Source organism: Anguilla rostrata, chromosome 16 (genome assembly GCF_018555375.3).
Source record: "Anguilla rostrata isolate EN2019 chromosome 16, ASM1855537v3, whole genome shotgun sequence".
NCBI classification, from domain to species: Eukaryota; Metazoa; Chordata; class Actinopteri; order Anguilliformes; family Anguillidae; genus Anguilla; species Anguilla rostrata.
The window spans coordinates 30,946,405-31,018,493 of NC_057948.1; the positions used below are offsets into that span (position 1 = coordinate 30,946,405).

The 72,089-nt window shown below is 41.6% G+C and overlaps 2 protein-coding genes across 6 annotated transcripts; both read right to left on the reverse strand.

The window, feature by feature from the left end:
• Positions 1-332: 332 nt before the first annotated feature.
• On the reverse strand, positions 333-29,355 carry LOC135241535 (sodium-dependent noradrenaline transporter-like). 5 transcript variants are annotated; one of them, XM_064312019.1, is made up of 16 exons: positions 23,159-23,315; positions 22,611-22,713; positions 21,479-21,942; positions 19,832-19,963; positions 19,241-19,478; positions 11,569-11,707; positions 10,680-10,814; positions 10,103-10,206; positions 8,894-9,018; positions 8,254-8,366; positions 7,370-7,498; positions 6,337-6,436; positions 5,531-5,631; positions 4,250-4,417; positions 3,581-3,652; positions 333-3,467 (listed from the first exon to the last, which is right to left on the reverse strand). In XM_064312019.1, exons 3-16 carry the CDS (start codon positions 21,777-21,779, stop codon positions 3,444-3,446), a joined length of 1,881 nt encoding a protein of 626 aa, XP_064168089.1. In that variant the 5' UTR covers positions 21,780-21,942; positions 22,611-22,713; positions 23,159-23,315; the 3' UTR covers positions 333-3,443. The 5 variants fall into 5 exon arrangements, with proteins under 5 accessions (XP_064168089.1, XP_064168090.1, XP_064168092.1 ...); XM_064312020.1 differs by lacking the exons at positions 22,611-22,713; positions 23,159-23,315 and adding an exon at positions 29,231-29,355; XM_064312022.1 differs by lacking the exon at positions 22,611-22,713 and having other exon boundaries at positions 23,159-23,312.
• Positions 29,356-32,132: 2,777 nt separating this feature from the next.
• On the reverse strand, positions 32,133-47,820 carry LOC135241534 (72 kDa type IV collagenase-like). The gene is made up of 13 exons (XM_064312017.1): positions 47,164-47,820; positions 46,367-46,593; positions 45,376-45,524; positions 44,603-44,731; positions 43,476-43,649; positions 41,831-42,004; positions 40,281-40,454; positions 39,780-39,935; positions 37,330-37,456; positions 34,882-35,018; positions 34,296-34,455; positions 33,858-33,967; positions 32,133-33,146 (listed from the first exon to the last, which is right to left on the reverse strand). The coding sequence occupies exons 1-13, from the start codon at positions 47,311-47,313 to the stop codon at positions 33,043-33,045; spliced, it is 1,971 nt and encodes a 656-aa protein (XP_064168087.1). The 5' UTR covers positions 47,314-47,820; the 3' UTR covers positions 32,133-33,042.
• Positions 47,821-72,089: the final 24,269 nt, after the last annotated feature.

A 72,089-nucleotide genomic window follows, 5' to 3' on the forward strand; every position in this document is an offset into this window, starting at 1 on the left:
CATATTCTGTTTTAAATTTAGAGTGAAATGATCTGGTCTGTGATTCTTGTCCAGCCATCTGTTGCAAGTGCAAAACAAAAACTCTTCCCTTTCTGAAGGTCTCCTCATGCTTCTCTGACCTTGTCATTTATGAAAGAGATTAGAGATCACTAGTTCAGTTATTGTTTAATACAAACACCCAATTGGAACTTGTAATTAGTCACAAATCTTTTGCTGAAAAATTATTTTTTACATTTTTGGTTGGCCTACATCCAAAAAATAAAAAATATCTTTGAAGCATTGGGAATGCAATATATTCTCTGAGAAACAAGAATTCTACACAAAATCCCTGGTCGTATCCACTGGTGTTTTATTTTACTTATGTGAACATTTTGACGTATTTATCTTTACAGTCTGTGACGTTCAGGAGGACATTGCCTTGTACATAGTATTCTGTAAACTCAGTTTGTTGATTCCAAGGTTATTTGTCAACATTCATTTGGCAACGTTGCCCCAGGTTACAGTGAAGTATACATTTTTAAAATATTTTTCCTCTTGTACATCAAACGCCATTATATAACAGTCAACAGCTATGCAGAAAATATTTACATTCACTTTCTGTTATAAACAATTTGATAAATACAAGATTATACATAACAAAAGAATATATTTATACATCATAATATATTTTCATTTCATACTGTATGTGTATGAGTTGCTTATTCACTGCCTATTTGGATCTTAAAAAGAAGTTGAATTAATTAAAAAAATAAGAACTAGAGATTATGGCCTGGGTTCAATCAACATTTGTTCTTAATTTGGAATAACAAATAAATACTAGTGTAGGTTTTTTTCTTTGCAAATATAATTTGACTAGTAAAGTATTGTGATTGTTGAACATTCCAAATTCTTTCTGAAAAAAAAACAACAAAAAACAAAAGCAGATTTAACTGAGTTAAACTGAATCCAAACAAATGTGGATTAAATCTAGGTTTATGAATGGGAATTCTGGCACTTTTCTTGTTGCAAAATTTTGCTTCTGTAAAAATCTAAAATGCAAACTATCATACAAAACATATAAGACTGTTGACTGATCAGTGTATAGTTCATAAACATTTCGGATTTCGGATAATACAGGCATAATTTGTGACTGAGCTATTTTCTCACGTATAATAGTAAAAAAAAAAAAAAAAAGAATACTTCTAGGCCACGTCAACATACATACGCCCCTCCACACTCATGCATGCACACACACGCGCACACACACACACACACACACACACACACGCATGCAAAACATACCGTCTTTGGAAGAAAACTGAGAACAAATCAATGCAGTGCAGACTATCATGTGACAATAAATGCTGAACCTGGAATTAACATAATGCCAATAAACTGAAAAATCTTTATCATTATGTTACTGCATCCATATGGACCTTATCAGACACTTCTGAATATAACAATTCCTTAAAAGTTATGAAGTTTTGCACATAAGTAGTCACAATATATAAAAACAGCAGCACACAAAAATAGAGACTGATCTTTGTCAGAGTGGTGAAGTAGACAGAACTGATGCACTGTAAGAAAAGCACTTGATTTCAACAACGCAAACTCATCATAAATATACTCTGCTAGCTGTGTGCAATGTTTAGCATTTACAGTACACTGGGTAAATAGTCTGTATCAATGTGTGACCAGAAATCTTTCATATATACTGAAAGTGACCTCAATAGGAACAGTCTTCATTCACAATTAGGCTGGCAGCTTATACTGTATGGCAGCTATTGGTAAAATGGACCCAAGGTACGCACTGATGTACAGTTACAGATGTGCAGCTAACATCACTATTTAATGATAATTCAGAGGAACATTTTTTGTCAGCAGTTTTGTACGATCTACCGCGGCGCAGTTTGAATTCTCACGTGAACTATAAACTTGCTGGAATTCCTTTTTGTTGAATTTACAGGTGTCTTTAAAGAACATTGATTGCACAGCTCTTGGTAAAAATGATTGCCAGTGCTCCTGAATATAGCCGCTGATTTGCACTCGCTGAAGTCATTTGAAATTAGAGCAGCATTTGGTTTTGCTGATCAGAGGCGATGGCTTCAGACCTTTCACAAGAAGTTCGGCCCAAAAGAAACGAACATCCAGCTGCCTCAGGAGAAACCTCCAAACAGTCTACAAGTCTGCGACGAATAACGCCTAAACCACCACAACCCGCCCAATAAAAAGACACAACGAAGCCGCAAACAGTTGGGATGGGTTTTAGTGCTCTGCTTGATAAGGCACTGACACACTTGACTTGTTCTCCTTAAAAAAACAAAAAACAAAATAAAGCTATTTCAAAGGTGGGTAAGAGGCAGTAATTTAAATACGCACATCCGTGTGTGACAGGAATGCATACTGACAATTTGCCAGGGAATTGCAGGGTAAGGAATATATATGACTCCATATGCTGGCGGTATTTAGAAGCCTTATGTAGTGATTGGCTGCAGTGTGTCACTCACTCCCTACTGATTGCCAGTGCTCCCAGAATGCTCGCTGGGATATGCAAGTATACAGGGAATGCTGGGTATCCCTGTGACGGAGACAGAAGGGAGAGATAATGCAAGGAATTCGGTGTAAGGTGTCCTTTCGGTCCGTCACTGCACGGATACACCAAAATTCTGACCCCTCTGACATCTTACAGATTACCAACATCCACCCTGAGGTGTCACCCACTGGAACACTGGATTGAACCTAGTGCATCTGGATCTTTTTGCATTTATACATCTGAAAAACCTGCCTGTGTGCACATACACATATGGTAAATCCCTATAGATTATAGATACGATTGATAGCACAATGCAAAATGAAGTTGGCATTAGATAAGGGTTTGTGACTATGCCATGCAGGCAGTGGAACAGTACTTGGTTCATACTTACGGCATACTATTCCAAGTTCTATCTCTTCAGCTACATAAACTTCCTGAAACTTGCTGTTGTCAGTGTCACATTTTGTTTTAGAAGGCAACGCTAACTTTTATTTCAGTAAAGTGGACTGGACTGGAAAAAAAACAGTCCAGGGTCCAGTGCTTACACAGCACTGGCTTGACCTGAAGCTCTAAAGCTAAAGCTTCTTTGCTAGCTAGCTGCAAATATATAGCTGCATTAGATAAATATTATATTTTTAGCTAGCCGTATCTCTGTTTCAAACAATAGGAGGTTTGAGAAATCTATAAAAAGAAAAACGACAAAACTAAATATTATAAAATGTTTACAAAAAAAAAAAGAAAACAAGTAAGATAAAAAATGTCCAAGACAAATAGACAGCACAGATAGCACATCATTCTAAAACACAAACTAGAAGATTCTTCTCCAAGGAATGCCGCTGATCTTTGGCAGAGCGAGCAGGCTGCTCTGCACTGGAGCTGAATTTCTCCAGCATTCTCTGACCTTTTGCACAGTGACCGGGAGGTCTCTACTTCAGATGGCCAGCCAGTGCTTCAGCTGCAATGGAAAAAACACAATTATCGTCCATAACTATAGTTCTGCGCATTTGGTTTGACCATTGACTTTAAATGTTTGCCGTATATTGCTGTAAATGCAATTCGTAGACTCACCTTGAACTGCCTGATATTGCCCTCAGCCACAAGGTGATGTTCATGCTCAGGTGTGATGCAGTAAGCTATCTTCTGAAATGTAAAGCATCAAAGCAGCCATTATATTTTTTTTCCAAAGCACAAATTATATCCTCGGGGATATTATACATAAGGTGTGAAGCAAACTGAAAATGGCTCTTACAGCATATTGCTCTCAGTAAATTTTCTTTCATGGCTAGCATTCAGTCCTAGGAGCACTCTGCACTGATAATTTTGCCTGTGCAGAGTGAAAGAACTAAAATGTTTTGACAAAACTTTCTTTCATTTTTTTGGCCTTAGGTTCATAAAAAGTTGGCAATCCGGCAGTCCGTCAACTTGTGTTTATATTACAGACCTATTTATAATACCCATCACCGGAGACAAGGGAAGGTTTTTCAAATAGTTTGAATATGCAGCACTAAAAAGTCTTCTGTGCAGCATGATGCAAACCCATCTCTACAAAGGCATTGAACTCAAAAGCTGAACTCAAGCGAAGTTGAGGTTGATGCAACATCTGAGTCAAAATGTTTCACTATGGATATTCCCACTAATATTGAACCAATTATTATTATTTTTTTGTTATTTTAGTTTTGCCTCAAATTCTACAACAAACCTGTAATGCTCTTACATTACAAAAGCATTTCTACTGACCTCTTTAAATGTTCCTGGGGCACTGGTGAACTTGTAGATGGCATAGAATGGTACAAAAAGCATAGATGAAAGTGCTATTCCCCAGCCAACCACATTGGACCATCGAGGAAAGATGTAGTCATCATACCTGGCACCAGTGGACGTCACAATGCTGGCAATTACCACAAACTGAAAGGACAAAAATGGATTCTTTCATCGAAACACTTACGTGAATATGTATGTTTCATCGCGGTGCAAAAATACAGCACAATTGTCTTACGCTGAACACAAACAATGGCTTTCAGAATATTTATACATTGATTCACGCACTGCTTATTTTAGCAGGGCTTTCATTCTGACTCAACGTGACCTTGCGGAACAGAATGCATGTGGACTTGGCCATTGTTAACTTCAAAGTAAGTGTCAAAGAGGCTCCCTAACATCCCACTGCCATAACTGTGTCCTTGCAAATATCAAGAAAGTTGAACCAAAAAAGACATGGGTTTCCTTCATCATACATTTCTGACATTAGTGATAAAAAAGCCAGTGGAATAAGTCTATGGAAATGGCGGCACATCAAATTTAAAGAGACAAAAGGAGACGTCACCACATAGACACCTTTTTATTTTTGCCCCCAACTTTTTTATATTTAAAGGTTATACTTTCAGTGTACCCAATAATCAAGCAGTGACCACCTTTTTTTATAATAACAAGCCTACATTTAAATCTGCAAGTCCGTATTTGCAAATGCCAAACCTATAGGAGAAGTTTGGCTAAATAAAAAGCGTTAATAACAGTAATGAATGTGTTGCATCGAAAGCTATGTGCATGTGTCGACTTGTTCTTATATCGATTCATTTATCCTTTGTTTATCCAGGTCAGAGCCCAGTGAGGTTGTTTCTTCTTCTAGGGTGGCCTATTTATAGGTGTCCTTTACAGTAATTACACTACACTACAGTCACGACAAGCCGGTGATTGAAATACATCGGCAGTATAGTCTTAACCCCTGCTGCTTCTTTAACATGAGTTAAACCCAGACTGCCGACAGCTCCTTACTTTCACTAAAATGGCCATTTTTAAATCAAACCCAATCACCTTAAATCATTTGTAAGGTCAAAGGCATGATGTTTGGAAATGAGCTGCAGAACAGCATGTGATAATGCTCAATGTTCAGTCAAGCAGTGGCTGGGCGGAAGCTAGGGCTACATGAACTTTGTGATGTAGATGAATTGCCACTGGTTCACGCAGAGGAAGCCGGGGGGGTAGCTCTATAAATAAGACCCCCCCACTCAAAAATCTTACCAGGAGGAAGGCGGGACTGACAAACTTCCAGCACAGCCTCCAGTAGAGGCCAGGCTTAAAGCCCATCATACGCTCGATATCCTCACTGAATCTGTCCACACCTGGGAGACAAGCAAACACAGCTGACTGAGTACCAGGCCAAACATGCTGATGTAACAGGGTAAAAGACATCCCATGTAAAATACACATTAAGTATTATATATTTAACTCCAACATGATAAACCCAATCCAGGTGTTAATAAACTTTCTGTTTCCATTAGATGTAATTTCACCGCGTTGCTAAAATCACAGCTTTTCTGTAAGAGTTGCATTACTTCAAACCGCCCATTCTTTCTTGCGATCAAAGCAGAAATCGTGTGTGCTTCTCCTCAGTGAGAGAACCTCTTTCTGTCAGAGAGTATAAACGTAGAGGAGAGGAGGTAAAAGAGGCACAGACGGAGGGGAAAGGAGAGCTCCAGCAGAAATGTCAGCAGGTGCCGCAGGGCTCGGTGGCGGAGACACCGGGGGCGTGTGGCTCGTGGTGTCCCAGCGGAGGACAGAGGGGATGCTGGGCCGTACTAGCTCATAGCCTGCAGTCTGTCGTGTTAGCCACCAGGTCCGTCCCCCCATTGTGTTCACATAGGACCCACAAAATGGACTACGCTGGGAAAGAGGCCCAAGGCTATGCTAGCACTGGGGGAAATTACGGTATAACTACAGTGCAGTGACGAGAAAGTAACCAGGTTAAACGTGACAAGGGTCAAAGGTCAAATGATTTGTGACATCTTTAATTAGCGAGTGTGCCAATTCAGGGGAAAATAACTTACCATAAAACCAGGACACTCCTATGGCCTCGACCAACACCCCAAACAGAATGGAAGTTCCTGCAGCGTAGGTGTCCAGCAGGGTCAGGACGTAGATCCCCCCCTACAGGAGCAAAAAGAATAACAGTGCAGCTTGAAACACGAAAGAGTCGCAGTGCTTGTGTATGTCATGGCATAAGTGCAGAGAATCCTCAGGCTTAATCATCACCCTCCAAACCTGATGTTTTACATTTCAAAGGATGGACTGCAGAGTATCTCTTAACATAGAGCCAGTAAAACTGCTTTAATGGTTATAATAATTAATCAGGAAAACTTCAAGTTTGTCATTCAAGTTTGTAATTTTAACTAAATCTTCTCTTTTTTTTTTTGTAAAGATAGGTATTTTAGACATTCAAACCCTGAATTCCTCTTGTCAACATTTGTGTGAAAGCTGAATACAAGTCAAAAATCAAAAAGCATTGGCCATCCATTCTGAAAAGCACCTGTCTTCTATTTGGACCCACTGATAGTCCTTTCATTGTCTCTTACAACCATGAACTCGTAGTTCAAGCAAAAACTAAGCCTCTTCGGTGAAGTTCTATCTAGAGACACGTTGGTCTTCACTGTGCGAAACTGCTTCATCCTTCAGTTCTCACGTCTAACGTGATCAGCGTTACTTGTATACCAGTCCCTGTTAGCAACACGTTGCCCTACAACCTCCAGCCATTGCGTTCCTGAACTGTTTATTCTGTCCAAGCCCTCCATTTTCTCTGATCATATGATTTACACCGTGTGTGTGTCCTGCAGGCTGTTTCTTTCCCAACGGGTAATTGCAGCAGTCCGATAAAAAGGCCATTACGGCATCCATCTGCACACCAGAAAATATTCAGTGTTAAATCTGCTCAAATGTGTGCTCTGTTCACGTTCAGTTAACGCTGGATATGTCGCTGTGCACTTTTGTTGAGGAGCCAAAGGGGTCCCACCTTTATCTCTAACCTGCAAAGGGGCGCAGAGACCTCCCGGGCGTGTTAAAAATGGGGGGAGGGGGGCGACTCACGTTCGTGATGCAAAGCAAGGCCATCAGGAACGTTCCGAACGCCGTGGCGAACGTGAACAGCTTCCTGTTCCTCTTCAGGACCTTGAAGTCGTCCGTGAGGCCCGTGATGACCGCCTCCATGCCGCCCATCTGGAACGAGAGGCGGGGGAAAATAAGGAGAAGAGCGCAGGAGGAGGCGGGAATGGAGGACAGGACACTGACTACAGGAGCTGATGAGGGAGCAAGAGAGCAAGCTTGGGGGTGTCCATTGAGGGATGTCTTGTACAGACACTGCAATTGAATGCTTTAAAACCATCTTCTAAGTGTAATTCTATTATTTTAGAAATACTGAGATATTGCAGTGTGACCTTAAGAATGACTCGTATTAAAAAATACAAATATAATATTACTTTTTTATTGGTAAAAATTCAATACTAGAATTAAAGCAGTGCATCACTGGAAAATGTAGCATTAAAACGGTGTCTGGACGTATGGAACTTTTTCTCATTTGAGAAAATTTCATCTACAGTACATCAGCTGCTTGCCTAAATGTGATTCTAAAGGTCCTGGGGGAAATTTAAAAAAAGTAAAAAAGATATTGAAGCCAGCGCTTTGTGAATTATCATGGGTATCTATATACAGTTCTTAGAGCTATTTTTATTCAAAAACTGCTGTAAGTTGCCTATTTTTATTACCTTGAATATAAATGAGCAGCACCATGTTCATGATCATTATCATGAATCTTTGTTTGAAATTTCTGACTTATCACGTATGGCAACTGTTATAAAACCACATACGTTGATTAAATATTATGAGAAGTTTAAATAGAGATGACATTGCCTGGCAAGAGCCATAACCTGTAAATTGAGATGATCAAATAAACTGAAAAACAGCGTTATGCTCACCGAGCTGTCAATGCCAAGGGTCAGGAGCATGATGAAGAAGACTATGGCCCAGAAGGTCGATCCTGGGAGAGTTGAGATGGCCTCAGGGTAGATGATGAACACTAGACCTGCCCCTACATCCATGCAGATTAAAAAAAAAAACATGAGATCAAAGAAGGAAATAAGTTTTTTTTTTTATCATCAGGCTTAAAGACTTGAAAAGGTTGCTGTATTCAGAATTAAACAGCTGAGAGGGCCTGGATTTCTCTGCATCTCTTCAATCAGAAGACTGGAGAAAGACAATTAGAGGAGAGAGAGAATGAGGGAATAGAGGAGTAGACAAGGAAAGACAGGAGAGGTGAAAAGAGGGTATAAAGGGTGTAGAAAAAAGAGAAATTCTTTAAATCTCTGTAAATCTTTTCTGAGAACGGAAATGGCCTGGTCTTTTTCCCAGTTTTTTGTGCAAAGTGACATTTTCCTTAGAACCTGTTTTAGCAAAGTCTTTGCTCCTCCTTGTAGTGTAATAGAATATATTTGAAATCACACCAGACCTAACTCCAAAATGACGGGACTGCAAATCTCTATCCAAGCGCTGTACATGCATATCTCTAATACGGCACGTAGCACATCACTGTATGATGAAAGACTGGCTGGAACAGACCTTCGGTTGCTACATCCTCAATGTTCACTCCGTGTTTGAAGGCCATGTATCCCAGCACGGAGAAGATGGCAAACCCAGAGAAGAAACTGGTGACGCAGTTGACGGTGCTGGTCAGGAGAGCGTCCCTACAAGAAGACAGGCCACAGACTCACTCTTTCCCACTGTACTCTTTCCCATTGTTATTAAACATGAAAGGCAAGACATTCAAAACAGTGATTTATTTTGTTCCTCGCATGTACCAAAGGTACCAATAATATGATGTATCATGTTTTATGTTTACACTCGGGTTCTTGTGTAGAATCAATTCCCTTCAGGGAAACGAACAGATTTGCTCGTTCGTTCGTTCGTCTGTTTGTTTGATCGTTCATTCATAGTTTCTGTTAGGGCAACAGTAACCGCAACACGCTCCACTTTTAACAGGTCTTTAACCTGTCTGTGCCCATCTATATATTTGATTTAATGGAGTATTTAGGTCTGTAGGACCTCTCTGCCAGTCTGCAGCATTGTTGTGATGATGAAAGAAAAACAGGAACTTTCCTCTCCAGGCAATCTTGGGTGTTTCTAGCTAACGCAGACTAATGGCCAAGCAACATTATCTTCGTCTATTTTTTACGTCCGTCAGCTGACGAGAAAAAAATATGTGCAAGTGTTTTATCGTGGAGTCGTTGGCGGAACTGTTGGAACTGTAGAACACTCATTCGTAAACACTGGCCCTGTTGTTTGTTGATATGTAGTAAGGTTTAAAACCCAATGGTATCAGTGAGACCTCATGAGGATTTAACTGGTCAATGAGATGCTTACAAGCCATTGTCTTACATCATCCAGAATAAATGTTTTGGTTTCTCCTGCAAAGAGTGTTTGAGGTTTTCTACGTTAAAGGAAAAGTCATAAAAATGTGCACGCATGAAAAACATGTTTTCATTTCACAATTTTATAGAATAAAACTTGTGTTTCTTGGATCACCTTCAGCTGACATGACTAACATTGCCAAAAGCTCAAAGTGGAGGCATTTACCACTGTCTTAAGAAGTGAGGTCTTTTAGAATTTTAAAACTTTTTAATATTAAAATGATTAAAAATCTAAAAATAAAAAAAACTAATATAATTGATAAAGATCATATTATAATTGCTGGGATCCTGTCCATTGGCATATTGGCAGTCATGCACAAAATAACGGTGTTCAAAATGCATTAATTCAGTTCAGTTTTACCTGTAGCAGTTATTGTCAAATTTATTATAGCTGGCAAATGCGATTAAAACTCCAAATCCTGCACCCAAGGAGTAGAATATTTGAGTTGCTGCATCAATCCAGACCTGAATAAAAAATAAAAACAGCTTGTTAGTTAGTAGCTTGTTAGCAACACTCAGTTTAACTGCTACATTAGCAACACAAGCAGTATAATTATCTTTTAATTACAACTGTCACCTGTCGGGTTGGCCATTTTTACAAGTTGTTCTTTTTTCATTTAAATTACCTTCTTGCTTGGAATTCTTTTTTTTTTACCTTCCCTAAATATTGTATCTAATAGTAATTCATAATTAATTATAGATAAGAAATAAAATAACCTCTGGTTTGCGTAAGAATGTGTTAATTGATATGAACTGTAGGGACAATATGATTCATGTTAAACGAAAAGGATCTACATGATCAAAATTGCCTGCACGAGCCTATTTTCTGTTTACATGAGACTCTTTAACCTCACAAAAAAGGGCAGTATTTGCATTGCAGCAGATTAGTTCAAACATTTTTACATGAACAGCCGACAGACAAGCAGCCGGTGTCGCACCGTGGGATTCTTGAGCTGTTTGAAGTCGATGTGGAGGTAGGCTTTGATGCCATCCATGGCACCAGGGAGGGTGATGCCCCGAATCAGGAGCACGAACAGCACCACGTAGGGCATGGTGGCTGTGATGTACACCACCTGCACACAGACGGGGAGCAAACCAGCAGGGAGGGGCATTACTGCACGGGGCGACAGTGTAGTATAATGGGTAAGGAACCGGTCTTGTAACCTGAAGGTCGCAGATTCGATTCCCAGGTAGGACACTGCCGTTGTACCCTTCAGCCTTAAGGTACTTAGCCTGCATTGCTTCAGTACATATCCAGCTATATAAATGGATACGTTGTAAATGCTATGGATAAGCTGGGTAAGAGCGCTTGTAATGCAATGTAATGTACCGCTGGCACAAGACCTTTCTTTCCACCTCTCGGAGAGCACTGAACATTTCCACCCATTCACCCTACATCATGCTAGCGCCTGTCACTGCACGCGTGTGCTGGTGTGTGTGTGTGTACATGTGCGTGCGTGCGTGTGTGCGTGCGTGCGTGCGTGCGTCTGTGTGTGCTGGTGTGCGTGTGTGTGTCCGTGTGTGTGTGCGTATGTGTGTGCTGGTGTGTGTGTGTACGTGTGTGTGCGTGCCCGTGTGCGTGTGTGTGTGTGTGTGTGTGCGTGTGTGCGTGTGCTGGTGTGTGTGTGTGTGCGTATGTGTGCGTGTGTGTGTGTGCTGGTGTGTGTGTGTGTGTGTGTGTGTGTGTGCGTGGGCGGGCGAGCTGAAGAGCGTGCCCGTGAGCGATGCTGGTGTGGTGCCCGTGCGCCGCGGCCGTGTGCATGCATGCGTGTGCGCCGGCGAATGCGCTGGCTCCAGGGCACAGCTGCTGTGGCGTGGCGCGGGTACCTTGCCGGAGGATTTGACCCCTTTCCACAGGCTGAAGTAGAGTATGAAGACCACCACCATCAGGCAGAGAGTCAGCTGCCAGCGGGGCAGACCCAGGTCCTGTATGCCTTTACTTTCATGGAGGTGCAGAACGCCTCGCCTGGGACGGGGGGAGGGACACACACACACACACAAACAGGACAGAGGTTAGCGTGAGGTCAGTCTTTTAAAAAAAAATAATCTTTGAAACTGTTTTTTTTTTATTTTAATTTTTTTAAATTAACCACCAAGCTCACATGCCTCCAGAAATGGTCATTGCAAATTGACCAAAGCAGTTTTTACAGCTTAAATGCCTGATGTCACCAAATGCCCCCATATATTTTTGCACTGTAAGCAAACAGCACATGTTCTAAATAAAGTTCAGTGAGTGCTTTTATAAATGTAAAGCATGACATGAAACTCACTCAAACGGGACAGGTAAATGATGCTTAAAGAGATCTGTTTATAATTTGGAAGGGTTGCCTATTGTATTCTATTCAAAATACCCTTGTACGGGTGCACAAGAAACAAAATACATGGTCTCATTTAAAGGCGCAGTATGTAAGTTTGTTGTGAGTACACTTTTGTTTCATATTTGGTTAAACATCCCAACAGACATCAATAAGTTAAAAGGTCTTAAGAAAGAAAACCAGTCTCTCTGACTGCCCCAGGCTCTGAAATCAGCCACTCTTCATTTCACCGTGCCTAAATTTTAACAACCAATCAGGACGGCTGTCTGCCCTGCCTCCCGTTGCACGTTCACAGTGCAGAGCAGAGCAGACCTCCAAAATGATGCAGAACTACCTTGTCATCTTGCGTTTAAAAGTTTCTGAACTATATTTTTACTCTGAATTTGGTATTAAGACATACAGATAATGAAAGTGAAGACATTTTTGAGTGGAGTTAGACGAAACCCAGTATATAAGCCTTGAAAGCAGCTGATGTGATATGATGTAATGTGACTGGTGACAAGCTGGCTAGCAGTGCTAGCTGTTATAAATACTGCACTTCCCATGCAAGCTTATTCTTGTCAATTGGCTATTTCTGAAGATTTTTTTCTGAGAACTTATAGAAATCATCTTCTCTGCTGTAAATGCTTTGGTCTGAACTTGTCTTTTCAGAGAACAACCTAGGACATTACATTTGACGCTCATATATTGCATATATTCTGATATACATTATGATATGTGGCTTGGCACTCCAGGACTTCTAGTTCTATAATACAAATGGTGTGTGTAACTTTAGCAGGAAATTATGATAACAAGATCCATTTCCCTTCAGCAGATAATACTTTTCAGTGAGTTATTCTCCATTGCATTTTTAGAGGATTGGCATAAAAATAACAAACAGTGACCGACAATTATGCTCTTTGACTCCGGCCTGCTGTAACTGATAAGCAGGAACTACTGTGTGTATGCGAGTAAAATCCAAGATAAAACAAAGATATGCAAGGCATGGAATGCTAAGTAAACAGCAGGAATGTGACAAGTGCAGTTAATTACACACAGAGATTCATTAACCCCTCGTTTAGACACACATACATTCCTGAGCTATACCTGTTATTAGTTTGATTCAATGGGATCTGTAATAGCTCTGACATGTGCCATTTCCTATAAGCATCAGCAGAGGCGTATAAACTGTTTCAGAAAGATGCACTCCAGGCTGGCCCTACAGGGCTTAAAATCAAATAACACTCAGCAGATCACTGAAGCCCTGCATCAACATACAAACGTTCAGCAGAATATTTATTTAAAAAATAATCTGTCCTCTTGGCCAGATACAAAATGGAATGCATGCAATAATGTTAAGAATGCCTTAGGGGTAAATCTGTAACTGTAAGGTTTATATGTTTACATTGTGAACTTGTATCTTGTGGTGTGCAATTCAGGAAAATGGCCAATGATGAGGGAAGAAAGTCTTTGTCACAATGTGTAGCCCCTCAGTCTGTCCTTAATTCTGCAGCCTTGGCTGGTAACTGATTAAAATTGACCCCACTAGCTAAGTCTCCAGGGTCCAGACTGGGGCGCTATTTGTGTTCAAAGGTTCATTGACAAGTGTCTGTCTTGTATTGAGGTTTAAAATATCTTATTGTTTCTTTAAGTAGAAAATATTGGCTTGTTTTAAGTTACGAGTGAAATTGTCTTATCCCATTGCCAAATTTAAAATTGAGTAAGACTTTCACCTCATTGGCAATCTTTTTGTTTTATTTACCAGAAAAAAAGTAATTGAAATAAAATTTCAAGTATAAATATATGACTAAAATACATAGGATTAACTCTTTTTTAAAAAAATAGCTTTTGCGGGGAATAAATATAGAAGAGAAAGTGCTTTTTTTATGTTCCAGCAACCACATCTGTACTTTCATTGTATTCTCGCTGCCGGTGATGTTACTTGAGGCTGGTGGCTTCATATCAACACAGAAAGTATTCAAAGGGTTCTGCTTAATGCGTAATCTACAAAAAATGGTAACAGAGGCTAACAGAGATGACTGCCAGGTCATGCTGGCTGTTCATGAAGGCAGCTCATGATTCTGATTAACGACTTGTATCCTTTGTAACCAAAACTTTGTTTATTGAATTTATTACCTTAAATATTCCTGTCCAAACGAGGTTACTGATGTTGAGTTTAGTACCGCTGACTGAAATAATGAGCGTGTCAATAGAAATGAAGACCGCGCCCGTGACTTTCCCCCCCAAAGTGCCATCAAAGCAAATAGTCGGTAGGTTGTGAAGACTATGCATCTCTAAAGCCATGGTAGTCTCAGGAAACATGGTTATTGTAAGTTTTAACTAGTGTATGAGAACATTTGCTACCGAGGGAGTGTAGTGACCATGCTGGTGAGCCAAACTCCAGTGAATGAATGAAATTTGGGCCTGTGAAGTGGTAATAATTCAAAGTGATTGATTTTCGTCCTGGACCGTTGGTGGTGCATTTGTGTGACTGGGATAATGCGATTAGTGACCTCTTGGTGTGATGACTGCATCACATCTGGATTTGCTAAACGGGTTACACAATGCTCCTGGCTCCATAAACTTGAATAAATTACAACATTGAAAAAAATTAATCTGAACATTGAAAATCCCAGAGTAAATCTGAAGATGTACAGAGAGCCATTTAAAATGTCTAGCATGCATTCCCTCTGCTGCTGCTCATAAATTCAGAGTTAGGTTGAGAGAGGTAATGTTGTTGTCAGATGGTTCAGCTTTGATAGACATAAGTTATGTAAATAAGCAAAAGCCTATGGTAAGGTATTGTGCTTTGCAGTCTATCTGACGTCTTGTGTATCACTACAGAACGCAAAGTAAGTTTGTCCACAGCTTCTTCTAATACAGTTAACCTTGCTGTCTCTTTCATCTGAAGGTCCTGGGCTTCTTTAGGTTTTTTTCAGTTCCTTTTTTTCTTTTTTTCTTGAGACATCTAAGCCAGTCATTTCCAGAAAATGTAATCTCAAGGCAACCGAAAATAGCCGGCCAATCCAATGGCTGATATCGCTCAGATATTTAGCCTTTGCCTCTTTTATTCAGCTGGCTACAGATTGTATCTCAGTGGCTATCTGGCACGCATGAAGGTGCGTCTACAACAGGATGTGATTTACTATGGATCCAGGCCAGACGTGTAGTACAATATAGATGGCTAAATATTTACAGTGAAAATTATTGATAAGTATATCAGACGAATCCGGTAAACCAGGTTTATATTTTAAGAAATCAGAAATGCAAGCAAAATATTTTACAATATGTTTCAATTAAAAAGGTATTTATGCAGCTTACTTCTGTTCACTAATAAGAATTGGACAAATTAATAATACCGTATGATGCTAAACTTATTTAATATGATTACTAAATTTCAAAAAAACAATTAAATGACTAAACACACACACACACACACACACAATGTTTGGTCTGGCTTTCAATAGCTACTTTCTGTTTTTTTGGGGTATAGTGATTGTGTGATTATGTTATGCAATGATTATGTTTTATGCAGCTGTACTAACACAGAGTCTAATGCTAAATGCTCTTATGAAATAAAATACATAAAATGCATGACACCGAGTAGATAGATAGGATACATGGGTCCTGTTAGAATCATCAGGGATCTCACTTAATCAGAGCTCAATCTTAGATCATTCATAGACTGACACCGAGAATTATAGGCTTATTATTTGGACCACTATTATTGGACCACGTACGCTTCATATGTTAACTCATAAGCATCGTATGTCTCTTAACACATCCACCACTACTAACATACTGATAATTACACTTCGGTTTTCATTAGAGTGAAGTTTTTCTGTGTTCGACCAACAACACTGTACATTCTGTAAAACAGACACTATCAGTGAGGACAATAGCACACAGTTCTGTGAAAATCCAGAGAGGCAACGAAGGGTTAGCACATCCCCTAGCACCGTAGTGACAGCCAAGAAGGGGCCATGTCTTATTGTTTGTGAACAAGACCCTGCCAGTGAGAAACAAAGTCTATTGCAAAACCAAGGCCAAAGGTGTTGGGAGAATGCCCAAGTCAGTGACTTATTCGCACCTCCTGTGTCTAAACAAACAGGGGTTGTTACAGTTTAACGACGTGCAATGCCGCAGCACTGATGTGAGGGATTCCAAGTTGTCTTGCATCTGTCAGCCTCTCTAGTTCTTTCCTGATATTTGGTATATTTGGTATATTTGGATATTTGGCTGCTTGTCACTACTTTCACCCGTGTCTCAGGTTTGACCATAAACGTAATCTCGTCACATCTCGATAGACATTCTAGAGAGTTCTGGAGCGGGGCAACCTGAACTTTCATCCCAAAAACATTTCCATTATCTCTGTGGAGGTCTGGATTTTCCCCCTGAACACTTCGTAAAAGTGACAAGAGCAAGGCTTGCTATAAACCCAATTTGTAATAATGGCGTTCTCATACGGGGCTAAAAGGTTCTACTTGTGCAGAAGTCGTAGAAGCTCAATGTACTGACTTTTGACTTAATACGCATAGCCAAGGCAAGCAGGGAAGATTCCTGTTATTGTACGAGAGCATTGTGGTCAAAGTGCTTGCGTACAATGAGACAGAATTACCAGATCTTTAAAAACCTGTAACTCATTTTTAAGAGCAACTCAGAGAAGCGCATCTGCTCTCTGCAACCACCCACGTGTGACTGCGTCTTATCATCCCAGGAGTGAACGACAGTATTTATGGACGCAGACTGAGCCCGTTGCTTGATGCATGATACTAGCATGTTCTGAAGGCAGGCGACTGGCAGGCACTCCCATACTCTAATGCCCATGCCACGCTGCCTGCTTCCGTCTTTCACTGTGTATTGTGGGAGAAAAAATCTGGGCAAGTCCTCTGGGCAGAATCGTTTGAAAGCACACGATCTTGTGCACGGGATCGTCCTGGACTGTCAATCACGTCCGCGATGATGCAGTTGGGGACTGGGGAATTCAGTGAAAACGGTGAATGAAAATGAATATTAATTTCAATGTGCAGAATAGCATTACGCAGTAAGGTAAGATACAACAGGCCTTTGGGGCCAATAGCAGTATGAGGGGCTTTGCTCTGTCAAACAGGTTCTCAATGATTAAGAGGCCAGTGTGGAAAATGTGGCTCTGACCGGTGTTATCTCTGACAGCCAAGAGCTGGGGAGGAACAGCAGAGTACAATGTGAGCCTCCTTGCTTTAGCTTCACAGCGCAAGTTTAAAATAAGCTCAAATCAACGAGGGGGGGAAAAAAAAAAGAAGGTTAAGAGGAAATTCTTGAAAGAGCACCAACATTAATAATATAAACACAGACAACTTCATAGGGAAAAAGAGCGCAGAAGAAGGGCTTTTTATCATCCCCGCGGTTCTCTCTGACGTAGCCACAGTACGTTTGTTTGTGCAAAACAATTTGCACATCAGCTGAGTGATAAGGCCGTACATTGTCCCGAACATTTCACCAGCTTCCTCCAGGGTACAGAACCAATCTTCACATGGGTAATGGCAAAATTAGCTTTCTTTGAAGTGCAGATGGTTCGCTTCCTTGTGGACTTCAAACGCTGAAAGTAAGCTGTTTCATATGCCGTGCCGTAGAACTATAGCGATAGGAGTTGCTCAGAATTTGGATACATTGCGCAATGTTTTTCGATGACAGTGACCCACTTCCACGAGCCAGAATAGTCCTCGTCTTCTAATACGCGCATTTTACAGCCCCGAATATGAGCTATATGCCATCACTGCATCTAATCACCACTTCGCCTGTCTATGTAACATTTATAAACTGGGAATTAATGTGGTTTGTCTGTGTGAGACTCCCTCTCACAGAGAAAGAAAGCAAAGGATGCTGGATGAAAATCACAGCGGCTGGTGATTGGCTAACTTTCCATGCTCACTTAGTCTTCTTCAGTGCTATAAGCGTATCAGATCCTCGCGTTAACATATTCCTGGAAAAGGACACATCGTTTTCGCAGAGCTGAAGTTTTCTGAGTAGTTGCCTTGAACGTGAAGGCCATTGGAAGTACATGGAAGTGATACTCATTTTTCAACACATTCATCATCGCAGATTAATATTCATTTGACCCTGGAATCAGGCCATAACAATGTGGATAATGTCTGACTATCAAACACAGTTTTCTGTTATCAGAAGCATTTGGTTTCAATATCTTTGTAAAATTCTGTATTCACACCTATTTAATGCTGTTGATGTGATTATTGCCTTTGAGAGCTGACTAGTATGAAAATGAACTAGATTACAGGGTTTGAAGTAAACCCTCATTCACCATCCCCACCTCATAATGTCATTTTTTGAGTGAGACAAAGTGAGGCCATGCCAGATCTGTAAGGAATCAGACAATCAGTCCCGACTAGACATCAGACAAGCTAATCAGATAGGTAGGGGACAGTTTTTAAGATCAAAGCACAGGTTCTTCTCTGTGATGAGTACGCTACATGGGAGCTCTGAAGCTCATGATATGAATGGATTCATACAAAATGGAGGAATTTGGGTTGGTACTGTACTGTAACTTGCATGCTTTTTGGCTCAGAGATGCTTTGTGTGTGCTGGCAGGGGTGGGTGTGGGTTTTGACTCTTTTGACGTTAACATTTAAAGCCATGCAAGCCTGCAAATTCACTTCCAAAATAATGTATTTGCTAATTTCTCCACCAAAACATACAATTTTCTGCATATTTTTCCCCAAAACGTAATGCCCTGTTGGGCCAAAAGATTCAGTGGGGAAATGGTGACATCCTGAGTGGTGACATTTGAAAGAAAGCATTGAAAAGTGGTATAATTACATAATATAACAAATCAAAATCGAAATGCATCTCATGAGAAATTTGTATCATTTCTCTGCCTGACACTGTAATATAATGGCTTGTGAACTGACCATGCCTATAGGAATTTACTTTACCTGAATTCCTTAAGTAAATATCCAGCTGTATACATGGGTCGTATATTAACTTGTCACCTGTATAAGTTGCTCTGGGAGAGGGCATCTGCTAAATAATAATATAATGCAATGCCACGTAAACACACTTCTTTTAAATACTTTTTAAATTGGATTGAAGTTATCTCCACTATTTTCGCGATGTACCTTTCCCGAGTGATATCGCTGTTCATCTTGAGCCCTCCGTAACGACGCAGGGCAGGCGGAACAAAATGCGCGGACAGGACCCTCGGTACTCACTCGTAAAACTCGGCGGCCGGCGTGAACTTGTACTTGGAGTACGACATTCCGTTCCCCAGGACGGAGCCGTTGATGAGCTTCGGGTCCGTGCAGTTGATGCTGTTCCAGCTGTTGCCGCACTTCAGCCACGGCAGTTCGCTCGTGAACGAGGAGAACAGGTAGTAAAGGGACCAGGCGATGATGACGTTGTAGTAGAAGCCCACGTACAAAGCTATGATGATCACGGTGTAACCTACACCTGTAAAAAAAAAAAAAAAAAAAAAAAACGGAATTTAGATTGTGTGACATGAATGATGCCAATGTAAATGTGCAGCATTACCAAACATAGTCTTGGATACCTAAGAACTGCTTCAGCTTTGTAAAGATTTAATGTAGTCTAACCAGCTTAGGCAAATTAAGTCCATTACCATTCCTACTGAAAAAGTTCTCTTAAAAATATATATATATATTTCAGTGGCTAGAAGTTTAATTAAAACCTCAAAAAAGCCAACATGATAGATCTTACATCAGTATATATATTTTACATTTTTATATAACTTTTGAGGTCCCTCCATGCCTGGCCCTGTTAAGGTGGACAGTTTGATGACCTACCTTTAAAAATGGGGCAAATCTTCCACACAGTGGCGGCCCCTTCCCTGTTGTACTGGCCCAAGGCCAGCTCCATGTAAAAGAGAGGCATCCCAGCAATCACCAGAAATAGGATATAAGGAATCAAAAAGGCACCTGCGATGGCAAAGGACATTACAAGGCAGCTTCATTCATTTCAAAGTCTCAAACAGATTTGGGATATTTCATTACGGCACTTAAGGTCTTCATAACATACACAAGTAAAACATTCACTCTTATTTTGGCATATGATAAAGATCTTAAAATTCAAGGCTTGGTTTGTTGAGCATCTTTTATTTATTTATTTATGATTTGGATTGAGACACATACTGGCAGGTTCTTCCACGCATCATTCACTGCTCTGGTTCTCTCTATAATATGTATCCTGTCCGATATAGGTTTAGCTCTGCATAGCTCCTACCCCTGTACCCCTGTCACCCTCCAAAAAATAAAAAGGGACAATGCTTGTGCTGTAACTCGAGTGGTACCCCAAGCCATGGGTTTAAGAATTCTTTCCCTTGTGAAAGATACTTATTAGTACCCAAAGAACATTACTGTACCTTTCAGGGTACATTTGGGAAATTTGTCCCTTAAAGAACAAAAATGTATCTCCACTGTGCCTTTATTTCTGAGAGTGCATGCAGGTAGCATTTGTGGATTTCTTTAGTGGAGAAATGGTCTGTATTGCAAATAAATAGTCTTCCTTAGCGTCAGGCTATTCTTTCATCATTGTTGTACCAAACAAAAAAAACTGCTTTATATCTGTGTTTAAATAGGGCTCAATGGCTTCATGTAGGCGGTAGCATTACAGATACAAAACCATAGCTGTACCAAATCTGTTAATTGACTAACATCTTGTTAGATAAATGCTTTGATAGAACTTCCACTTTTAAGAGAAGGAACTAAAGACTTTCCTTTTTATGAAATTACAAATCTACTTTAGTTGAGTTAGTAGCCTTCTTTTGGGATAAATCCATGGAACAAACTGGACAAAGAGTACTTTGGAAAAGTTAATCTGATAGAATGATTGATTTTAATGCATTGAGGGTCACGGAGTATACCAAACTGCAAAGAACTTTCTCAAACAAATGCTATTTAAAATCAGCAGGGGTTGTCCATACACTGAGCTAATTAAGTTTTAGCATTGCGAGACTGCAGTTTTTTCTGTAAACAAACCTTCTTTATTCAGATCAACATTACTGACACTGGCTAATGTGTGTGGCACAATATTTAAAGTGGCACAGTGAACCATATTTAAAACAGCACATAAACGCTTTGTGGAAATGTTTAAAAATGTGAAATGAAGTTGGTATTATCCTCTCAAATTTAGGATTTGATTATTTATGCAATACTGTGTTAAACATTTTAAGAGTAAGTTACCGAATTATCAACTAAACAATGCATTTTATATTGAACTTGTTTTAAGATTAGGGGCGACATGGCTCAGGAGGTAAGAGCGGTTGTTTGGCAGTCTGAGGGTTGCCGGTTCGATTCCCCGCCCTGGGCGTGTCAAAGTGTCCCTGAGCAAGACACCTAACCCCTAACTGCTCTGATGAATGCGAGGCATCAATTGTAAAGCGCTTTGGATAAAAGCGCTATATAAATGCAGTCCATTTACCAAGATACACCTACCTCCCCCATTTTTGTAACATAGATAAGGGAACCTCCACACGTTGGCCAGGTCCACTGCAAATCCAATGACTGATAGGAGAAAGTCAATTTTCTTGCTCCAAGTTTCTCTCTCCTCGACCTCACTGGATGCTGGTGGGCAAGCGTTGGAGCTTGGGGACGGGACAACTGAGGAGTTTATATACTGGGCCCCATTCCGTTCCTTCACCAGAATTAATTCCACGTCTTTCTTTTCCGCATTGTTGTACGGTTTCAGAGGGGCAACAGATGAGAGCTTGTGATCTGGCAGGACTTGGATGTTCATGTTCTTGGCAACTTGAAGCCCACCGGCCTCGTGCTTGCACAGTCCGAGGTGTTGGCAAAGATGATGCTTGTGCGGCAGCTCGCGGTGATGCCGAAGAAACACCGTCTCGTTCCAAGCAATGTTTCTCCTCGCGAGCTGGAGTGGTGTCCGCCGCTCTCATCAGCTGAATAAAAAACAAACACACCGATAAATAAACAAGTAAATACAATTTCAACACAATGGCCACAACATAAACAAATGAACAAAAATTAAATAACGGTATATGAAAAAAGTAGCCTTACCATTATTTATTCGTAGCCTAATTAAATATGTCTTTATATAATTTCAGCGACATTTGCTCATTCATTCCTGGAGAAAACTTAAAATGATTACATGTAAGTGATGATACGGTAGTAGGTGAAAACTTTAGCACTGGAACCCAGAATACCACATCTCATCTCACCACAGCTACTTCATTACTTTAAATAGGCTAACAACTGGTTAACCCGAATCAATGAACGACTGTCAATGTAATGATATCCAATTATAAACAATTAACATTTTAAAGAGCAATACGTATATAAGCAATAAAATAACGTAGGATAACTTTAAACTGTTAAGCGGTAAAATAAAAGCATCAGAATACCCTTGTCAACTTTCGATGACAGTCGTTCTGATGGTACCCAGCTGTAACTACGTGCTATGCAACCTGATGTTTGAATAGCGGTCTTTAATCATATCTACAAAAAAAGAAAAGACGATGGTCTGAGGGTACGCTTATTCTGACAATAGTCATCAATATGTATGCGCACTACCAAGACGCTGACAATGGCAGAAAATAACTACCCATACTTGAAAAGCTGAAGGTAAGACTCCATGACCTTCTGCCTCTGTTGTCTTGATGCTTCTGAGGAGTTACTGCCCATTCTGGAGAAACTTCAAGAACACTCGCCTTCTGAGGAGCATGAGGCGATTTAAATTTTGAGCTTTTAAATGGGGATCCTTTATTTATACGTGAGATTGTATAGTTGCTCATCTCTCTCTCTCTCTCTCTCTCTCTCTCTCTCTCTCTCTCTCTCTCGTCGCTGGTTCGTAGATGTCACCATTGTAAAAACCATCATCATTCATACATTAAACGGAATGGCTGAGGTTATTCTTTCGCAGCTCTACTGTTTAACATAATTTTGCCTTCCTTCTGGTAGAATCACAACCACATACACTTGGTTTAACACATGAATGACTTTTATGCTTGTACGGTGAGTAGGCTACAAGACATATAGTGCGTGAATACGTTGCGAACAAATGCAACATTTCATTTTAGTAACATATTGTGTAGAGAGTAAAGAACATGTTTGTATTGCGATGAAAACGTTTTAGAAAAAAGTTTATTATATACTTACTTGATCAGTGCCGTTTATCTTGTTCTAAATATATTAAGTTACAGCTTTCTAAGACGCAGTAAAAGCACTGTTCTCTATGTGTAATCGAATCCTCCATCAGTTTTAGCCACAGGCTAAGATTTCTATTAGATATGTTTGACTGGGTCAACCCATTAATGCCAATGTCCGTTTAAAGCGCCCTAGTGTCTATTTATAGGCAGCCATAAAACGACTGTTCTTGGAATTTGTTGATAAAAAGTGACGTCACGTGAGATCTACTATCATACTTACCACGAAGCGAAAATGTTTTAACCTTGTTGTCTCGGTCAAAAAACTTCTCTCAAGGAATAAAGCATCCTTTAGGAGTTGGAACTCGATACACAATTCACCACCGTTTTCGGTGTCTGGATGAGTTGGCTAAGCTAATCTTATCTTGAAGGTCTCATACCCAATCCCATTATGCAAAATACCTTTAAAATTGTGTCTATTGTTGTAGCCCTCAGAATCATTTAACAAGATTAAAGGATTTGGGTAAAGCCCTTCTCCATAGACTGCTGTAGTACCCAGAAGACTTTTACTTTCAGATTCTTTTCATCCCCAGAAAATACCAAACTTCTGAACCCAGGAGACCCCTGGTACTTGAGTAACGGTGTGACCATCATTGGTAGACTAATCACACCATTGCAGTGGAGGAAATAAGCGTCAAGCCAGAGGAAAATTCCTCTCGCTACTGTTTGCTAACAATTTAAGTAACATCAGGACTTCTAACCATATAGCCACACATTTCCACTGCCTTTTTCTGGGTGCGATGGCTGTGGTAGCAGCCCAGTGTTTTGCCATACCCCCTTCCCTGCGTCTGTCCTTTCCTTATGGGCAGAGACGGGTAGGGCCGTGGCATCCGCTGACACACACGGGGGCCACATGGCTCAGGAGGTAAGAGCGGTTGTCTGGCAGTCGGAAGGTTGCCGGTTCGATTCCCCCGCCCTGGGCGTGTCGAAGCGTCCCTGAGCAAGACACCTAACCCCTAATTGCTCCCAACGAGCTGATTGGTACCTTGCATGGCAGCCTTTTGCCGTTGGTGTGTGAGTGTGTGTGTGGATGGGTGAATGAGAGGCATCAATTGTAAAGTGCTTTGGATAAAAGTGCTATATAAATGCAGTCCATTTATCATTTACATTACATTAGAGGCATTTAGCAGACGCTCTTATCCAGAGCGACTTACACAACTTTTTTTTAACATAGCATTTTTTTTTTAACATTGTATCCATTTATACAGCTGGAAATATACTGAAGCAATGCAGGTTAAGTACCTTGCTCAAGGGTACAACGGCACTGTCCTTACCCGGGAATCGAACCTGCGACCTTTCGGTTGCAAGCCCAGTTCCTTACCCACTGTGCCACACTCTGTGCTACACTCCGTCCATTTAGCTCTCCTCCTGCACCCAGGGCCCTTCTCATGTTTGACCCGCTCTCGATCCTGAGACGTGAGCTTAACGAGACATGAAAGCAACCGTATTTCACAGCCGGTTTGAAAGGGTCACCCTGGTTAGGGGTCAGAGATGAACCCCCTCCCCCTTTTGTTCCGCATCGGATTTGATTTCCTCCTTATGCCGCTGGTCCATTTGACACGTTACCATTTCCATTTAACCTATAAAACTGCTGCATGGGTATAGCGTGTGTTCTAGCTGCAGGCCAGTTCACTAAAGAGAATGGATTCGCAGAAGTACCCTTTCCTTGCTCCACTTTTGAAGAATATTACTCAAATGCCGCATGTTCCTGTAAGTTTATAGTATCGCATGTTTACATGCACATTTTGAGAAACTTCCAGAGAGCTGTTCCAAAGTCAAGTTACTCCCATGCGCAATGGTCCTACACCCAGAACTGAACTGTCTGAATGGTGTGTGTATGTGCGTGCGTGTATGTGTGTGTGTATGTGCGTGTGTGTGTGTGTGTGTGTGTGTGTGTGTGTGCACGTTCCTACATCTGACAGAGGTCAGAGGCTCAGGTAGGTGTCTGTACTGTACTGTTATTGTGCAGACTAATCTTCCTGAACAGTGTGCACACACTTGCTTTACTTTTATAGGCAAGTGAACTCTTCAGCTCTACTGTGTCAGCTAAAACATGGTAAATGGTAAATGGACTGCATTTATATAGCGCTTTTATCCAAAGCGCTTTACAATTGATGCCTCTCATTCACCAATTCACACTCACACATCAACAGTGAAAGGCTGCCATGCGAGGTACCAATCAGCTCGTTGGGAGCAATTAGGGGTTAGGTGTCTTGCTCAGGGACACTTTGACACGCACAGGGCAACCCTCGAACCGGCAACCCTCCGACTGCCAGACAACCGCTCTTACCTCCTGAGCTATGTCGCCCCGAAAAAAACAGTTTAAAACTGGAAATGTATCTTATGACTGTGATGTGTATCAGTTTTCTTTAATAATTTTCCCCTTTTTACAGTCACTTAATTGTTTTTATCACCCCATCAGCAAATTAATGACTCAACCCCACTTACCCCCCCACCCCCCACCCCCGCCCTCCCGTTTACAGTTACAATCTCCAACCACCTCACATGGTTGTCTGTCCTTCATTTCCTTCTCTTCTGCTCATCCTAGTGCCGATATTAGCCTTTGTGTGTAGAGCAGGCCAAGGTGGGCCAGTCAAGTTGAAAAGAAACCCAGTTTTGCTCCCAGTCCAGCCCCAGCTCTACAGGACAGCTGGTGCTGATATGACGCTATATGCTCTATCTCTCACTGAAAAGAAATGGCTAAATTTTGACCTCTAATGTGCCATTGGGAGGACCAGCAATCTGAGGAACCCTTCATTCCTGATTTAAATCCGCTCTACCCTCGCTGGGAGGAGGTCAGCACCGTCCCACTGCTGACTCAGATCATAGGCAGGGTTCAAACAAGGTTCAAACATGAAACTGTAGGACTAACTATAGGCCTTCACTTGTGTTCAGTGCCTTTTACTAACCAAAATGCTTCATAGCCTGAAAGAGGCTCTCTTCTCTATAGAGATTATAATGACATTTTTCTTGTCTGCTGAAATTTAAGGTACATTTTCACATGAAAAACCTTTTGTCTAAATTCAGTCCCATGTGATGGTGTAGCACACACTTGTTACATTAACTTTTGAACCGGTTTTGAGAATGTACTCTCACTTTTTTCCTTTTCAAATGAGAACTATCTCTTCTGTTAGCACAGAGGGGGGTAAGTGACACCCCCCCCCCAAAGAATAGACAAAAAGGCCAACCAGATCAAGACTACCCTGTGCGATGGCAGAGCTGACCAACAACTCAGAATGTGAGATGGACTTTCTTTTCACCTTGAGCAGAACAGCACTTTTTTTTTTGTTTTTGTGAGATATTGGTGTTTTTGGTGCCGTGTCTGCTTGCTCTGAGCTCTGAAACTCTAGCATCTGTTCCTGACAAGAGCAGACTAATCCCTGGAAAAAGCCAGGCCTCATCCTTCTGATCAACTGTACATCATACGAGACATTTTCTGGTAGGCTGGGGACTCCCCTTTGAATCAAGGCAAGTTTCTCTTCACACTAATACTTGCGATAGTATCAGTATTCTAATAAGAAGGCTGTACTGTTTAAAGTGAACTCAAAACGTAAAGATATCTTCCTCTTAAAACTACTACACATTTATAATCTTAATTCTTTAACTAGTGCCCCGTTATGCCGACTGGGGGAGCCCCTTGATTCATTACTCTGATAATGATATAAGAAATAACTTAAAAGAAATAATCAGCACAACTACATAAAGTGGTGCCCATTCAAGGCCTGTTAAGACTGCAACAAATTAATTTGTGGCCCACTGATAAATATATTTTAGATAAATATTACCTTCTTCGCAGCAGCAGACGTGCGTTCAAGACGGCGAGCGTTACCTAAAGTTCGGGAACATATTCAAACTGTTTTCTATTCTATTCTGTATTCTATACCTAACAGTCTGAAAAAAGACTGCTGACAGGAAAGACACCGAGAGAACAAAGGTTGCCCGTCTCATCCTGAAATGTGAGCGAAAAGTGAAATCATCATATTGAGGGTTACGTCCTCGGCATATCGCTCAATTCTGCAGATCTCTTCATTAGTTGCGCTACACGACTGCAGAGTGTAGGCTATACTCTTATAATATCGGTCATGTCAGGATCTCGCGGAAGCCACTGCGAAAATAGCCCTCCGTTTAGTCGCATCCATTTTTATTAAAATGCTTTTGGTGGCTAAATAAATGGAATGTTCATTTAAATTCGTTCAACATTAACTGTTCGCCACAAAAACGTAGTTCGGCACGAACGTTTGTCATCTTGAACGCCCGTCAGGTGCTTTCAGGTGAATAATGACAAAACGTGGGCAAAGAGAGAGAGAGAGAAGTTGGTCACCTGACACAGTAAGTGGAAAGCTGTTGGCTGCTGAAGTGCTGTGTGCGCTGAGCAGAGCGCAGCGCTATTGCTGTGAGTGACAGTCCTCAGGCTGTGGTAGGACTGTGTGAAGCGTAGCGCGGACGTGTCACCTGCACGCGTGGGTGCAGATTGCCTGCCGAAACCGTCCGGTGTAGGAGCCGCGGGGCTGGGGGCGTTGGGGGGAGGCTCCCGGAATGCGAAAACGGGCCGACACGTCGGCCGCGTTCGTCGAAGGCTTGGAGCTATGGCCGGCCCCAAGGCCGTTCTCGTTTGTTTGAATGAAGATTGGTGTGCATTGGGCCATTAGTGGTGTATTCGGGGGAAAAAAGAGCATTGTATGCACTGTCTATGTTAGCCCATTCGGCCTTGAGCAGGAAAACACGACGTGCAGCCATCGCAATTGTAGTTGCATTGTGGGACATCAATTAGGTACCGCTGACCTTTTTATACGAGTTGCTGATGAAGCCTCTTATCGGTTTTAAGAGGGTTTGTTGGGCAGGGAGCCATTGGCTTCTTATTGTTGGCAGTGAAATAAAATGAGATTAGCAGCTCTGACTGTGTGCAATTTAACTAGACAGGCTTTCTCCAGGCTGTTCTGAAATGGATACTGCAATACGGAGACCATTGCAAACTAAAAAAAAAAGAAAAAAAGAAAAAAAAAAACAGAAATAAACAGCAACCCGAATTAATTGATTTCCTGTAACCTTATCAATTCTGATTAAAATGAAATGGACTTTTCTCATTTGAAAAGGTTAAAACAAACTGAAGGTAGAGATCACAGTTGGTAGTCACAGTCTGTCTAACAGCAGGGTTTTAATTAACCTACATCCAGTCATTTCCAGCATTTGTGAGCTCTTTTTCAATGTGTGGAAGAAATATTTTATAATGTTGTACATACCATATTGCGCAAAAGTCTGAATATCACGATAAAGTAAAAGTAAGACCAATCATTTTTTAAATGCATAATTTCTTGTATATTGCCTGCTTGGATTTGTTTTCATGTTTATATGAAAACCATAGAATTATAATTTGACATTGTGAATTATTCTTTGATTCTTTGTCCTCTTGCGTGCAGCATATAAGGTTTCTTAGAATTTGATGCTCAAAGCAACGTCAGAGAAACAAGTTACTATATGTGGGGAAAAATTAATTAAGGAAACCGGTCTTTGTAGAATCCTGTTTATAATAATAGAATTGGATTTCCAGGAAATACTTTCTCTCTTCGAGCGTTATTAAAATTTTCAGATTTATTTTGTGTCAATCATGGTCTCTGTGGTGAACAGAGATGCATGCATATTTCCTTACTGTTGACTTACTTTATCATCATCTTTTATTGTATAATGTTACAAAATTTAAGAAGTTAACATTTATCTTCCAGACAATGTAATGGAAGACTACATTGTAGATATTACTGCTACCAGATATATTGATATATCTGGATATATTTATATTTGGTATGAAAGCCATTATTGTTTGCCCATCATATTGAAAGCAGTCAACACAGGCTATTTTTTAATGTAAATCTGCATAAGCTATATTACACGCCCTGTCAGTTGCAGTGTTCAGCACGGAGAAGAACCTAGACTCAAACACTAATAGTTAGTCAAACACGAAAAGTGGTTAGCCCTTGGCAGACTTTGTCTTGTTTGCTCAAGTAGGAGGACAGCACCATCGCTTACTTACTTTGCTGGATTTTTTCCAGGAGTTAAAGTTCCCAGATGACACCTGTGTGTGGATGTGTGCTGAGGCCCTCCGGTCAATTCCATTGGGAAGAGGTGGGGAGTACAGCTTTTCCCTGCTAGAGTGTGTCCCAATCGAACTCCGCGTAGAGATGGAGGTGAGACTAGAATCCCCCAGTCACACAAGCTAGATAGAATGTGCTTATTAATGGAATTCTGTATGTGGGAGACTACTGCCACCTGGTGGTCATTTCTTAAATGAAGCAATTCAGTTTACTCAAAATTTCCATGATACAGCTCGTTTCGGATTATGACCTCTTTACGCACGTGCCCATACACACGTACACACACAGTGATCAGTTTTTATTTCTGTTGTTTGGATTTTTGAATGTTTGAATTGTATTCTGTCTGATTCTGAAGGAATATGGCCGACTTATGAATGTCAATGTTAAAAGACAGAAAAACATACAAACATATCACCATTATTAGTAAAATAATAATAATAATAATAATAAATCTAAAGGAAGAAACACAGTACTACATAAAGTTCCATAGTTGATTAATGTTCACATGACTGATTTGATTTCAGCCATGATTTCAGTTGTGATTTAAAACATTTAATAAGGACACATTTTCTTATACTGGTAGGTGTTGCATTCCAATAATTTTTTGCTTTGATTGACAGTGTTGATCGACCTAATTCAGTTGATCTGTGATGTACTACACAATCACCTCTGGTGGTTGTTCTGGTTTTCCTTGACATATGTGAACACTGTAAATTTAATTCTTTCATTGGAGGAAGAGCAATATTGTGAGTTATCTTATACATCAAGCAACAATGCACTAAGTTCACAAAGTTATCAAAAGTTTCTTGTCTAAAACTTTCCAAGTTTGCTTTTATAAAGTATATAGAAGTCTGAGAGTGTTTTTCCTGCTTGGGACCAGCTTGTAATACAATAGGATAGATGTGGAAAAAAATCACAGAATGCCTATATACTTGACAGCATCTGTTGACAGTTGATTTCTGATAAATCTAAAGTTCCTAAGATTAACTTTTACTGTACTCACCTGTTTTTAAAGGACAGGCATTTCAAGGAAAATAAGTACTTTTAGCAGTTTAGAGAACATCAAATATTTAGCAGAAGACATATACAGTAGGTAGAAATCAATTTACTTTATGCTACCCCCTTTGGCTACACATTCTGTCCAGGAAATTTACATAAAATAGAAAATGCTTAAAAATAAAATAGCAAAGGCACATGAAACAGAAAATCTTATCTGTTATATGCTTGTTTCAGTCAACATATAACGAAAACTTCACCTTAAAACACTCTGAAAAACAACAGCAGTGCACTTCCATGTTAATTCCACCCCTGAATTCCACCCCTGTTTGTCATAGCACTAAAGCAAAACCTGGTTTTGAGCAGAATGAGAGGGTTAAGAACATTAATGGTACACTATATGACCAAAGGTATCTGAACACCCCTTGGTCTGGGCTGTTTTTCCTGGTTTGGGCTAGGCCCCTCAGTTCCAGTGAGGGCAAATCTTGATGCTGCAGCATACAATCACGTTCTAGACGATTCTGTGCCTCAACAACAGTTTAGGGAAAGCCGTTTCCTGTTTCAGCATGACAATGCCTCCGGGCTCACGGCGCGGTACGTATAGAAATTGTTTTGTCGAGAATGGTGCGGAAGAACTTGATTGACCTACACAGAGCCCTGACCTTAACCAACACCTTTGGAATCAATTTGAAAGACAACTGCGATCCAGATTGGAATCTCCAAATTAGTGCCCGACCTCACTAATGCCCTTCTGGCTGAATGGAAGCAAATCCCTGCAGCAATGCTCCAACATCTAGTATGAAACCTTTCCAGAAGAGTGGAGGTTGTTATAGCAGTAATGGGTGGACCAACTCCATATTAATTCTCAGAATTTTGGATGAGATGTTGGATGTCGGGTGGCGACATACTTTTGGCCATGTAATGTACGTTAGACATCTTTTTTTTCACAAAAAAAAAGTTTGGGAAATTAAATTGTTTGTATTGCTGTAGTATTGATCATATACCACTAGATGTCAGCATTTATTTCAACATTGTGTCATGTGCACAGGATATTGATATAATTGTAGACTGAGAAACAGTGTTGACCATACATATACAATATACATTTGGTCATTCTTACACTGAATCAATGCTGTAGAATCAAAATACTTGACAGCATAAAATTGTTCCTGTCACTGCACTAATTGTTGGTTTGTTGGGATAATTTTATATATTGAGGCTTACACGTGTAGAACTGGTTGTACGGAGTCGATTGTGATTTTCGTGTACCCTGACAGGTATTACCAAATGCTCAGTATATCCAGCTGTATAGGATACAATGTAAATGCTATGTAATGTACGCTCTGGATAAGGGGTCTGTAAGCCTAATTAATTAAGATGTCAGTATTGTCATATGGATCGCACTTGAGTTGACTTGAGTCTCCACCTTGGATGAAATTATCAATAAAGTTAATGTAATGCACTTTATTTAGGGCGTTTCTGAGTTAGTTTTGCATCCTCTTGACTGAGATAGGGTTAGGGGTTAGGGTTAGATAGAGATAAGAGGATGCACTCCCAAATGTCATATAAAAATGTGCAAGTTTCATTTCTGAACGTGTGCATGTGGAAACATTATTTCACAAGCGCGTCCCGCGTAGAGGACGGAGTACAGAATGTGCGGCTTTATTTCTGCCGTAGCGACGTGTTCTAAACTGACCTCATTCTCCACATTATTTTTCTGCAGAAATTTGTTTGGGCTTGTTGAACTTCGGCTTTGAGTCTCTCAAATCCATGAGCAGGATGTGATAAGATCTATTAGTGTTGGGTTTAAAATCTGAAAACAGTAGATGAAAAAAACCAACTGACTTTTAATATAAAAAAGAATCAGATCATTTTTATTACAAATCTTTTTCCAAAAATGTACGGCAGTGCACAAAATACATTACAAGTGTACTCATGATCAAATACAAATGTAAAAACAACCAAAAAAAATAATAATTAATGATTATAAATGATTATAAACAATACTTTCTGGACACGTCTTTACATGTTTTAACACGTCTTCATCTTGCAACAGACATCAGAACTTTTCAGGCAGACCTGTGCCATTAACCATTTGGTATTGTTAGAAAGACAAGATAAACAGATGCAATACAAGGCTTACAACAGTTATTTGGTCACGTTTCTTCAGAACACATTTATTAAGAAATAAAAGTGCTTCAAAACTCTGCATGAATATGATCAGAGTAAAAAATCCATTACAGTACAACACCACCCGAGTCAGTGTGCAGTGTGGACATACCTGATGCCCATGGAGTGTAGAGGGACTTACACAGTTTAGTAACCAGTAACTAGTAACAGTGTATCCCTACCAAAGTAGGGAGTACTTTTTTATAACAAGGGCTTTGGAGAGAGTAAGTCTGTACATGCATTACAACTAATCTGTCTATATTACACAAATATATAATATAAAAACAACATGTATGTTTCACCCAGGTTACTACATTCTGCAAGCGAATGAGGTCTATTAATCTTGCATTGGGCCTCCGATAAGCTAAGGCCTGGCTTTGCTCATCTGATGGGGAGATCAGTGTGGTATGTGGGAGTAAGTGCATATAACATGACAATCTTGGATTCAACAGCTGTGGCGATCTTGGCCGCGGACAACAGCCCAACGAAAGAGCGGTCACGTGGGTGGGCATGCGCGTATACACGTGTGCGGTTGGCGGGGTGGTGAGAGAGGGAGCTGCCACCATCTTCTCTTTCACTGTGTTGCTCAGCAACCCAGCCAGTCCGTTTTCACGTCACCAAATTTCATGACCTTCAGGGTGTTGTCGTCCAGCTTGAGATAGTGAACCCCCTTGAAGAAGTAGCTGTGACCTGCAAAAAACGCAATGAGGAGCTACAATCAATTCATGGAGACACAGAAGCTACAGAAACAAATCCCACAGTATGCAATCTGGTTTTGCAGAAAATGGACGCCGTCCAGCCAATTCTCCACACTGCCACAACGTTCGCCTGTAATACTTCCTACAGCGAGGTCCATTTTAGTGACATATGCTCCCTAGCTCTGAGTTGTTGATTGAGTGTAACACATCATTATCAGGAGCAGTGACGTGGTAGAGGCTGGAGAGGGGGACTGTCACACCCGTTTGCTTCTCGAGCAAAGAGACTCGGTCACACAGCGCGAGTGGAGCAGCCCCGAACTCAGCCCGCTCCAAGCAAGTTAATTACAAAGCAGACAGAAATATCTTTGTGCGGGAGCACACACGCTCTATTAAAATTATGCTTTCATAAGTATGTCAAAAAGCTGTTACTTTGCTGAACAGAAACCGAGTGGGGGTTGTTGGGGGCGGGGGGGTGAGGGGGGGGTTGGGCGTTGGGTTGAGTTGAGTCAACTCCTGAGTTGCGGGCCCGCGATATCTGCGCTTTTGTTATTGCTGGAGGAAAGGTGCCAGACATAATGAGAGGTTGGCTGTTTTCTCAATAACCACCAGGAATGCACAGTGTCTCCAGTCACAGCTTCAGCAGACAGCAGCAATCTTGCATATACAGGTCTTATTAGTCACCCAGCCAGACGCCCAGGCTTACCGTCTTCATTCACACTGAAGGCAGCGTCTAAGTTGTCTGGGATGCCGTTCCATGCATCCGCGATCAGCTTGGGGAAGCCAGGGTCCATCTGCTTCTTAACTTCATTGTACCTGAATGCGTCGCAGCATGTTTATACAGTGCGTGAAATCGAAAACCAAAGACGTCAGCAACACATGTATACACAGCCACGCCTCCAGAGCGTGTGCCCATATCGAAATAAACAACTTTTTATTGTTGAGCACAAGAGGGTGTTCCTCTTACAGACATTCTTGAAAAAAAAAAAAAAACACTAAAAACAAGCTGAGGCGTTCTTAAAACCTAACCACAGCCCGTCATTCTCATTTTGAAAACATGCGAAAAGGCCACCCATCTCACGGAGTTATCAAATAAGGGCCAGCAGTGTTAATGTTTCCAAATATTGAACATGAGGACCTTCACCTCCAGAAGTTGTCTCCAGAGAACAAGTAGGTCTTTTGGCTCTTGCTGAAGGACAAGGCAGCGTCGATGTGATCCAGATCCTCAGGCAGGCCCATGGAGGAAATCCGTTGGGGATAGCCACTCTCCAGCACGTTAGCGGAGTATATCCACATCTCCTTCCCTGGTGACGGCATCATTTTGTAGAAAACAGTGGGAGTCCAACATTTCCGCCAGAAGTATGTTACTCACACTGTGCCAGGTATGGATTACTCTGACAGGCCTTAACTTGCTATCGGTCTCATTGCCAATGTCCTGCTTAAAAGCTATGCGCTTTGAGACAGACCAAGCTGCTGCTTATTGTGTGCGGACTTTTTTTTTGAAAAAATTTAACATTGATGACTTCAGACTGAACTTCGGACTTCAGACTCTCATTTTTAATTATTTAGCGAATTGCATCCCAGTGTTTTCTGTAAACCAAAATCCTCACCTAAATGTTGGTTTGTGGTGTACTGTTCTGAGGTTGTTTCACGATCTATAACTTCATAGCGACGCTAGCTATCTCTGAGCAGTGTCCACATGCGGTACTTGCTCCCTTTAGGTACTCTACCTGCGAAGAACACCGTTTTCTCGTCCAGTGGGGTCTCGTACGCGGCATCGACCCTCTCTGGCAGCTCCCTCCAGAAGGTGCTTATCCACATGGGCCCAGTGGGTTTGGCCCTGAAGTTGGACGACCTAAAGACGAATCTGTAAACAAGAGAGGGACGGAAAGGAAAACCCTCAGCAGGAGGCCTGAGATGGCCTCGTTTGGGGAAACATCTGCTTCTTGTTGGGGCGAGAACGGCAGCGTACGCCAGCAATGCAGGCTTGCGCTCGCCTGGATTTCCAACGTGCAGCTGTGAAACAATACCGATTTCTTCACTCTTTTTTTTCCACTGACCTATTTTTTGAAGGCCCGAATGTTTTTAGTAGAGCAAAACGATACGCAACTTTAAATCAGTACCGAGGACAGGAATTCAAAAAGGAAGCTCTTTCAAATAAAAAGGAGCATCTATGCAACTATAAATCCATAAATTAGAAATCTTACACAACTAATGTGACAAGTAGTTCACTAATGAAACATGAGAACAACAAAGCTCATATGGAGAGCAGGATCATTTGTATATGAAGAGACCGGTATAATCTCTTAAAGAAACCACGCGCAAAAGTTCAAGCACTTCAGAGCCTCTGGAACGACCTGTTCATTTCACGATGTTCTTTTGACCAGCTTGAGGCCAGGGTAGGACGGTGTGAAAGGAGAGCAAGCTAAATGTTGCAGCACATTACTCAAGTGCCTAGCCCCTGGGGTCCAGGGAGACAGAAATGACTTACCCTTTTAACACATTATGAATTCATACAGTTGGGTACCCACCCAAGTGTTTCAACTTTAGTCATTTGCTCAAGGGTACAACACAGAGGCCCTGTCTGGGATTTGAACCCTCATTCTGTTGACCCTGTGGCAGGACACAGTTTGTGAGGGAGAATCGGGGCAATCTGAGGACCACACCTGCTGGTTAGGTAGGTCGCGCACACCTGGATAACATTACGAATCAGTCCAGGGTTTAAAAGTGTGCGTTCTTTTCTCAGTCGGTGTCTGAACCCGGGGATTGCAGATCCTTCAGAGAGAAGGAGAGCGAGACTGAAATGGAGGTTGGCTGAAAAGCCTTCAGTGTTTGTTAATTTATTTTGCCTTTGTTGTTTTAATTTTTAATTTTTACCTAAAACTCATGAGGTTAATTTTAGTTTTTTTCTGTTTATTTAACATAACATTTAACAACATTTTTATCTGGATGGTCTTCGTCAGGTGCACGGAGCCTGTGTTTGAGAGTTTCATTCTCCAGGCCTTTTTGTTTTCCCCCTAGCACCAGACAGGAGGACAGATGTGTGTGTCACTGTCTTTTGAACTGAAATGAGACCAAACCTGAAGCGGTTAAACCTGTGCTGTGTCTCGCCCTGCGTATCAACAGGGTGAGCCTGCAGACACACAGCTGTGCTTCACTTGGCCGCACTGAGGAAGACTCAGGTCTGCAGAGCCACTCCTCTCCATTGCGAGAACGTCTGTGTAAATCAGCAGCGAGTTCAGGACCAGCTGTAAACAACTGCCAAAATTCATCCGGTGTCTGAAACTCAATATACAAGTAGGCTACTGTAAGTGGGGAAAAGGGTTTGCTCTGGTTAAGCGTTTATGACTATAATTTTTTTTTTTACATGGTGACTCACAGTAATTTCTTCAAAAATGGGCTTAATTATATTATACGAGTTATAATAAAGCAATCATATCACCGCTTATTGAATGATTTATACTGTTATTGCTTTCAGCTGACACCATGCCGGCACGGGTACTACGGCTTGTTATTGCTGATACCAATCACAAATTACAGTCGACTGCTTTGGGCTAAATCACAGGACGAAGAGGAATTAGCAGTTCAGTCGGTCTTTATGACAAGCTCTCCCAGAAGCCTCAGAGTTCTTACAGGTAGACCTGAAACTTAAACTGTATAAATCAAGGGCAGTACGTCAAAGAACCCAGATAGACCCCTCTGATAGCTCCTCAGCACCTGTGGTTCCTGCTCCCTCCTAAAAAACAGTGTTTCACTGAGCCAGCTCTGATATAGAGAGCAAGGCTGTAACTGGGTGCAATATCCAATGTAATCTTGAATTTGTCATGTACAGTTTGACAGATATCCTGTTTTAAAGCAACATTAAAAACACAGATTCTGTCGTCCATTTATACTGTACACCTGAGTTTACTGGAAAGACACTGTTTGCCTTGTATAACCTTGTAGGGAGAGAATGATTAATAAAATCTCACTCAGTTTGGAGCCTACTGCTCCAACCATTGATTCACATTTATGGCTGATAATACAGTATATGCACAGAATTCTTTAAGAATGGAAACGTTTGTCTGACGTCTGCAATACTGCTGCATTGCCACAGTGGCCCAAGATTCTCCCAAAGTTCTTCATTGTTGTCCTTTCATCCCTGGTACACTCAGTCCAAAAGTTTCACTTAGCGTTACCTGTCTTTGAAGAAGAACGTCTCTCCTCTTATCTGAGCCACAGCGTCAAAGACAATATTCTCACTGCAAACATCCAGTGGAGAAACTGGGCCTTGAGTTGGTGGCAGGGGCCTGTCGGTTGGAGCACCTGAAATAGAGCAAAAAGCCCTTCTGTTGCTATGCATAAACAGGCCAACAAACACTTTCATACCGACGCATGGCTTTGATTTAAAAAAATATGTGGGGAGTTTTCTCGGTAATAGGTGGTGAGGTAACCTGTAACTACATATATTACTGTTACCACATTATGTACTTATTTGCTTGGAGGTGCTCCTTAAGAACTCACAAAGCTTATATATATATATATATATATCCTTGCATTTATATAGCACTTTTTTGAATAGTGCTTTACAGTGATGAAGGGGAACTCACCTCACCCACCACCAATGTGTAGCACTCACCTGGGTGATGCACGGCAGCCATTTTGCGCCAGAAAGCTCACCACACATTGCTTTCTTCTCTGAGAACAACCTGCTTGATCCCCACCAGTCTGGCTTCAGGCCTGGCCACTCGACTGAGACTGCACTCCTCTCGGTCAGTGAGTCACTCCATGCCGCACGAGCAGCCTCCCTCTCCTCTGTCCTGATTCTTCTAGACCTCTCCGCTGCATTTGACACTGTGGACCACTCTACCCTCCTGTCCTCCCTGGCAGCAACAGGGATCCGCGGCACAGTCCTTGACTGGATTGAGTCCTACCTCTCTGACCGCTCCTTCCAGGTTGCCTGGGCGGGTAAGGTATCACCACCCTGTCCCCTCACCACCGGAGTTCCCCAGGGCTCAGTCCTTGGTCCCCTTCTCTTCTCCATGTACACCAGATCGCTTGGCCCTGTAATATCTGCCCATGGCTTGTCCTATCATTCCTATGCCGACGACACACAACTCTTTCTCTCCTTCTCCCCATCGGACACACAGGTCCCTGCCCGCATCTCCGCTTGCCTGAGGGACATACAGAGCTGGATGGACAATCACCACCTGAAGCTCAACCCGGGAAAGACGGAGCTAATCTTTATTCCTGCTCTAACCACTCCCCTCCTCGACTTTTCCATTTCCTTAGGGGACACCGTAGTGACATCATCACCCTGTGCCAAGAATCTCGGAGTGATGATGGACAACAGGCTGTCCCTCTCCAACAACATTGCAGCAGTAACCCGGGCATGCAGATTTTTCCTATACAACATCCGCAGAAACCGCCCCTTTCTCACCACCTACTCAACCCAGCTCCTGGTCCAAGCAATGGTTCTATCCCGCCTGGACTACTGCAACTCTCTTCTGGCTGGACTACTGGCATCTGCCACCAGACCCCTGCAGCTCATTCAGAATGCTGCGGCTCGTCTGGTCTTCAACCTCCCCAGACACTCCCACGTAACTCCCCTGCTCACTACCCTCCACTGGCTGCCTGTTATAGCTCGCATCAAATTCAAAACATTGGTCCTAGCATACCAGGCAGTCAAGGGATCAGCCCCAGCATACCTTCACAAGATATTCAAACCCTACATGCCAGCCAGATCCCTCCGTTCTGCTACCTCAGGACGCCTAGCACCTCCCCCTCTTCGCACCTGCACTTCCAGAACACGTCTCCTGTCTGTTCTGGCCCCACGATGGTGGAATGACCTCCCTGTGGAGGTCAGAACAGCTGAGACTGTGACCCATTTCAAACGACGACTGAAGACCCACCTCTTCAGGCTGCACCTCTCCCATCCCTCCCTTCCCCCTGTAAATGACTAAACTTAGGGTTGTAACTAGGCAGCTGTTTCATAGGTGACTTAGGCGCATCAACTGTCTTAACGACTACTTGTATTTTTATTTATTTTTATTTTTCCATAGATTGCGTTGTTGCCGTTCTCGTTGTTAGTGTTAATCAGTTTAACCATCAGGGTCCAAGTTGAACTATGCGGTTGTTCCCTGTACTTGGACCGGTACTTCTCTCTAGGGGTTTCGTCATACTTGTTCCTGGTTATGGTTATACACTTTGTTGTACGTCGCTCTGGATAAGAGCGTCTGCCAAATGCCTGTAATGTAATGTAATGTAATGTAATGAGAGGGAGAGAACATTTTTTAGCCAATTAAATCTGGGGATGATTTTTGGTGGCAAGTTTTTTTTGGGAGAGCCGGATCTGGGAATTGGCCAGGAGACCGGGGAACCCCCTACTCTTAGCGATAAGTGTCATGGGATCTCTAATGACCACAGTGAGTCAGGACCTCGGTTATGCATGTGGGTGTTTACTGAAGCTATTTACTTTGCACAGAGGCACAAAAAGCTGCGCCACAACTAGGACCAAAACAGGCAAGCTGCCAACAGAAAAACTGTTTATTTACCACCACACTACTAGCTTAATTCTATTCAGCCTCAACTGAGCTATGATTACGGTGCTCTACTATTGTATATGGTGAAAGATACACCCTTGCTGTACCATAGAGCTCCTGAATGCCTATTATGTCGTCTCTGGCGAGCCTGAGCTCCTTGGTGAAGGTATAGACTGGAGCCATCAGAGAAGTTGTATCCTGGGAATGTTCCAACCCCAAAGCGTGACCGAACTCATGAGCCGCCACCAGAAACAGGCTGTAACCTGGAATCGGGAACAAGAACACACACACACAACAGACACAAACACACACACACACACACACACACACACACACACATACGCGTGCAACTGCCATGAGAACCAAACCTCAAAAACATTTCGCAAATCAGCGCCAACGTGACATAAACATGACACACGTTGTATTAAGATACTGCAGGCATAAATGACGTTACTGTACACATTAATAAACAACTTACCTGAATGTCTGCTGGCACTATGGTGATCGTAACTATCAGGTTGAAATGTACACAGGCAGTCATCATTGCGCTTAATACAAATGCTAACGAGTGAGTGAGTTAATTACTTTAATTTAGGGAGCGTGCCTACCTTCAGCTGGACAGAAGCCCCATTTGCGGTCTTCATCGTAACTGTTGGTGGTGGCACACCACATTTTCCCGTCAGAGCGCCCGGAGGTGGTGCAGGCGTCGTAGTCGTTACCCAGGAAGGTGAAGGGGAAAGTGCAGGGAGCTCCCTCGGAGTTCCCCCCAATCGTGGACATGGCTGAACGGAAGAAAAAACTAAAATTACAACAGATGCAGTATACTGTGTCCTCCATCACACTATTGACAACAGATGCAGTATACTGTGTCCTCCATCACACTATTGACAACAGATGCAGTATACTGTATCCTCCATCACACTATTGACAACAGATGCAGTATACTGTGTCCTCCATCACACTGTTGACAACAGATGCAGTATACTGTGTCCTCCATCACACTATTGACAACAGATGCAGTATACTGTATCCTCCATCACACTATTGACAACAGATGCAGTATACTGTATCCTCCAAAGCATTCACTATCGACAACAGATGCAGTATACTGTATCCTACACAGTAGTTTATCCCTGTAGAGCATGATAAATCAATACTGTTTGACCTTAATAATCTGTAAGTCATTTAAAAAAGAAAAAAACAGAATGAAAGATGCATATTCCAGTGTGTTAAGAGATTACATTAAGTGTTTGTTGATTGATTGGGAAAGCAAAATATTTATTAAATTGGTGGGATTTCTTTTTTACATTTTATTTTTCACCTTCTCTTCTATTTGAAGTTGGAAAGCACACTCTCCACTTGTACGAAGACTGAGTTTTTCACAAGCTACCCAGGCCAGGGAGCCTTCCTGCACTGCATTAGCTCCATAAAACAAGCATTTATCACTTTTCTGAGAACCGCACATAGCTAACATGCAACCCAGCTGCAGCGCTGCGTTCTCGGGCCTATGTGAAACAGATGACAGCTCCACGCCCTGTTATCCAGTGCTAACGCCTGGCCCTAAAGCAACTCGGGCTCATCCTTGTGAACGTAACACCGGCCAAACACACAGTAGAACATTTTCTTTACCGTTTTTTCCAGAAAAAAAAAGAAAAAAGCAGAGCGCTCATTCTCAGGATGTTCAGGCAAGCATCGTGCACAGGGGGATTGCGCTATCCAGATTTTCACAATGAGAGCACAGACTGTGATGTCTTCGGTTTGGAATTTTCAATAGAAGTGACCTAATTTCAAGTTGAGCTGTTTGTGAGGTTCTCTCCATATCGCTCTCTCCAGTATTCATTTATATTTAAGATGATGATTCTGTGAGTAAATATAACTCAGGGAGAGGTTTAAGTCAGACATAGTATAAGGGTCAATAACTCGGCACATTTAATAAAAAATAAAATAAAAAAATAAAAAACCCAGAGACATTTACCCAAGCATTCATTTTTCAACATTATTAAAATTCTTCCTGAAAACTTTATGATTTCCGGCAATACCATTACATATCATTATCTACAGTATATAGGCTACTTGACATTATGAAGTAAATCACTTATACAGACTCTATATGAGAAGGATCTGAAGGCGGTCGGAACGCAGCAGCCTGAAAGCCTACCGGTCTCGGGACAGAAGCCGTAGGTCCTGTCGCGGTCATAGTCGTCGGTGGTGGCGCACCAGCGGTAGCCGTCGGTGCGGCCGACCGTGGTGCAGCCGTCGTACTTCTCGCTTTGGAAGGTGAAGGGGAACTTGCAGGCGGCGCCGTCGGCGTTGCCCCCGAAGGTGAAGAGCACTGAAACGCAGAACAGTGTACAGCGCACCTCAGTGTGAGCCCACCGCCCAGAGAGGCGTCTGCTGAATGAATAAGCACTGGATTATAGAGATGCAGTTCAGTTAGGGTTCATTTTGTCATTCAGCCAAGCATCGCTTATTGTCACAAATTATTCGCTCCCGAAACAAAAACTTGCATTCTGGGAATTACTTGATATTCTAGAAACTTGAGGGTGGAAATCTATCATTGTCCTTGGTGGTTTTGGCCTTGACTTTGAAGAGCAAATCTTAGGAGCTGTTATTTTGTTTTTGGTATTTACATATTTCCCTTTTGTTTCAAGCTGAACATGAAAGACTCCAAACCTGAATCTTGTAATTTCCTGTGTAATAGTGATTATGTACTTGCCCTGGGTTGACATCTATCTTGATTTGTGAGCGATTATTTTACTACAATCTGCATTTGTCACAACTCTCTAGTGACTTCACTCAAAGCCATTTCTTTTCATGTAAAAATCTTTCAAAGAACTCAACCTGTGAGCAGTCGTCTGATACATTGCTCCTTTAATCTGCAGGGGTCTGAATTAATGACATTATATCTGTCACATTTAAGACCAGTTTCAAAGCTACCCTGTAGATGACAGGGGTTTCCTTTATGTACCAATGTTATATCAGCTAAAACTACAGGTTTTCTTAGGTGAATCAGGATTCAGAATACATTCAGTACATTTTGAGAGACATTAAAACTACGCTGACCAGAAGCCCCCTTTTTTCCCAGGACAGCCCTGTAATTCGACCCCCTTTCACATGTTCTGACTCACACTGAGGAAATCTTGATTTGTGCCATATTTCAGTTATAGCACATTCCAATGGGCTTTCTGGCTGCCACTGGCATTATTTTAGGTTCTCCTTGCATTATGTACACGGAATCTTCCGGAGAACCCGGTCACCCTTGTTAAAATGGCAGGTTCATCTGTGCACCATTTTGAGAGCAAACTGGAGCCTTTTTTTGTGATCAAATTCTTTCAGGAAATGCCTGTGGTTGTTCCACCCCCACCCCCCCCAATGAAATATCACAAGAATCACAATCCTCACTTTGTTTTTGTCCTCAGAAGCAAATGTACAGCCTTTGATTGTCCCGTAAAAGGATGGACAGTTCTGAGTCATTCTACATAATCATAATAACAGGCATTCATATGGATACCAGCATTGGGCAAACACTGGCTTGATGTTAATCTGCTTTACTGTAAGATTGTTTTGGGTTTATTTTTTTCACTTCAGGTAAGACACTTTGAAAGCAAGTGGGGGAAAAAAACAAAGTGACTGGGGCGTATGGAACCGGCTGAAATTCAAAGACACCTTGCTTATTGTTACTGGTTATCTGAAAGCCTCTGATCTTATCCAGTGGCACATACCTATGCCTCAGTCCTGGACTTCTTTTTAATGCTGGCCACACGGTCCAACGCAACCACAACTTGGACCGTGGGATAACTCACATTCATGGGGGCAGAAACCATACTTTCCGTCTTCGTCGAAGTTGTAGGTGGTTGAGCACCACAGGAAGCCATCGTCCCGGCCCTGCGTTGTGCAGGTCTTGTATTCCGTCCCCATGAAAAGGAAGGGGAATTTACAGAACTCCCCCTCTGCATTCCCGAACTTTACCTTTACCACTGGCAGAGACAGAGACAGAATCAACAAAGGTTACTCACCCTCTTCAATCAACTTTCATTAAGCTCCCATGTTCACACCTCAGACTGACCTTTTCTCTTATATGGATATATTAAAAATAGGAACAATAACAAAAAATATTTAACTAATTTATTTACTCCTAATTACCTTTTTGCAAATAATGGTGTAGACTTTGTTAAAATTTTTGATAGAATTACATGGAAGAATGTGAATGTGTAACTTTTGAATACAGGATGTTTCCATGGACTGATCTGACATTGACAAAGTCCATGTGAGCAAAGCTAGGCAGCTGCTGCTAATGTTTACGTTAGCTTGTCAGCAGGCCAAAAATCAAACTAAATCATTCGAGCACAGTGTGGAATGATTTCCCAAATAAACCAGTGAAAGTGTAAACAGTAAATTATGTGGAATAAAATTCTATGTTTAGAACAACTGGCGTAATCGTGAAAACAAAACATCCTAGCATTGACAGCATGAGCAGCAAGAGCAACTGCGACACAGTAACTGTCATCAAAACAGTCGTGTCTGGCCTTGTTTGTTCAGGAGGAGGGCATGCGATCAACAGTGAGAAATTCATAAATCTTTACCATGGTTACAAGATGATTACACCATAAAGCTTTTCATAACCAAAAAGTTTTTTGGTTTGAGTTGAAACAGCTTGAGTTGAACAAACATTTCTGAAACACCTGAAGTTTACCCTCCTGTCATATTCCTACTCTACCGCCCTCCACCCCTAGTATACAAAAGCAAAAAGTATGAGATGCCAAGTTCTTTTTACTTCTACTCTTAGTGCATATGTCTTATGCCAAAAAGACAACACAAAATCATGCCCAAATCAAAGTATGTCCGAAAATAGAATTTACACACTGCTCCGTAGAGAAAAGCAATCATGCATATATTTTTAAAACGATGCTAAAACAGCAGGTCTCCTTACCTTGTCCCTCTCCAAGAGTCCACTGCTCGTCGTCATCAAAGTGGGAGTCGCCCCCAATTCCTGGGCCAGGGGCAAACGCGTGGGCCAGCAGGCCATCCTTCCCGTCGAAGGGGTACCCGTCACCGTGCTCTGAGGACAAGGTCATCGGCATCATTCACACCTGCCCCATCACCTGCTTCTCATCGGCAGACTACAGGGGCCTGATCAACCAGAGGAGTCCTTCCTGTGGTGAGGGGGGGCCTGCCAACTGAAACCCTCCCTCCTCGGGTTATACTTCGGCCTATGGACTTTCACTTTTTTTTAAAATTCAGAACCGTGCGGTTCACTACGGCTCCGAAGACTAGCACTGTAGCTGGATCCGCCAAAATACACCTTGGTATGACCTTGAAAACCTTTAAAACCTTTACAATTTGACACTTCTGTACTGGAAGGAATTCATGGGACTTTATACAATACAGTCAGGCAGTAATAAAGACATCCGTGAGCATATTTCAATAAGGCTTTAATAAGTTGGGGCTGGTTTTTTTTTAATTTTTATTTTTTTAACCAATGTGGTCATTCTAACACATGAATCCAGCAGACACTTTCTTCGACCATCTTTCTGCGCCTAGATTCATTTTGGGTGTTCAACAAGGTAGCAACTGAACTGTGAATTGACAGGCATGATGAATGCTGATTGGGTAATTGCTGTTTTAACATTTCTGACCAACTGAACCTGAGGTTCTATTGCCACAGGTTTATAATGTGGGGGGAAAAGGTGTGGAATTTAATACCTTTACGCCCAAAGTTAATAAAGATGTCAGCCTCTCCTTCCATGACGCGGGTGAACGTGAGTGGGGTGACTTCGCTCCAAACTTTAAAGGCCCGATGGAAAGCATCGTCTATGGTTCCCTCGTCCAGATCAGGAGAATACCCTAAAATCCTGCAAAGGGGAATGCCAGAGTTTAGCAGCCAGTACTATCTCAGAGTTAATAAGAGATCATAGATTATTATTGTATGATTATACTGTACAGTATGTCAACCTGCATAGCCATTGAATGGTGGATATTGGTATACAAACCTTGAATCCAAGGTGGACCATATACACTGAGGTTATTTCAGTGTTTATTCTATGTAATTTAAACAGCTATTGGTAGACTGACCAGACCTTTATGACAAATGAAAATGTCTTAATAGAAACAGAGACATGATTTTACACAGGAATCCAAGACAAATTCACGTCTGCAAAGAAAGCACTTTTCTGTAACAGACAGTGGAGCAAATGGCTGTAGGCCAGACTAATGAACAGCTCAGGAAATGTTTGGACATGGGTTTGACCACTGTACCATCACTCGTTACTCTTAGGCTGATGTTTTCTTTGGCCTTAGTGTATTTATTGCTACAAATTCTTTTTACAAATTTTTTTCAAGTACAAATAATACGTTTTTTTTTTTTTTTTTTTTACAGTTTAAACCATTTTTATTTCTTAGGACACACACTATTAGAGAAACATGAACACAATTTTTAAGATTATTGTGGCTGTGGTTGTGGCTTTGGCCTGAATACAAAAAAGGGGATGTGATTGCAACTTTGATTGCCTTTGGTTACAGTACAGTCTTTTGAATAGTCAAGTGCCAAATGTGGGATATTCTGTCCTTCATATCCTAATGCATTTATATATATATATAGTGCTGGTCTATCGGGCCCTTGGAGGCAAGAATTTCTGTGTGTTTCCGAATGTCTTTTCTCCACTTGACAAAAGATCTCCTCGCAAAAGGTGCCTACCTGTACGTAATTCCCCTCTTTTTCCACTTAGGCTTATCGGGGAAAAAGCTGTAATTAGCCATGTCTGGAACCCCGCAACGGGATTTCTTCATGATCTCCACCGTTTCCTGATCAAGCTCCCCGGTTTCTTTCAGTAAAAAAAACTTCTGCATCTTCTTCAGGGTGTCTTTGAGTACCATGAGGCTGCAGCTCTCTTGTGGACACCCATAGAATTTGTTCAGATAATGCTTTCAAGACAGAAAAAAAAAAACATTTTTGAGTTTGTGTTGAGAAAGAACAGATACACAGAAATACAAAAAGTGGAGATCCAACTTAGATCCCCCCAGACATGCACACTCGTAAACAAGTTCAACCTCTCGTGAATTTTGGCTGCTGCTATCTAACTGTACAACGCACATTTCTTCCATGCTATTCCACGTTAAATTCTTTTCTGTTTAACAATCCAAAAGCCCTTCGTGCTGACTGTAATCTCAGTGGCGTTTTAGTTTGATACGGAAGCGATTCTAGTCGATAAGATAACCACGTACTTTAAGCGTTCTTTTGGCTTTTCTATATAAATGTCTTGTAGCTGTAACTTTTAAGATCGCACACTCACATATCCCTCAAGTACAACGCGCTTCATAGTCACAAAGTAACTGGGACGGAAACAATAATACTCAAGAACATAAAAAGAAACATACTTTGGATAAAATGCGTCGATCTTCATTCACATCTTTCCATTTCTGAATCTACATTTTCTAGTATTAACAATCTTAAGCCCATTTCTACATAAACACATTTTGGGAGAAGTAACTTACCAGCGCTATTTCTTTGTCCGTTTGCGGGGTATCATCCCCAGGAAACTTGATTATTGGCGAAGGTGCAGCCAGAGTTAGCTGAGAAATAATAAAATGTAGCAAAAACGCTTTCAGTAGATGTCGAGCACTGAACAATGTATAGCACTTCATTGTTCGGCGGAGTGTGACGGCGACGATAACCAGGGTCGTTGCGTGTAGTGCGCTTTTTAGGCAGCTTCTATGCCGCTGTTCTTCCTCCCTTATCTGTTCATCGTGCCTTCGTGCGAGATGGACCAGAATCTGCTAGCTCTTGCAATTTCCGAACGTTGCTTTCATGTGCACAATAATACACGATTTGCGTCGTCTCCGGACTCCATATCAAGGAAAATAATTAACAATAATAAAACATATATCCGCAGGCAAGAATTGGCAGCAAACCAATTAACTACTTATTTACTAGCAACTCCCATTCTAAACAGGGTAATGTTTCAGATGATGATTCTATGTTGAAAATGAACATGACAACATAACTGGCACGTCTCCTTTTAGATACATGTCATTGAATATATTTTATTTGTGTGTTATTGATATGTTCTTATCTTATTTGTGACTATGCTAAAAGAAAAACACCTCACTAGTACATTAAAAAAATAATAAAGACAGCATTAAATTGCTTTCTATATGTTGTGTATAACGTGCTACCTTAGGAAAAAGAACGCTCTGAATGACAGTAAGAGAAAAGGTCTACACCGCGCATGCATCCTGGGACTTGCAATTCTGCGATTTGAGAAACCGCAGCAGGTGGGGCTCAGTAGTAGCCAGCAGATTTGACAGAGCTATGTCTAAACTGGCTTCTTTATTATTATTTTGTTTTAGTGTTCTGTGTTTTAAACACAAAAATAAACATCAAAGTGCGACCGATGCATTTCGCGAGATTGTTTTTAGTCTGTTTGTTTGTCAAACACGAAGCACGTAGGCCATAGGCCCGCGACAAAGTAGAATAACATTTAAGCCTATTGTTTATGCTTTCATGGTTGTATGGAACACATTTAAAATATATGGTCCTTCTGTGTGTGAAATATAGATTGTTTGTTAGCACGCCTCTTAAGATTGCACAGAACGTAACTTTTTTTTAATTTAGAAAGTTATTACACGGCATAGGACAAGGTACGCCGAGTGTTTTCTCAGTTCAGGGCCTTGTGTACCTACAGTTCAGTGTTGGCTTTGCTTGATCCTTGACTGATGTCTTAAAAGAATCAGGCTTGACGAAGCTTTTATGCGATTATTGTCTGTTTTTAAAGGAATTTACTGTTAAAAGTGTGTTCACACTAATATAAAGTAGAAGGGCCAAATACTGTAAAGTCCCCAGAATTTTTGGAAGTATATTACATTTGGAGCAGCTGTCTCCACATGGAATATATCAATTGATAGTCCTAGATTGTAAGACCAGTTACTGGTAGAACTGTAACATAGATTCAAATGACTGGATCTACAGGAGAATGTAATAAATAAAAATTATTCGCATAAGGAATACCTTCACTTTCACCTTTTCAGCAGAGAAACATACTTTCAGTTAACACCTCCGTCAAATCCAAATTCAGTGTTAGCTCTCCAAAAAATAAGTACATAAAGGTTTATGAACAAGCTCAAAAAAATGCACTAGTTCATAGTGCACCTGCGCCATAATGTGAGCCATTATAATTCAACTTGGTGGGAAAGTGAACGGATCTGAAAAAATCATTAGTCGACAGCGAGGACCGCAACACTACCTTCTTTTATGAGATTGTGTGCAATATAAACTTTTCTGCAACTGCTATATGTAGCCTAATTGTTTATTTTAATGGTGAAATTTTGTAGTCCAAGTCTCTTTAGAATCCACTTAGTTCTCTTTTTCTGTTTTTGCAGATCTGCTGATTTTCTCCAAGTTCCATTTGAACTGTGTGGGATGAAAATCACTCCAGCGGTAAGCTCATGATCTGTGAAATTAAATAGAATCTCCCATGGTTTCTAAGGAGGAGTTTATCATTTATCGTGGTGCAGGGTTATTGGAAATGTGCTTCTAGTAGCAATGGTTGTTATATTAAATGTGCTAATCAAAAAGTGTTGATTTAAATCCAAGTTTAAATCCCACAGTTCCTTTTCAAACTAAAGACCTTTACTGTACTGACCTTTAATGTGCCTGACTGGAGTGCTGTCATTCCAATTGGTGGAGTTATTCGATCTGCTTATAATTTGGTATCGAGAGGAAAATTTTTTTTAAAGAAATGAGGACATCTGCTGGACATATTTTGTCATTACACATGGGATATAATCATAGGGCTTCCGTTCATGGGACCGAAACCAGGGCCAGAGTTGTGCAATCGCCAGCTGGACTGCTTAACGGAGCCCAATGTTCTCTTGTACTCATGACGCTTTGGTAAATGAAAGGAAAAAAAAGAATAAACTTCCAAATTAATCAGAAACGGACTTAAACTTAAGAAACTTTAAACAAACTGCCACATTCACACTAATATTAGAATGACACGTAATAACTATGCACATTTTAATAAATCATTACCATGCTGCACATCCTATTCATGTGTAGTTTAATAAATAGTATGAGGAAAATGTTAGGCCTTTATGTACCATTAAAAAAAAAAAAGAATCTGGCTCCCATATAGTTGAGTAGTTGAAGAAATCTGGTGTTGATTGATATGAATATCCTGTTGATTACCTCTGCAGCATTATTACTGGACAATAGCAATATATATGATACAATTTAGCATATATTAAGTCAAAAATTTAACTTAAGAAATGTGAAACTAAACTTCTGCTGAATGCATGCCAACATGGTCTCAGTGATGTTATACATCAGCAACTTCTATGAGATTACATGAATTAACAAAGGTTTACCACTTCCTGGTTTAGAACGATTCTCATTGCAATATATGTGGTGTGGTAACCTCTAATCACTAATATTTATTGATCTCAAGGTGGGAATCAACATTATTTGATATTTGCCTAATGTATGTGCCAGATGCATGTACAGCTGTTGTAAAGTGTGGTGTCATAGGTTAATTAGGGAGTAATTGTGAGGATTTTTATATTGTTCATGACTGCTGACTGCTCCTGACACCTTAGTGTTGCTTTAGAGGTCTACACCTATATCATTATGAATTAAGTTAATTTAGGGGGTGTGCGTAGTGTAATTAAGTCATTATCCCTTCAGGTATGTTTGTTAGGCTTAATATTTCTTTTAGTTGGATATTTTTGAATATCCTCAGCTGTGATGCTTGATTATCAGATCTTAAATTATCTCAGTGTATAAAGAAACTTTCACAAGATCTGTATGGTAGTGCATGGGGTACACATATGACCATCTTTGTTTGTTAGGGTAATATGTACTTAATTTTTGAGAGTTTGTGATTTGATTTGTAAGGTATGCAGCATTAGTTGTCATTTTAGATTTTACTAGGTGTTCTTGCATATTTAAGGTCTTTGCGTCTAATAAGACCAGTCCCTGGGTTTTCAATAGGGGGTCTGTGGATTGCTGGCTGTGCTTGAAGGTATTGTAGGGGGTCCCTGGTCAGACTTGATATGCAATAACTGTATAGGTTTGGGCAAATATTTCAAAATATATTTAAAAAAAAAAATAAAATAAAATGTTTTAACTTGTAATGGGGTTGTCCTGGATACCTTTGCCTGGATCAGAAAATGTTGAAAACCCCCTGGACTCGTCTATTATGCTGCCCTCTGGTGGGAGAATAAGAAAATGAACCTCTTTATGATTCTTCTGAATAGCACATGCATAGGTGAGAAAGGCATGCAACCAGGAACTTTACTTTTTTTTAATTTTTTTTTTAGCTCCACTTGAATTATTTTTCCCCTCTTGTGGAGGACTAATTTCATCGATGTGTTGACATGTGCTTACTATAAGAAAAAACCAAAGGGTTTGGTGAGAAGATCAGAGGTCACCCACAGCCACGGGGAAATCAAACCGCCATTTACCGTAATTAGCGACAGTGCTGCATGCATTGGTCTGTGTTGCGTGGGTGGAAGTTTACTGCAAGAACGCGACGCAAACAGTATGCTAAGTAAAAGCTAACTGCAGTATCCTGGACGATGAATAATTTCTTTAAAAATGATCGTTTTGCCGTGTAGTTTGTTACTGCTCATCGCGATGATGCATATTTTATTGCCTGACATAAATAGTGCATAATGATTGTGGAACATAAACCAACAGTGTTGCGCATGTTTTATTAATGAGTGCGTTAGGGACAGGAGCTGGTGACTTTTATGTTACGCAGTGTAATTACGGTTGCAGTTGTGTGTTGTGTGGCACGCACGTCTACTGAATCGAGGGACAAAAATCTTAGCTTAATGCATTCAGAATTTTTGATTGACATCCGTGTTTGAATTGGGTCTGAACAAGATTAGCAGAATTATATTATTTCATGTATTTTTTGCTTCTCTTTTAACAGAAGCTTGTAAACACAGATGATATAACTAGTTCTATTATACACTATGAATAGATGGATGTCTCTGGTGTCTGTCTTCCCTTTCAATAATAGGTCAACAGCTGTCTTTAAAAAATTAATCACATTCTTGGCAGTTGCAAAGGTTAGCTGTAACACTCCGAAAGGCAATTGGAAACTCAGATCAGTGGAAAATCTCTAAGGAAAGGAGAAGAAATGCTTTTGATGAGAACGGCATGTAAATGATTTGAGTGTGTTTGTGAGAGAGGGCCCTTTGTACGTACCGTGTCACCGGCGCCACCCAGTGGGTACACTTGGGAAGTGCAAATGTTAGAGACTGACGTTGAATTTGAAGTATCAAATCTTCTAACTCTTGACAACTATGTAAGTGGAAGAACCGTGTAACCATTCAAAATATTTTGGCAAGCTGGCAATAGCAGACCTGAGTTCGAAATTTTGCCAAGAAATCAGAGTCAACTGCCAATATAGAAGCAACAGAATTACTGAATTAACTGTGGGATAAACCTAGTGCTTTGCAAATTTAAATATTCCTACATTTATGTTACTGTACACATTGCACATTGCATTTATGTGGAAGATGTATTTACCTTTCTGTTTAAATATGCATTGATACAATAAAATGCATTTATATATTTTTTAAAATTCAAGCAGGGCTTTATGGAATTTCTTTCTGGTACACAGGAAAATCTTTTTTTTTATGTGTATATAGGATAATTACTCCAGTAATCGTTCTACCCTTAATATGTCTATTACATTATTGCTGAGTCTTGATTATTCATACAAGGATTTCAATCCATGCTGGAAATTTTTGAAAATTTCTTTCAAGCAATGTTAAGAAAAACAAAATCTGTTCGTAGTATTTCTCAAATTTCTGTTCATTGTGTCGGTTGTAATATTTTTTTGTCGGGAAAAAAAATTGAGGTTCGGGAGGAAAGAAAATTGTTCAAGTTCCCATAAGATTTGTCGTACAGTCATAATATCAGGTAATTATATGGGTGACTTTAAAGCACCAGAGCATGGATGCAGAATCTAATGATGGCGCTTTGAGCCTGGCACAAAGAAGAAATGGAATATGGGCTCTCTTTTCTATAATACTGTTTTAAATAAAATAACACTAGTGGGAGTGCAGGTTCTCTCTGTTTACTCCACACTCTTTGTTTACTTAGAATTGCACCAAGGCTTCTGTACCAGTTAATGAATAATGTTTATTTGATATTTTAATACTGGATTGTATTGCATGTTTTGGGGCCCCTTATGGTATTTCCATACTTTCTGATTTTTAGGGTCATTAATATTTGAAAAAAAATTCTTGTACAGACCATGGAAATATTAATTTCCTGCCCGTGTCTTAGTTTTATTATTCATAAATAAAATACGCCCTAGATTGGCATAGATATAAACTGAAACAGGAGTTGGCAACGCTAACCTGTGAGTAGAACTTTTTTTTTTTGTGTGTTGTGGTTTTGTAGTGATCACGAGGGGACAATCCTGCAGCCAAAGTTTTTATTCTTTTTTAAAAATGTGTTTTACTGAAAAGGAGTAATTTATTCAAATCATAATATAGCCTCGTAAAAACCTGTTGTCTGGCTGCAGAATTCCTCAGTGTGTTGTGTTTTGGGGGGACCCTGTTCACCTGACACCTGCGTGAAAATTATTTATGTTCTCTTTCAGAAGTGGGCGTCCGGGCTTCGCTGTCCTTCACCCATTTATTGCATTCAGGTAAGTGCGTTTAATCTGCTTGAGACATACGCGGAATGCCATGTCAGTTCCATGCGTGGAATGCGATCTCAGTTCCATGCGCTTCACCTTGTCTGCAACACGTCGAACCACAGAGCTCAACAGCTGGGTTCAATATGAGTTTTCACAAGGTTTCCTTTTTCAAAAAAAAAAAAAAAAAAAAAAACAACTCAGATCTCTATACATTCAAACAGTTCAAACAAATCCCTGCAGTCACCTTATTAAACCTGCTTCCTGGAAACAGTGATACTTTCATTTTTCAATATGGCAGCATCATGGCTTATATTAAAGCAAATTCTTTATAGAGCCTTATTACCCAGTCTCTTTCGGTCACAACTGTGCTGTGCATCACCCCCCGGAAGGAAAGTGTATGATTCAGTAAAGCTGTTATGTTTTTCTTGAGCCTTGGATTCCGTATCATTTTTTATGCGAGAGAGAGTGAGAGAGAGAGAGAGTGAAGGAGTTGCATTTCAGTTACATTGTAGATTGTAAACCCATAAGAAAAGTTGGAATGAGAATATTTTCGCGCAGCCCGCCTGGAGTCCGTTGAGAATACGCCGCAGTGATTTCGCATTCGTACAGGGAACGAGCACACTTTCAGAGTCATAACTCTGAAAGAGGTGGCCTCATTTTAGCTGGAGTCGCGCGGCACCGCGTGTAATATAAACAGCAGCTTTATTGCGTGGTGGAGGAGAGAAGAGTGAAACTGCGCTGACGGTGTGCTGTGCATAAGGCCTGGTTCACACTGCGCTGGATGCGGGAATTTGTTTAGATTTTTGCCGCATATTTCTACTCACGTCGGGCCGTAATCGCAGAAAAATAACCTAGTCAGTTGCACGCCCTGGAAGATCAGAAACCGTAGTTACCGTGGCTGTATCTTATGATAACAGCCTCCATACTAACAGTTTAGGAGATGGCTGCATCCTCATTTTAGTTATTGGGGATTGGAAATTTACCAACTTACAACAAAGTTTTACAAAGTTTTTACAAAAATGTCGTAAATTTGAAACTTGTTGGCAATAGAAAAAGAATGTGCAATGATAATGCGTAACAAGACGCCCTATTTATTCAAAACAATACGGTTGAAAACTTGCTATCGACTGTAAGCTTTGCAGATGCATTTTTATTTCAACTTCAAGTCACAGCAAATCTTATGGTTGACTTACAATACGTATCTTATTGTGAGAAACAGACATTGTGAATCTTACTGTGAGAAATAGGATTGAAAATAGGATTATATGTTATTTAAAATATACTTTTTAAGTAGAATGCTTTTATATGTATTATGTGATGATCCAATGTGATGATTGGTTACAGATTATACTGGCTGCGTTGTCGTTCCATTCTCGTTACTCAACTCAGCAGTTACTTTCATGAAGGCAGGCAGTGTTCAGCGTGTATTTGGCTGCTTTTTCCACATCATGGAGCAGTGCCATCCTGAGAGTGCCTTCTCTCTGTAGGATCGCGAGCAAAGCTGATGGGATAAACGCTGTTGATTAGCCCGCTGAAATACCCGCGTACAGATATGAAAGGGTTTATTGTTTCAGCGGGTGTTTCTTTGGGTGTTTTCGGTGAAAGTGCAGCCACAGGTCTTCTTTCTTTGGGCATGTTCTGTCCATCAGATTCTCTCTGTGTTCAGAGCTGTTTGTAGTGGCTTGCTTCTTGTAAAAGCAAGTAGCTCGAGATGTTATTCCTAGTTGTGAAAGCACTTCTTTTGTTTTCGGTCTACTTGTAATCATGGGGTTGTTGTAGAGAATCCCAATAATCTTACAATATATCAACAAGATCACGTGAGAGTGTATTTCTTCAAACAATCCGCCCTTCCAGGGTATATAACAAAGACATTTTTTGCAAGAGGGCATGCCAAGCTCTTTGCTTTGGCATGCTGATAAATGTTCAGATCCTACATTGCTCTGTTCTGTTCCAATATGAGTTCACTTTCAAAGTAGGGTTTCTTTCATATTGCTACAGTTTGTTAAAGACTGTAATGACAGCAAGCGCACTGAGTGGTATATGTGTGGCATCTGCTTGTTTATTTTATCTGCAGCGTGATTATTTTTGTTGTGATGTAAATGTGTGATGCCGGTCAGTTCTGCTTCTGTGTATTGGAGTTTTTCATTGTGATTGCAGTGCAGGGACTGGAGGGGTTATAAATCAATGCCTGGACTAACCTGCACCATTAGAATGCAAGCAGAGTAGACGTCTTTAAGTTTAATTTATGTGGTTCCCAGAAGAATTATTATTATCCCTTGGATATTGCCGGCAACATTTGGCCTATGAAGAAATTAACTTTGTCTCATTTCTAAGTACGATAATACATCAAGCAATAATCTGTACCGTAGATGAATCATATTTCATATTATACAAGACAAATATATTAATATTTCATATTTTTCTAATTTCTCTTGTCTGACCATCTGTATGCATTAAGCCTTACTAAGATAAATCCCGTGAACTTGCAGTATTGGATCGAGAGGCAGGTGTTTTCTGTTACACAAGTATATAAATAAGTAAATAAAAGCCAGTATCAAGGCATAATCCCATGCATTATCATTATGTTTCAGTGAGATATCAGGGGGCAATGTTTACCCCCCCCCCCCCCACCCCCTCCCAGCAGTAATGTTGGTCTTGCTCGTGTGATTACAGCAACGCATGTCAAGGGGGTCGCCCTGAAAATTGCACCAGGTACTGCATTGCGAATGTCACCGACGTATGAAATTGCTTTTTGTGTCCGCGGATCCGAGTGCTAAATCATTTAAGAAGTTGTTCGCCGTTCCAAAATGCAGCTGTTGACCCACATTCCCACCCCCGTGACAAGGCCCCCTGGTGATTATTTTTCCAGGAACTTGCCATATTTGATCCTCTTTTCACCCCTAAAACTGGGTAGGTCACACGTGTGCTCGGGTGTCCAGCTGACCGGGGGGTTATGCGAGGCATACTGTACCCGCTGGATCTCCGTGTCTGTTCGGATGTTACAGGTTTACTGCGTTAATGCTCCAGCTATCGAGCCAGGGCTTGCCTTAATTCATCTCAGGGTCCTTCTGTTCGCAGCTAATGCTAATACTAATGCTTTGTATTATATTGTGCTGAATTCTTGGGAAAAAAATATATTTGCAGCAAAACATTTAGGTCAGGCCTGACACTTGGGTTAGAATGTATGCGAAGATGTTTTCAATTTACAGTCAATCTAGTTAGAATCTGCTGTATAAGTGTAGCCTAAAAAAAAATGCGTTTGGTTAAAACATCAGGTAAACACAGGTTTACATTGTTGCATTGTTAAAATAATGTATTGTCGAGGATTGGAATTTGGATTTAATCACATTTTTACATCGCGCAAATGTGCACCGTGCGTGGGATGTACAATGTCCTGAAGCGGGGGAAAAAAAAAAGCAACAAAATTCGCAATTAACTCGTTCCCCACATTTTCCAGGCTCCTGCCACCCTTCTGCTTTAATAGGTGTAAAGATGACATTGTGATTTGTCAAAGTTATTAATTTCCCCGCCGCGTAATGATAGATTTAATTTATGTAGTCCGTTTTTTACACTTTGTTTCGCCGGCTGAGAGTTCCTGTTCACTGACTGCGTCTGCTTGCCTGTGAATGGGCGCGCGAGGCGGCGAGAGCAATTTGAACGGCAACAATGAACTCTTTGTCACAATAAAGCGTGTTGATTAGGGCGGCTGAGTCGGAAAATGAAAATGAATTCTTCAGGCTGCGCGGGGATGCCATCTCGGATGGCGGCGGGGTCAGCCTCTTCTGCGGCTGGCGTATGCAAAGTAATTCATCCGTAGCATTATCCCAATAATGATATATTTCAAGGATTATAAATTGGGATGTTTCCTCAGATGGCGCTTTCAGTGTTATTTAGAAAAGTGATTCAGATGACTGTGCCCTTTAATCCCCAAGGCGGTGGTGGTGGGGTGGGGGGGGGGGTCTCACCACCTGCATGAAATCTTTTTCTAATCGTAAAGAGCAATTTGTAATGTATAATCACCAAGGTGATTTACAAAGGGAAAATGGGCAGTCTCCCAATCACACACTCCGGCGTTTAACGGAGAAGGCTATTACTTTAGCAGGAGGTAAAATGGAATAAGGTTTATGTGAAGAATATTTGAAAGGGGGGGAAGGGGGGGGGGGTGATGAAAGTATAAGAATAATTTGATCCATCGGCATGCTTTTAAAGAACATTGTAATATTTCTGCCATTCACTGCTACACCGGGGATCCAGGGAAAATAAATGTATTTTCCTTTTCAGCGTTCAAATAGCATGTATTTGAATCATCTTAGCAGAAGATTTACTGCTGTGTTTCCCAGTTGGAATTAGATACTTCCAAAACAGAATGTCAGTTTATTATGTGCCTCTAAATTTGATATTTCCTACTATACAGAGTTGATGTGAAAAGCAGATTTTTTTTTCTTCACTTTTATAATTTGTGCCCCCCCCCCATTTATCCTTCGATTAATACTATTAGTTCATTCACACTGCGCTGCGTAAGTCAACGAGTGGCTCTAAGTGACATAATTGCACAGAAAGAGTCGCTAACACTCCTTATGAAACGCGCACGTTCAGCCAGGTAAATGATTTCCGGGGCGTGCTTCGCACGAAACGCGCAGAGCGAACGAAGCGTGCGTTTTTGACGTCTCTTCGCGGTAAGGCCTCCCATCGTGCAGTTTAAATTAGCGGCACGGCGTCCTGTCTGCGCGCGGAGGCGCCGTCGGTTCTGCAGGGCGCCGCTGCCGTTCGCCACGAGGGAACAGTGCCCGCTTTTGTGCCCGCGCTGCTCCCCCCCCACCCCCCCCCAGAGCCCCAAATCATGACGATTAGGGGGGACGCGCTTCGGAAGCAGCTGAGCGGAAAATTCATTAGCGGAACCCTTCGGGGACCCCGTCCCCACCGCTCGCCCCGCGTGTGGAGCGGAGTGGCAGGATGAGGAGGTGCCGTTTCTGTTTTAAACTCGGCATGGGGGCGTCCTCTCACGCCCCTTCTCCTTCCTTCCTCTGCGTGATCCCGGAGATCTTGCCGTCCGCATAGGCCGCACTTGTATGTAAAGTTTTTTTTTTTTTTCCCCTCCTGCAAACAACCTTTATCTTTCTAGGTAATTATGACAAAAAAAAAGAAATTAGGTTATTTTTTTAACGTTAACAGAAAAGGCAACCGCCCAAAATATCCTTGCAGTTTTCTTTAGATGGGTTATAGACCCAAGGAGCCTGCTCAGCCGGTCTCTCTTGGTGATAAAGCGGCTCTCTCTGGCCTGCCGTTTGAGGCCTGTCCTTAATTATGAGGGCTTATTGGCACCGCGTGCCGACAGGGGCGGCGGTGTGTCTCCCCTCCTGCGAAAGGTGGCGAGGAAGTGGCTAAGCCCTGCATCGTGAGAGAGCTCCTGTGGGTGGCTTCCTGTCCTAACTCGGCAACGCGTGCCCCGGCGTCTGCCTGGTTGCCAGTACTCCACAACGATGGTACAGTTTGAACGCCCCCTACGTGGTCGAATAGCCTCCAAGCCTACAAGAGCCCCGCGAGCATAGAGCTCCAAGAATCGACATGGCGGGGTCTCCATGCAACGAACGGTTCCATCTTCGTATGCTGTAAATGCAGAGTATGCCAAAGCACTGGCTTTTAACCTCAGTTGTTCAAGCAAATGGGCAGCGATGTGCCCAGAAATACCCAAATCGATTCCCGAAAGCACCAAAGGGAATCGATTTAAAAATTATCCACGGTTGGTTTGTGCGACTTAAATTGAGAGGTAAATGCATAACTGTCGAGATTCTTCTCGTGTGCCGAGCTGCCTCTTGTGGGATTTGCTCCCACTAAGGACACTGTTTTGATATCTTGCTGAATTAGGCTGAGCACACAGCGATGACATTTGACGAGTCCTCATGTCAGTCTTAGGTTCAAGGAACGATTTCCTCACCGTCTTGCTCGGAGCGCCAATCGATACGCGCTTCTTTGTTTCTAAGCCCCGACTCACTCAGTGCGTCTGTCGCGTGTTGTGATGACGAGCAGGTTTCGGGATTAGTATGCGTGTGCGTGTGCGTGTGCGTGTGCGTGTGCGTGCACGCACTAGCACGCGTGTGCTTTCGGGCTTGGGTGAAGATGAAAGTTTTTTTGGGACGTGTACCCCTTTCCCCTTCCCTTTCGGTAATCGCCCAGAAGCCCTGTAATCCCCGGAGCACGCGGAATACCGCCCAGGGAATATTACTGTTTATAATATTAATCTGCTCTGAATTCCTTTCTGTTCCCTGGAGGAGTCCCCCTGCACTCTGTGTTCTTCAGAGAATTAAACGAGCTACAAGGGAGTCATTGAGAGGAGGCCCTCTGCTGCTCAAGGATTGGCTTTCGTGTTAGGTCACGTCAACGCGCTGGAATAACACGGGTAGGGACAGGTCACCCCCGTCCGTATTTTCATACAAAATCGGACGTGAAAGTGCCGTGTAGATCGCGAGTGCTAGTGGGCAGATGGGGGGGAAATGTGAATCCCGTAGAGAAATCGCGCGGGATTCGCCTGGAGACGGGCGTTGGTTGGAGCCGCATGACCTGCGTGCATGCGAGGAAAAAAAGACACGTTGTTTCCTACTGCTGTTTAAAAATCAAAGATGGAAAAAGTGCTTTGGGTTCAGGTGATTTTCAGACGCGGCTCAGTTGTTTTTCTCTTAATTCAAGCCTTTGGTGTTTGTGTTCCCTTCGCATAGAGTCCCCCCCCCCAGCACACTCCGGCCTTTTTCCCTCCCGTCCCAACCGTAGATTTGCCGGGTGCTGTTTTCCGTGACACACAATGCCTAATACATGCGTGAGCAATTTCCAGAACAGAATGTCAGCCTTCAGCAGGAAACGCAGGGCGACGAACACAGACCCTCACACATCACACGAACGGCTTCCGCAGTTTATTAGTAAATGTTTTCTCTCTCTCTCTCTCTCTCTCAGTCTCTCTCTCTCTCTCTCTCTCTCAGTCTCTCTCTCTCTCTCTCTCTCTCTCCTCTCTCTCTCTCAGTCTCTCTCTCTCTCTCTCTCTCTCTCTCGATGGGTCGCGCACGTACTTGCATGAGATATTTTAGATGTTATTGGAATTGGATTCGGTCCGCAATGCGGATTCTAGGTAAATGCAATCCCGGAGATGAAAGTGTGAAAGTATGCAAGCATCAGTGAACTGTGAAATCTCCCGGCAGGTTGTGACAGTGGTATGAAGGACACGTGTAAATTGCATTGACTGCTCCAGGACCAGGATGAACTAAAATAATACACAGAACACAAGTCTAATCAACAGCGACGCTGAGGTGTGTTGTCTTCTGCATCACAACACTGCTGAAATTGAACTTTTCTGTCTGCGATTGTAATGATCTGAACCATGCAGCATTCTTGCATTGTATTTCTGGTTATATTTATTAAATGTCGTTTGCTCAATTATAAAGACATGCACACAGGGCCGTTGCTAGAACGGAAAGAGCAGAATTGATAACCTGTGATCTAAATCCTTTCTCCTTTCAACAGTATGTAAAAGTGTGTCCTTGTAAGAATAAGGATGTACAGTAATTGCTTGTGAAACAGTTTGTGCTGTAAGTAAATGACTTACAGGGAACAGCACAGTGTTCCATCTCAAACAGTTCATTAATTGCATTTCTCAGATTTCATTTATTCTTATTCTATACTTAATAGTTACTTCCTAACTTCGTAAATAAAGTAATAAACACTTAACACAACCTTCACAGTTTCATAACCCTTTTCTGTATACAGTGCAGTCCTTAAGTATGTGGACAGTGGCACAATGTTTGTCATTTTTGTTCTGTGCTCCAGCACATAAGACGATGGATATGAGGTTAAAGTGCAGGCTGTCAGATTTAATTCTGTTAATATTTACATCCATTTACATCCATATTGAGTGAGCCATGTAGGAATTGCAACCCAAAAAGGTGGGACCAAAAGTAATCGGACAATTGGCTGCTCAGCTGTTTCTTGGTCATCTCTGTCCTTGCATCATTAATTCATTCACAAGAAAGCTAAAAGAAAACGTATAATTTATTCTAGGTGTGGCATTTGCATTTGGGGTCTGTTGGTGTTGTCTGTTGTCTCTCAGTAGGCACACAACTGTGTGTGTGTATTTATACTATATATATATATATATATATATATATATATGTGTATACTGTACTGTATATGCGCACACACAGTTACAGGGTAATAATAACCAAAATAATGAGCAGAAATGCTTTTTGCATCTGTCTCCTGGGTCATGACCTTGACCAGGATAAGCTTCTTTCTTATCGGCAGAAGATGAAATGTTTCTCTCAAGGCCTCTTAGATTCTCTTATCCGTGCCCTCATTTTAAAATTATTATTATTTTTTTTTTTGGTAGAGGTTGTCTTGCATAAGGTTCAAGCACACACATCTGTATATCTTCAGTTTTACTAGCCTGTCATATCAGTGGGAAAGCAGACCCCCATCCGTGCATTGAGTGTGTAATTACTCCATTTTGAAGATAGATTCAGTGTGTACGGTCATATCCATCACGCCTGTCACCTTTAACATGGAGACTAGGGCGCTAAATGGGAACCTTTCTCCTCGTATGCACCCTTGTATATCCATCAAGTGCGAGCGGTCTGTTCATTGTTTCATGTGACACAGTCACGCCAATAATGAATGATCAGGCGGTGCCCCTGGAAGAAATGGCCGCCCTGGCTGTGAGAAGCTTCTTCTCGGTGTCCGTCGGACATTTTATCTCGTGCTACAGCTCAACGGGGGGCATTGGAATATACCTGCTTTCATTCAAGGCCATGCCTTTAACAGACTTTTTTCTTTTTTGAATTTTTAAACGGAATGCCATTCTGCTAGAGATTCCACAGGTCTGAACGCTGCGAAAAGAGCGGGAAAAACCTTCAGCACTCCACAGCTGCAGATGAGCAGCCCTGCTGTGCAGGTTTCTGGCCTCTTCCTTTGCTCTCCTATGGAGAGGGATCCCTTCATCTTGTTTCCCATTTTTAGCCAGAGAGGCTTTGCCCGTGTTTTGGCAAAAAAAAGGGGAAGTGTACAAAATGCGCAGTGGACTATAGCTGCGCTCTGTCCGTCCAGGTTAGGCCTATAACCCGCAAACGTGTGTAAACAAAGGAAGAGCAGAGATACTCACCGAACTTGCAACATGTATGGCCAAAGAAAAAAAAGATGATTTGACGTTCGAATAGTCACATGCTCTCCGAATACTTAGCTCTTATCCCTGTCATAGTCTTGTTTTGCTGCCATAACTGAGCTCTGTAAAGAAGCGTAAAAGATTTAGTTCATGCTCAGTTGCTTTTTTTTTTTCTTCATGTCTTTACATTGATTGACATTGGATTAAGAATGTGACTACTTCATGTTATAACTCTACCAGAGGCTTTTTCTCTGATTGAGGTCAAAAGTGTGAATGGACCTTACTGGCAGTGCAGCTATATTTAAAAAATATTAAGAATTATTATGCGGAGGAGACTCCAGGCACCAGGTTGGCCTCAAGTGTTGGACTTTATTGTTGCTTTTGAGTGAGGGGGGTATCCAGTGTTTTAATGTTATTTGCAGTTTAATTTTGAGTTTAATAATGTTCCTATTTCATATTTAATGTTCATATTTTAGTTTTATTGAACTAAATAGGTAGGCCAGAATAAAATGGGCCAGGTTTCACTCAAGTGTACGACCAGTAAAAACACGTTTTAATTTTTTTGAGGTGTAATTTATAGCGCACCTTCCCCACCCCCATCATATAACACACCAGTAAGTGTAAGGTGGTGTTATTCGTAGCTGAAAAGAGCTCCCACTTTCGCTGAATGCGATAATCCCCGTGTGTTCCTGAGCGATATCCTGTTACTTTAAAAGCACGCAAATAAGGCCCCACTTTGAAAGAGGGATTGTTTGCACTGTTGCTGAAATGGGTTTTACCTTCTTGTCGCAGTCATAACAACAAGATTCCATCTCATCATCCCACGAGGTTAGAGTGTGCATTGCACTGCCACCGAGCGCCTATTGCCGGATAGCAGGTGTTCTCAGTGATGGTAATTTCACTTATCATTTTTCTGTTAACAAAAAGCTTATTTTTAAAAAAATGGTTTGTTTCTAATGTCCTCACACTTGGCTTTGTCGCGTCCTCGCTTCTCCTAATTATACGGAAAGCAGTCTTCGGGACGATACGGGAGACGGGGCTTCTGAAACGCTAAGATACGCGATGCGTTACACGCATGGGCGATTTCGACGCCTTTATAGTAATTGATTCTTTTGAATGCCTCTCACATCCAGGTTTCGCCGAGCTCTTTACCTCTCCCTGACACCGTCGCGAGAGCTGGGCGCGCGCGCGTCACACTCTGTTTAATTCCGTAAATACGCCTCTCCTCTGTCCCGTAAGTTTATCCAGCCTTTTCTCTCCTCCTGAAAATGATTGACTTTCCTAGTTTGTGGACCTGCCCGTCCTTACTTCCCTGGTTAGTGCTCTGCCCTGTGATTTTTCATCCCCTCCCGTCCTGTGCTAATCCGCATACGCACTTCTAAACTTTCCCTGAAAGGAAATCCCTTCATACTCCTCTGTATTGCACATTACCAGCCCACAGTAAGCCCTGCTGGCTCTGCCCAGCTCTTTGACTGCCTCCCTGGATCTGTTTTGCATTACATTACCATATGGAGAATATGATAAGATGCACACGTGCATTTCTTTGCTTGGAATTGCTTGGAGCTGATAAGGCTCCTTTGCTCTCCATTTTGAAAAAAAAAATCAGGCCCAGATTTAATCTGACGGCAACAAATTTTGCCCCTTAACTTCAGGCAAACATTACAGCAAGCGTTGCCTTGTCACATACAGAACATTACAAGTTTAGTGTAAGCATTCTGAGTTTATAAAGAGGTTACAAAGAATATATTGGTTAGCTTGTTGTTTCTTGCTTTACATTTAAGATTAAGTTGAAAGAGTTAAAGGTTTATCTGAACAAGTTTAGTGTTTAGCTGAATCGTCTGTGTGATGATATGTTTAGATTTTGCCTGTGACTACAATTTGATTGTAACTTGTAATTGTGTAAATTCTACACAGCAGGTTTCTACGGTTTTATGACGCATTTCTGTTTTGATGAAAGAGATTGGAATTTACCACCAATATTGATTGTACCTAATTACTGTGGATAGATTAATTACTCTCAGTATGTTAGTGTTCTGGCTCTGGATTTATGACTTGAAGTTATTTTGAAAATTGAAAATGGATTCAATTTGAAAAAGTACCTTATTTTATATGCCTGGCCCGTGTGATACAGCAAAATGCCAAAATGGAAGTGACAAACACTATAAAAAATCTACTTATTCAGATAGAATCAATCTTTTGCAAGTTAGTAAATCATTCATAACTGATTTTTTTGAATAAATATTATTTATATAGACTGAAATATGAAAGCACAGTTGTTGTGAGTTTTTTCACTGACAAAGCCATCCCGCCATTCCATTTTGTAATCTCTCTCTCTCTCTCTCTCTCTCTCTCTCTCTCTCTCTATGTATATATATATATATATGATTGTGTGTGTATGTGTGTGTGTATGTATATATATATATATATATATATATATATAGAGAGAGAGAGAGAGAGGGAGAGAAAGAGAAAAACACACACACACACACACTGTACAGTCTGTTTCTTGGCCTGCTGTGTATCTTTGCATCATTGGTTCATGCATAAGCTAACAAAGAAAGCTAACAGTAGGTCTATAGTTGATTGTTGGCGTGGCGTTTGCCTTTGGAGTCTGTCATGGTTGTCGCTCAACATGAGGACCTGGTTAAATAAAGGATAATAAATAAATAAATAAAAAGAAGTGGCCATGCCAATAAAGTATTCCGTCACAAGGCCAAAAAATCGGAATAAATCAAGACAGAGCCAAAACATCGGGTGTCTTAAATCTAGTGTTTGATACATTGTTAGGAAGCAAGAATGAGTTGCTGAGCTCAGCAATAGCAAACAACCTGGTTTGATCACTGTAGTGGATGACCAAAGAATACTTTCAGTTGTGAGGAAAAACCCCTTTTCAACTGTCAAACAGGGCAAGAACACTATTCGGGATGTATGTAGGTCAAAGACTACCATAAAGAGAAGACTATATTAGCATATCCTCAGAGGGTTCACCGAGGTTGTTTTAAGAACAGAACAGCCAGGTTACAGTTTGCTAAAAAAAAGTACATTTAAAAAAAACTAGAGTTCTGGAACAAAGTGTTATGGACAGATGAGACCAGTATTAACCTGTACCAAAGTGTGGGAAATGTGGGGAAAAGGAGGAACTGATGATCCAAGTCTTCCCCCCTCGTCTGTGGAACTGTGGAACAGGGTGTAGGTAGTGTTCTGGTTTGGGCATGTATTACTTGTCTTTATTTTATGATGTGATTGCAGACAGCAGGATGAATTCTGATGTGCACAGAAATATCTTCTCTGCTCAGATCCAACCAAATGGCTCGAAACTCATTGGGCGGCGCTTCACCTTACAGCAGAACTATGACCCTAAATATAATGCCAATGTAACCGAGAGGGTTGTTCAGAGCCCAAAAGTGGAATTCGTTGTCAATCACCCGACTTGTATCCTATTGAACACATGTTCCTCATGCTGAAGACAAGGCTGTAGGCAAAAAACACATGAAGCAAACAGGAACTGAAGATGGCCGCAGCACAGGCTTGACAAAGCATCACCAGGGATTCCCAGCATTTGGTGATGTCTATGGGTCGCAGACCTTAGGCATGCATTGAAGAAAAATTATTTGCAACCAAGTGCTATATATGACCACCTTATTTAAGATTATGCAAATTTGCCCAATTATTTTTGGGCTCCCTAAAATGGGGGAACTATAGTATGAAAAGGAGTACAGTTCCTATATGAATGTAAATACCCACAGATTAAAGCTGACAGTTTGCACTTTAACCTCATATTCATTGTGTAATTTAAAACCCACTGCGCATAAATATATACACACACAAGCAAGCGCACAGACATGCTACATAGATGGTACTTTTTTGTAAATAGTTTACCTCCACGTAACCAAAAAACAGTGCAAATTAGAGGTATGTAGTGTAAAATGAATAAAACGGTCAATTCCACGTTGTGAACTTTGCAGCAAGCGAACGGTGGGAATAAGCGTGCTGGTCAGATTAAAAGGAGGAAGAAATCCGCCTCTCCAGTCAAATGACCTACAGCAGACAGGCAGTGTCTACAAAGAGAATTACTCATAGAGCTGTGTGAACGGGGACCTTTTTATTAGAAGAACAAAACAAAAAAAAAAAAAGAAAGAAAAGGAAATGGCGCCGGGGCTCGAGTTTGGATCTCTTGTTTGGTCTTAATTAGAAACGCTATCCATCACGGTGGAGAGTTTCTATTCATTTTGGTGATTGGGGACATGACAAATGAATGTGGGAATAAATGAAGTGTCAGCGGAGAGCGGGAGATGGATGCTCTCTTCACAGGGTGAGCGTAATAAGTACAGTTAATGCTGGCGAGCGGCCAAACTCCACGCTCCACCCGCCCCGGATCACCCCCACCCCCACCCCACCCCCCACCCCCTGGCCCTTATCGTCGGTATCACCCTCAGAGAAGCCCTTCTAAGCCACCATTTATTAGTAAATGAACACCTTGTCGGAGATATGCTTTCACTGCCGCCCACCCCCTCCGCTTTTATTCTCTGAAACTTTGCCTCCTAGTGAAGAACCTAAATGGATATCGGTTTGCCTTCATCAAAGCCGTTTGACTTCCAAACGCACTGAAAAATGATTCTTCATTGTCTCTCTCTCTCTCCCTCCCCTGGCTCGGTTTTAATATGTCTTTATGTTTTGACTGGAAAAGGTTGCCTCGTTTAAACAAACTTGCGCTCTTGAAGTGCTCGTGAACTTTGGCGGCTTGTAATCGCTGCGAAGATTTATCGGCGTCGGTATTGTAGCGTGTTCTGCTTGTTGTGAGGATGTAATTATTTCGTGGACATTTTTGAACATTTCCACATCAATTAAACTGAATAAACTGGATGTCATTTTAACATATGCAGAGCTTTTATACGGCAGTGCTCCGGTTTGCGAGCTAATAGGCCCGTTGAAGCGTTAAGTAGCAGAAAGAGACCAACACGCCCATTAAAAAGGTTTTCAGATTTAAACTGAATTAGAAACCATTACAGGCCCTTTGAGTGACAGTCTTCAAGGCCTGTTTCCCTCAAATTTTATGAGCTTAATAACTTGGATCCTATTATCTCCGAAGGATGTGTTCTGTCTTGAAACAGGTCTCATTTAAAAATGAAATAAAACAATAATAATGGTGTGAAGATTAAATTACCAGCACGCCTTTTTTTCCCATCCGTTGGTTCGCTTTTGCCATGACTTAGCTTTTAATAAAAGTTTGAACTAGTTTTTCGATTATTGCAGCTCTGCAGCTCCCCGGCTGAACAAAGACTTTGCAGAGGAGCCATTGAAAGGAGTTAAATTATGCATTACTCTGCCATCCACTTTAATAACCAGGATTTTCTCTTATTGTTTTTCCGATTTCATTGTTTTCCATCAATAGCTGATTTCTCCCGCTTGCTTTGTCACAAAGATGAGAAATTTTCTAAGACATACACAATTTTGAAGGCACACGGTATGACTGCGGTGGCATTAACAATCCTGTTAAATGAAGGCGGCATAAAATTGAATTCATAGATCAACTGACTGGAGGAAGCGGAGAATACAATTGAACTAAACAAGTAATGAGAGAATATCGGTCCCATCTCAAATGGCTTTTAATATGTCACACATTTATTTTCAATTTGTTTTTCATTTAACTTTATTCGTTTTGTATTATATTACCACCACCCAGCTCCATCGGTTGACCATGAGAATAGCTGTTACAAAGGAGAATTAATGTAGCTGTGTGATTACACACTTCCACCACTACACTGACTTAACAGTCTTTGTCCCTGTGTTTTCTTTACTTGTCGAAGTTTGTCACCAAAAGGATTTAAGTCACACTTTAAAATTATGATTACATCTGTTGACGCCACAGGTGTTTGTACAGACCAAGGAGTCCATTCTGTCTGTAGTTGCTTATTACTTAAGTAATAGAACCTTTTGTCAATGATTGTTAATTCATTTTTTGGTTCAGTTAGCAGCTAAATATAATAATTATACAGGAAAATTAGCCTAAATATGAAATGTATAAAGACATAAACATTAAAAAAAAACATCTTCCAACAAGCTGTCTCTGAGTTTGAAAAAGAAGCCCAATATTATATTTTCAGCCCTGTCTTTACAGTAGCCAGCAAGCTCATCACCAGAAGTAATCTGCTCTATATAAATAGACATTTGTCAATGATGACATTTCAATTTCACAGAATTAAGAAGACAAATTCGCGTAATGAAAGTGCCGTTGAGCTTTTTCCTTTCAAATGCATTCAAATATTAAGAGTGAAAGTGTGGCACACCACCAGACCCTGTCACCATATTTGATTATGATATAAACGGAAAAAAACATGGTAAAAAGATCATTTTTTTCCTCTCACTGATTGTTCTGTACTGTAGGTCCCCAATCGGGTGTTTAAACTCTTTTCTTGCGCAGCGCCTGGCGCTGTGGTGACTAAGATAAAGGAATTGGATTTTGTATTGGGCTGCTGTTTGAAGAGCCTCATTCAGCACAAGAGTGAGAGGGGAGCGTCTGGCCTGGGGCAGCTCGGTGCAATTGAGAGATCCCACGTCTTTTACGGAAGTCTTTAAAATTTTTGCGCGAGAGCAGACAGTTTATTTTCCTTTGACGAGGCGAAAAAAGAAAAAAAGTGTGATTATTAAATTATCGAGAACAAAGCTGCCTGCATGCCCCTTCCCCCAAAACTCCACGTTTTGAAAGTGATTATCAAAGATGGATCTGATCTTATCTTATCAACACTTTTAGCTTAAATATCCAACTCTTGACTTATTCATATGAAGCAGTGGCATGCCTCTTTTTAATAGTGCAACAGTGCTGAATATCACAGTTTTATACGAAGCTTGACATTTGAAATTCCTCCTTGTCCTGGGGTATGAATTATTTAAATGAATAACATTTTGCCCAGGAGTATCAGCCTCCACTTGCCGGCATTCTAACACATTCAAGTTTTGAGGTAATCAGTTTTTTTTATTTTTTTTTTATTACCAGAACAGGGAAATTGTGAAGACATCTGTTGTGTTATTAATTTCACATAAATCTTAAGCTCCTTGAGGCCTGAAATGAGGCTTCATTGAAGCCGAATTAATGAAACATGATTGTAAGTCCCTCTCATGGAAGGCCTGTCATACAATATTGAGTTGCTTATAATCACTGTGTAATCTCGCTGTCTGCCACAGGAGAACGGGTTCAAAATCCCCCCCCCCCCCCAACCCTCCCAACCCCTAACACACATACACACACACACACACATAAAACAATATCTTGAAAAGATCAGAATCTTCACTGCATCCAGGATTAAAAAGCGATAAATCTCGCATGAAATTAACCATTCGTCTTCAGCAAAAAAAAAAAAAAAAAGATACAGAATGGCTGTGAAATGGCCGTTTCTCTGCTTAATTGTGCGGATCAGGGTCCTGGGTGCTCGCCGGAAGTGGGGGGGCCCTGGCTGGCTGGGCGATGCGTCTTCTCGCGTAATGGCTCCGCAGACTAAACCGAGTCAGAGCGGCTTTTGACGGGGAGGGGGGCGGGGGTGGGGGGGTGGGGGCGCGTGTTTCCCGCGATTCCGTCGACGCTGACGGGCCTGGAGACGACGGCAGGAGACGGCCCTGTCAGGTGACGTCTCGTTGACGGGAGCGGCGGCGGTTCCCGCGGGAGACGCCACGCTGGCGGAAGAGCGGCGCTGAAGTCTTTCCCCGAGTCTCCGGTGGTTTTAATCTCTCTCTGATCCCCCCTCCCAGCGCACGAACACCATCGCTGACTCTTAAGACGCAGCGCGTCCTCTTTGTAGTCCTCTAGTGGGGCAGGGACGTCCTAGATCTGCTGCATAATTGCAGTCGCGCGTCGTCGTTGCCGACTGTAAATATTTCGTTAATCATCTTTCTGCGCCTCTCCAGGCCTTGTTAATACCCCTAAATACGCAATATGACCTCTAATACGAAGCATCAGTTTGAGGCACAATCAACATTTAACACGGGTTCGAATACCTTTTTTCTCGCCTAATTATTTTTAAATACAATCAACGAGAGCGCATCGACGACGAAAACACGTCGGAAATGTGGATGAGTCTCATTGTTTTTCCGCGTGCGTTCGCGCGCGCGCGGCTTGATTAAAATTCACCAGTAGCCGAGCGCCTTTGTTCCGTCCGCATTGATAGCATGTTCCTCAGAAGTGAGCTCGAGTACAAATAATGTAGAGCAAACATTTCCAACGGTGCAGCTAGCTCTTCTCTAGAGGTTTATCCCACTTTATTCGCAGACTGACAGAAATAGGTTGTCTCGCAAGCGCTGCACACGTGCACACGCGCAGTGCACACATGCACACACGCTGTATCTCTTTGCTGGAAAAAGTATCTCGTCTGAAAACAAACATTGGAGGGGGGGAAAAAAAATATATGAAATTATAAGTCGTTTCCCTGGCAGTTTTTTGGTAATTTTAGCGCTAAAGGGGTTAATTGCCTTGCGTTTCTTCAAAGGGAAGTTTTGATGTGTGTTCTGAGATCTGTCTTTAGCCTTGCTGGAGTGGGACACTTGAGATTTCTCTCCTGGCAGCGCAGCGCAGGCGTCTGTGGAGTCTCCTCAGGTAATCCCGCCTCTCAACGCCATTATTGAATTTTCTTGTTTTTCTTTTTCTCTCTCTCTCCGTCAGGGCGAGCGGAGGGGTGGGGAGGGGGGGAGAAGGAGTCTAACTTCTTAAGGGTCTGTTGTGGGTGCTTGATTCTCATTCACCTCTGGAAATCCATGTCAAAATAAACCCGGACCTTTTTTTTTTAAGGCACCGTGCTTTGAAGTGGGGGAGAGAGAGAGAGCCTCAAATCCGACCCCTCCGCCATATTCGCCGACCCGAAGAATTAGTGGCGGCGCGGCGCTTCCCCTTTGAAGTGCCCCCCCCCCCAACCCCCCCACCCCCCCCCCTCGGCTCCCGGTTTTAAAAGAGAAATCAGAGGAGACAGAGTCAGGCTCCCAGATTACCGTAGCGATTGCTGGATGGCAGCGCAGATACTGCAGGGGTTTTTTTTTGACAAATCTGCGCGGGTTTTTAACAGAGGGCACTTGAAAGGGCTACAGATTGTAACGCTGTGTACCGCTAACATCTCCGCAGGATCGCTGGGGTCGGAACATTTTAAAGGAGCGACGTTGAAATCGCACATTTCGGAGACAAAGGCACTCCTGTTTTTGAGGAGGTGAGACGGATTGCTCGAGTGAGTCATGGCTGAGGTCAGAGGTCAGGATGTTAAAGTGAGGAATACAGTTGGGGGGGTCAGCTAGACGCCTGCGCTGTGGCTCTTGCCCTTCTGCGCTGGTGCGGTGAAGGGAGCAGACCTCATAAAACAAGGGCCTTTGCTAATCTTGGAGGAGAGAGCGCTCCCAAAGACAAATCGGGAGCGTTAACCGCTCTGTGGTCTGTTCGTGCTGCTCACCCCGTTGCAATCTGGCCTGATGAATGTGTTCGATTAACTGGGAGGAGGGGGGGGGGGGACACACACACGCACAGTCTAAAGCTCTGGAGAAATGGACTCAATACCCCTGCCACTCCCACTGCCCTCATCATCTTGTCTGCATAGTTTAGCCCCCTGGGCCCAGATGGAAAGTTCCAGCGTCTTCTTTGAGCTGCTAATCCC

What these genes read in the sequence shown, in the direction of transcription:
- LOC135241535 (XM_064312020.1), bottom strand. Translation starts at nt 21,779, where the DNA reads ATGAACATCCAAGTCCTGCCAGATCACAAGCTCTCATCTGTTGCCCCT. An exon ending in AGGAGTGTCCTGGTTTTATG is followed by an intron (nt 5,632 to 6,336) that starts GTAAGTTATTTT and finishes CTTGTCTCCCAG; the next exon opens with GTGTGGACAGATTCAGTGAG. An exon ending in GCAATATCAGGCAGTTCAAG is followed by an intron (nt 3,468 to 3,580) that starts GTGAGTCTACGA and finishes TTTCCATTGCAG; the next exon opens with CTGAAGCACTGGCTGGCCAT.
- LOC135241534 (XM_064312017.1), bottom strand. Translation starts at nt 47,313, where the DNA reads ATGAAGTGCTATACATTGTTCAGTGCTCGACATCTACTGAAAGCGTTT. An exon ending in GGGCTTCTGTCCAGCTGAAG is followed by an intron (nt 39,936 to 40,280) that starts GTAGGCACGCTC and finishes TCCCGATTCCAG; the next exon opens with GTTACAGCCTGTTTCTGGTG. An exon ending in ACGTTCTTCTTCAAAGACAG is followed by an intron (nt 35,019 to 37,329) that starts GTAACGCTAAGT and finishes TCTTGTTTACAG; the next exon opens with ATTCGTCTTTAGGTCGTCCA.